This window comes from Emys orbicularis, chromosome 4, assembly GCF_028017835.1.
Source record: "Emys orbicularis isolate rEmyOrb1 chromosome 4, rEmyOrb1.hap1, whole genome shotgun sequence".
NCBI lineage: Eukaryota > Metazoa > Chordata > Testudines > Emydidae > Emys > Emys orbicularis.
This window is the reverse complement of record NC_088686.1, coordinates 100,459,045-100,530,654: the sequence shown is the minus strand read 5'-3', so window position 1 is coordinate 100,530,654 and position 71,610 is coordinate 100,459,045. Positions and strand designations below refer to the sequence as shown.

General features: G+C 42.4%; 1 protein-coding gene and 1 non-coding gene across 2 annotated transcripts; both read right to left on the bottom strand.

The window, feature by feature from the left end:
* Nucleotides 1–15,514: 15,514 nt before the first annotated feature.
* EIF4G2 (eukaryotic translation initiation factor 4 gamma 2) lies at nucleotides 15,515–28,744 on the bottom strand. The gene is made up of 19 exons (XM_065403915.1): nucleotides 28,572–28,744; nucleotides 27,736–27,838; nucleotides 26,359–26,490; nucleotides 26,189–26,255; nucleotides 25,948–26,099; nucleotides 25,373–25,483; nucleotides 24,685–24,768; nucleotides 24,501–24,599; nucleotides 24,156–24,297; nucleotides 23,891–24,051; nucleotides 23,280–23,393; nucleotides 22,259–22,384; nucleotides 21,911–22,015; nucleotides 21,613–21,828; nucleotides 20,912–21,170; nucleotides 18,113–18,317; nucleotides 17,187–17,398; nucleotides 16,734–16,855; nucleotides 15,515–16,338 (listed from the first exon to the last, which is right to left on the bottom strand). The coding sequence occupies exons 5-19, from the start codon at nucleotides 26,029–26,031 to the stop codon at nucleotides 16,273–16,275; spliced, it is 2,106 nt and encodes a 701-aa protein (XP_065259987.1). The 5' UTR covers nucleotides 26,032–26,099; nucleotides 26,189–26,255; nucleotides 26,359–26,490; nucleotides 27,736–27,838; nucleotides 28,572–28,744; the 3' UTR covers nucleotides 15,515–16,272.
* LOC135878819 (small nucleolar RNA SNORD97) lies at nucleotides 23,062–23,243 on the bottom strand. Its single transcript, XR_010561425.1, has one exon. It is a non-coding gene; the product is annotated as a small nucleolar RNA SNORD97 (small nucleolar RNA).
* Nucleotides 28,745–71,610: the final 42,866 nt, after the last annotated feature.

The following is a 71,610-nucleotide window of genomic DNA, read 5'->3' as shown; positions in this document are numbered from 1 at the left end:
CCACCTTGTGTCTCAAATGTAAATTCAGCATAGTGAAGCTGATAGAAAGGAAGCTCCATTTGCATGTAGAGTCAATAGGAAAAACAGGTTGCCAAGGAAATGTGAACTCAACATGGTGCCAGCACACCAAAGAACAAACAACAGGGCAGAGAGTGTTATCTGGGGGTGCACTTCAAAAGGATACATTTTAAAGGTTACTGGGCTATAAGAGGAAGGAAAAAGAACCCCTTTGTTATCCATTTACTGAGGAAACCCCTCATAGCATGTAGAGCAATAATGAAAGTCTGGATCCTGGTATGACTGAAAACTAGCAAGCTCTGCAGAAAAGGTTTTAGGTGAGAAACTGCTTTAGATAACTTGAGTACGTTAATCTTTTGTTCTAGTCTTGTAGAAGTGTGTTCTTTTTGTTTTATTTGTAATCTGTTCTTTTTAACCTTGCTCATTACATCTTTGAATCTCTGTTCTTTGTTAATAAACATTCTCTTATTATAAATTCATCTCAGTGCTGTGATACTAAATGTGCATCCTCAGTTGAATCAAGCAAGTGGGTGTGTAGAGTGTCTCTTTGGAGACAGCAGACTTGGTAATTACTATGCGTGGCCACTGATGGGCTTGACACTATAGGGAGACACTTCTGAGGTGCTGGGGTACACCAAGTGTTTCTTACGAGTTGGAGTAAAGGCTGGCAGAGCTGAGCAGATTGTTTGGGCAGCTAACAGACTAGGGTGACAGGTAGCTACACCAATTTAACACCTGCAAGTCTCTCTCTCACTTAGGCAGAGGGTAACAAGGTGACTTACAGTCCTGACCATGCTGAGAGAGTGCCACACTAAGGAAAGCAGCTTTAGTACCATGAACTTACCAAAACAGCTTGTATATCTTTAATAATTATTTATAATCAACCAGAAAATACTTCAGAATAATACAGATTCAAATTCCCTACTTACACAAGATTGAGATCTTATTAATCTAAGGTTATTGGCTTCAAAATTAGATCCACAACGTCGATGAATACATGACAAACAATTACACTGGTATTTTGTTTAAGCAACAGTTCTAAAGATGTTCATGTTATTTTCATTTTAAAAGGCAGTACTAATTAAATGTTGCCCATGGAGATATTTCAACAATCCAGCAATCACCAACTAATGTAAAACATCCCTGCATGTGTGCTTGACAACCATTAGGCACCACTGGCATTCACAAAACCCCTGCTCAGCTGCCACCCAACTGTGGAGGTGCCTAAATTCCCCACGCACCTGAATTTTTGTTGTAAAAGTCCCCTCCCTGCCTAAGATTCTGCCTCTGCAGGTGCCAGGACACCTCTCTCTCACCCAAGCCCCGAAGGACCCTCAAACTAGGCATTGCCCCACCTCCTATGCCTGCAGGCCCAATGCAATAGGGTTAGGTTCAGAGCACACCTAACTCCACACAAGACAGCAATGGAGGACTTTACATCGCCCCTCCCCCCACACGGTTAGGGTGCTCACCCAGGATGTAGGAGCGGCTGGTTCAATCCTCCCCTCCCCCCGCTTTGCCTGATAAGGGATTTGATTGGGGTCTCCTACCTATCAAATATTAAGTGCCCTACCTAGTGTTCTGTGAGCTATTCTGATGTGAGGTTCCTTCAATGTCTCTTGCATATTTAATTATTTAATATGCAGTGGAACAGCATCAGCATTGGGCCTGTGAGAATGAGAATGTTTCAGTGGTTAGGGCACTCCCCTGAGAGAGAGGGAGACCCATCTTCAAATCCATTTTCTTCCTCCAGCAGAGGAGGGAATTGAACCAGGGTTTCCCTCATCCCCAGGGAGCGGGAGGTGACTCCTCCAGCTGTTTGGTGAGGAGTTAGGCATGCACGGTCACCTTTCTTGCAAGAAATGGCTTTGGTGCTTGCCTCCAGGAGCATTCATGGCTGTGAATCCCAAATGGAGATAAGTGCCTCACTCTGCCCTGGATTTAGATGCACTCCTCCCCTTGACATCTGCTATTGGCTAGCTTAGGCGGCTCAACATGCTGGCTTTTGTGAATCTTGTTCGTTGTCACACAAGTCTACCCCTGCATTATATAAAGAGCTTGGGTGCCTAACTCAGGGTTAGTGGATTCAACCTGGGGAGGCTAAGCATTTAATAGTTGGGTGTTGCAACATTTAGGTCCTCTTTGTGAATCCAGCGCCTAGTTGTTCTTTGTTTAAAGAAAATTTCTTTATTATTGCTCCATTTCAGCTTACTGAAATGTAAATTCTTTGGGTTATGTGTAGAGCCCTGCATGGATTTGTATCTGCAAATTTGTATCTGCATCTGATCCATGATCTGCAAACATGGTCCACGGATATCCACAGATATAAAGCGGATATACACAGATTTGCAGGGCTCTAGTTATATGAATCATTGTGACTGAGTACTTGGACCTAAGGTAGTCATTAGAATATAGTATATAGAAGGCAAGTTTCCTCTTCCTTACACAAAAATTAAAACTTTATGTCTACCATGATTGTACTGTATTTAATACACATCTTCCATGAAAACTTAATCCAAGGCTCAACATATGGATTCAGTTTTAACCATACCGTATACCTCCCCCTCCCCCAATGTATTTATTTTAGAAGAAAAAATAATCTGATTTTAGGTTCTATTTGAAGGTAATATTTGCCAATTATAATGTCAGTATAGAACTTCCACTGTGTTATAATTAAGTTCTATGTAATTTAAGAAGGCTTACCCTGCAAAGTCCTAAACTGCTATCATCTGTATTTTACCACACAGGTAATATTATTTTTCTGGCTAGGAAGGGAAGTACTTATCTGTTCCATAGCACCTGTTCCTGCTGTTCCAGCATTTGGGTTGAGATTGAAAGTACATGGTATTTTGCAATCTTTCAGATAAACCATATATAGAAATAGGTGATTCATATCTAAAAAAATAATCAAATAGAGAAAATTGAAACAAGCTTTTGATTTGCAGGCAAAAATTCAAACAGTGCCAGAAGAAATGCGTTTATATCTAGATATTAGGATGAAATCTTGGCCTACTGAATTCAATGGACAAACTCCCATTGATTTCAATTGGGCTACCCTAAAACATAAGAACAGCCATACTGGGTCAGACCAAAGGTCCATCCAGCCCAGTATCCTGTCTACTGACAGTGACCAATGCCAGGTGTCCCAGAGGAAGTGAACCTAACAGGTTATGATCAAGTGGTCTCTCTCCTGCCATCCATCTCCACCCTCTGACAAACAGAGGCTAGGGACACCATTCCTTACCCATCCTGGCTAATAGCCATTAATGGACTTAACCTCCATGAATTTATCTAGTTCTCTTTTAAACCCTGTTATAGTCCTAGCCTTCACAACCTCCTCAGGCAAGGAGTTCTACAGCTTGACTGTGCGCTGTGTGAAGAAGAACTTCCTTTTATTTGTTTTAAACCTGCTGCCCATTAATTTCATTTGGTGGCCCCTAGTTCTTATATTATGGGAACAAGTAAATAACTTTTCCTTATTCACTTTCTCCACACCACTTATGATTTTATAGATTCATAGATTCTAGGACTGGAAGGGACCTCGAGAGGTCATCGAGTCCAGTCCCCTGCCCGCATGGCAGGACCAAATACTGTCTAGACCATCCCTGATAGACATTTATCTAACCTACTCTTAAATATCTCCAGAGATGGAGATTCCACAACCTCCCTAGGCAATTTATTCCAGTGTTTAACCACCCTGACAGTTAGGAACTTTTTCCTAATGTCCAACCTAGACCTCCCTTGCTGCAGTTTAAGCCCATTGCTTCTTGTTCTATCCTTAGAGGCTAAGGTGAACAAGTTTTCTCCCTCCTCCTTATGACACCCTTTTAGATACCTGAAAACTGCTATCATGTCCCCTCTCAGTCTTCTCTTTTCCAAACTAAACAAACCCAATTCTTTCAGCCTTCCTTCATAGGTCATGTTCTCAAGACCTTTAATCATTCTTGTTGCTCTTCTCTGGACCCTCTCCAATTTCTCCACATCCTTCTTGAAATGCGGTGCCCAGAACTGGACACAATACTCCAGCTGAGGCCTAACCAGAGCAGAGTAGAGCGGAAGAATGACTTCTCGTGTCTTGCTCACAACACACCTGTTAATACATCCCAGAATCATGTTTGCTTTTTTTGCAACAGCATCACACTGTTGACTCATATTTAGCTTGTGGTCCACTATAACCCCTAGATCCCTTTCTGCCGTACTCCTTCCTAGACAGTCTCTTCCCATTCTGTATGTGTGAAACTGATTTTTTCTTCCTACGTATAGGGTATATTTGCCCTTTTCCAGTCTTCTGGAATCTCTCCCGTCTCCCATGATTTTCCAAAGATAATAGCTAGAGGCTCAGATACCTCCTCTATTAGCTCCTTGAGTATTCTAGGATGCATTTCATCAGGCCCTGGTGACTTGCAGGCATCTAACTTTTCTAAGTGATTTTTAACTTGTTCTTTTTTAATTTTATCTGCTAAACCTACCCCCTTCCCATTAGCATTCACTATGTTAGGCATTCCTTCAGACTTCTCGGTGAAGACCAAAACAAAGAAGTCATTAAGCATCTCTGCCATTTCCAAGTTTCCTGTTACTGTTTCTCCCTCTTCACTAAGCAGTGGGCCTACCCTGTCTTTGGTCTTCCTCTTGCTTCTAATGTATTGATAAAAAGTCTTCTTGTTTCCCTTTATTCCTGTAGCTAGTTTGAGTTCATTTTGTGCCTTTGCCTTTCTAATCTTGCCCCTGCATTCCTGTGTTGTTTGCCTATATTCATCCTTTGTAATATGTCCTAGTTTCCATTTTTTATATGACTCCTTTTTATTTTTTAGATCATGCAAGATCTCATGGTTAAGCCAAGGTGGTCTTTTGCCACATTTTCTATCTTTCCTAACCAGCGGAATAGCTTGCTTTTGGGCCCTTAATAGTGTCCCTTTGAAAAACTGCCAACTCTCCTCAGTTGTTTTTCCCCTCAGTCTTGATTCCCATGGGACCTTACCTATCAGCTCTCTGAGCTTACCAAAATCCGCCTTCCTGAAATCCATTGTCTCTATTTTGCTGTTCTCCCTTCTACCCTTCCTTAGAATTGCAAACTCTATGATTTCATGATCACTTTCACCCAAAGTGATCATATCCCCCCTTAGTCTTCTCTTTTCCAAGCTGAAAAGTCCTAGCCTCTTTAATCTCTCCTCATATGGGACCCATTCGAAACCCCTAATCATTTTAGTTGCCCTTCTCTGAACCTTTTCTAATGCCAGTATATCTTTTTTGAGATGAGGAGAGCACATCTGTACGCAGTATTCAAGATGTGGGCGTACCATGGATTTATATAAGGGCAATAATATATTCTCCGTCTTATTCTCTATCCCTTTTTGAATGATTCCTAATACCGTTTGCTTTTTTGACTGCCGCTGCACACTGCGTGGACGTCTTCAGAGAACTATCCACGATGACTCCAAGATCTCTTTCCTGATTAGTTGTAGCTAAATTAGCCCCCATCATATTGTATGTATAGTTGGGGTTATTTTTTCCAATGTGCATTACTTTACATTTATCCACATTAAATTTCATTTGCCATTTTGTTGCCCAATCACTTAGTTTTGTGAGATCTTTTTGAAGTTCTTCACAGTCTGCTTTGGTCTTAACTATCTTGAACAGTTTAGTATCATCTGCAAACTTTGCCACCTCACTGTTTACCCCTTTCTCCAGATCATTTATGAATAATTTGAATAGGATTGGTCTTAAGACTGACCCTTGGGGAACACCACTAGTTACCCCTCTCCATTCTGAAAATTTACCATTAATTCCTACCCTTTGTTTCCTGTCTTTTAACCAGAGTTTCAGAATAGCCAAATCTGAATAAAGCATGCTGCATTTTTAAAGCCAGTAAATCTTCAGATTAAAAGTAATATATAATTAAATGCAAATTAAAAGGCCCAATGGTAATAGGACATTAAATTTTCAAAATTAAGCACTCAAAAGTCAGGAGAATCCAAAAGGTGAAATTTCTCGTGTAGCATTAACTCAACTGTGTTGCCCATCCAATATAAGAAGCTATACTTTATTAAAGGAACAACAAATGAAAAAAATACTTTTAACAAGGAATTGGAAATACTGCTAACAGGGCAAGATGGCCAAGTTATTTTTGTGGAGAAAACCTTATTTCCTGAACTTTCAGCGCTTCACTCACAATTTTATCATTGCAGTAACATTATTATTATTTGTATTTAATTTGTCTGCAGTTTGTTGGTTTGTTTTTAGGAAAAGTCTACAGTTAGTATTTTGCATGATGTACAAGCCTCTTGATCTTGCAATCTCTTACTTCAGCAGCAGATGAGCTTATAAATTCTTATAGCAATCTATCAGAAGCGCACACCTAAGAGCTTAGTGGAATTTTCTACTGCATATGCTCAGTTCTGGATTCTCAAGCATTCAGATCTTATTTTAATTATTTTTAAAGTTAGCAAGCACATATTGATCATTAAGGCCTTGTAATGGGGTGCACTCACCTCTCACAAGCACTCCTGGTCGAGCGTATGCGTGTCTGAAGTTTCCTCTTCTCACAGTGCCCCATTTTGGCCACTGCACTTGTCAGGGTCTTTGGTTACTCAGCCCTCCGGCCAAGTCAAACTCTGTGCATGTGCAAAACAATCCCACTCCTTCTGGGATACACAACCCAAAGCAGAGGTCGGTAACCTATGGCACGCGAGCCAATTTTTAATGGCATGCTGCTGCCCGCTGGGGTCCCGCTCAGCCCGCTGCCGAACCCTGGCAGCAGGCTGAGCCAGGCCCCGGCAGGCAGCAGCGTGCCATTAAAAATCCTGCCCGACCCAGCCCGCTCTTCTCCGCCCCCCGCCTACCGCTCTCTCTGGTGGGGGCGGGGACAGGGGGCAGAAGCAAGCTTGCTCCTGCCGGCTGCTGCTTTACTGCTGTACAGCAGGCTCCGCCGGCAGCCAAGCTTCCCCCTCCCCTGCCTCTTCCCCCAGCATGCTGCATGGAGCCCCACCTTCTCTCCCTCCCTGCCGCCAATGGTCCTTGCGAGGGAGGGGAGAAGAGCAGCCCCAGCGCCCTCGCTGCTCAGACTGGTAAGGACGGGAAGGGAGGCAGGAGCGGGGCCTTGGGGAAGGGAGGCAGGAGTGGGGTGTATCCCTCCAGCCCCCTGCCATAAGCCGCTCAGGGCAGGGGGCTGGGAGCACCCCCCTGATCCCAGCCCACTCCCCCACAGCCCTCTGCCCTGACCCCTGCACCCCCCTTCCACCCCAGCCCCCTGCATCCCCCCCATGACCCCATCCCTGATTCCTGCACCCTCCACACATACCCAGCCCCCCACACCCCCCGCCCTGACTCCTGCAGCCCCCTGCCCTGACTCCTGCACTCCCCACACCCCATGCCCTGACTCTTGCACCCCCCACATCCCCACCCTGAGCACCAGGTTGGCAGCGGGTTGGGACCCCAGCTGGCAAGGGGCTGGCAGCCAGAACCCCAGACCGGCAGCGGGCTGAGCGGGGCTGGCAGCCAGGACCCTGGCTGGCAGGAGCCAGCGGACGGAACCCCAGACCGGCAGCGGGCTGAGCCGCTCAGCCTGCTACTGGTCTGGGGTGCCGGCCCCGCTCAGCCCACTGCCGGTCTGGGGTTCTGGCTGCCGGCCCCTTGCCAGCTGGGGTCCTAGCCGCCGACCCACTCAGCCCGCTGCCAACCTGGGGTTCTGGCTGCCGGCCCCTTGCCAGCTGGGGTTCCAGCCGCAGGCCCTGCTCAGCCCGCTGCCGGCCTAGGTGAACGGAACCCCAGGCTGGCAGCAGGCTGAGCAGGCCGGCAGTTTAAAATCAGCATTTTAATTTAATTTTAAATGAAGCTTCTTAAACATTTTGAAAACCTTGTTTACTTTACATACAACAGTAGTTTAGTTATATAATATATAGACTTATAGAGAGAGACCTTCTAAAAAACGTTAAAATGTATTACCGGCACATGAAACCTTAAATTGAAGTGAATAAATGAAGACTCGGCACACCACTTCTGAAAGGTTGCCGACCCCTGATCCAAAGTGTCCCCAATGTCCTGCAGCCCTCCCTGAGCTAAGTCTTCTAAAACAGTCCAACAGGGCCCATCATGGTACCCTCACTTGGTCCGGCTAGGTTGCAAGGCTCCCACTCTGAAATTGAGTCGCACCCCGAGGGCATCTTCCCCAGGGACTCCTTGCCTCTACTTGAGTCCTCAGTGACCCAGCCTTCCTGCTGAGCCACTCCTCTCCACTCCACCTCTGCGGTTAGGTTTCTCCCTGCAGCCAGGGGTATCTCCCAAGGTGACGGCCGGTTTAGCTTTCCTCGGCCTTCCGTCCTAGCCTGGTCCCCTCTAGGGGTCGAAATCTTGCTTCCAGGGGCCCCTGCCATCTGTGTTGGTGAGGCTGGCCCCTGGGCGGACACGTAGTTCTCCATTAGGGTCAGGGCCTCTATCAGGTTTGACGGCTGATGGCATGTCACCCTAGCTGGGAGAATCTGGATGAACTGTTCTAATATGATAACTTCCACCACCTGCACCCCAGTCTGTTTTTCTGGGTCTAACCAGCACCAACACTGGTTCTTCAGACGCTGGGCCACTACCCAGGGCCGGGCTCCAGGTGGGTCTCTCTCTTTGTGAAACCTCTGGCGGAAAGTCTAATGCTTCAGTGGGGTCCAAGCTCTGATAGGCTACTTGCGCAGAGCCGGTCAGGTGTGGGGCTATAGATAGCCAATCTTCTGGTGGCCAATGTGCCGTGGTGGCCACCTGTACGAAGGTGACAAGGAAGGCTTTGGGGTCATCTCTGGGGTCTTTTTAGTGAGCTAGATGGTCAGCCTGGTGGGTAGGACATCTCCTATGGTTCCGGACACCGGATGCCCAATGGGGCTATAATAGTATCGCCACCTACTGGATCAGGTGTGCTTTTTGTGCCTGGTGCTAGGCTGCCAGCTACCGAATTAGCTGTTGTTGCTGGGCTGAAATCTGTTGCAGTATCTGCCATTAATGTTGATGAGTTACCTGCTGTTGGTAGCTCTCCATTTCAGCAGCTTTTCTGAGACCATGGCCTCTTTAGGATCATTCAGTTGGTAGTCCAGTTACCCACATTCTCCACCATGTCTCATTGGGGTTCAGGTCTGGTCCCAGCAGCACTGCCTGATGGCAATACTCTGGGTTATGTTGCCTAGTGGAGACAGTCAATGGCTGTGTCTCCCAGTGGTGAGAGTCAATAGCTCGATCACCCACTGGCACGAATCAATAGCTGCTTCGCCTAGCACCTAGTGTCAGTGGGTGGCTGTACCGCCCAATGGCAAGAGTCAATGGCTGGGGGCAGAAAAACCCAGGCCCTCCCTGCTCCACCATGTTCCAACACAGGACCCATTGAAGCAGTTATTCCAAAATATGCAGCTTAGGGGATTGGGTGCTCCTACACCTGCAGCCTAGGCCACTTCCTACACTGGCTTCTGTTCCTCTGTTGGTGTCAGTGGTTCCCCTCTGAGTCCCTTCTAGAGTTCTATGCTCCAAAGGACTTTCTTCTTGCAGTTGCAGCTCATTGTTGCCAATCTCCATCACTAAAAGGCTTGTGGCAGCTTGGTGTTGAGGGCTGGGCCCAGCTGTGTGAGGTCTTTGTGGCTCCTTAGCAGAACCTGCAACACACAACTGCTCTCCTGTTCCATCCACCAGACTGAGCTAAACTGATCCCTTTTGAGCTCAGCCTTCACTGTAAGCATGCCCAGCAAGGGTGGTAGGCGGGGCTTTCTGGGCCCAGAGCTCCTCCTTAACCCTTACTTCCCAAGTGTGGGTTCATACACCCTATCACAAGGAGACAAAGAAAGCAGGTGATTTGATCTGTGTGATGGGTCCTTGCCAGGCCAGCCAGTAAAAAGCTGGACAGAAGACTGTGGGTGAGAAAAACCATCTTCAACAAAGACTGTATCTTGCTAGAGTAAGTCAGAGGTTTAGAGGTGTGTTTTCACTTTTGTTTATAACCATTGCTGACTTTCTCTCTTATACTTGAACTCACTTAAAACTCTTTTTTGATTAAATAAACTTTTTACTTTTTTTTTTCTTTCTAAAATCAATCCAGTATTGGGTTTGACTTGAAGTGATTATTAACTCCAGTTAAAGAAACAAGCTGCTGTGCTTTTGCCTCTTTAAAGGAGCAACAGCCCTTATTACTTCTCTGAATGTTCCAGGAGGCTAGACATTTCAGGGAAGATGGTTTTGGAGAAATTTGGGACTAGGTGTGTGTTGGGGGTCACTTGGCTAGTAGTACCTAAGGTTAATGGAGAACAGAGTATGGCTGTGGTGTAACAAGCAGGTTGCTGGAGTCAGAGATGCTGAACTAAGGCTTCTTAACACAGACACTCAGTGCATGCTTATATGCTGGCTGGGAGTGTCCAGACAGGGAGCTACAGCAGCAGATCATTCTAAGTCACTCAGTGTTACATGACAAGTAGTGACACAACCTCTCACTGGTCTGAATTGCACCCCAAAATAGGACAGCATGTGCTCACAGTAACTGGTCTGGACGAAGGATGATGTTCTCCGCCTTGGAGGGGGCTGGTACCAGAATGATTTCTGGTATGACACGGGGCTATAGATCCTGAGGTATCTTAACATAGCCTGGAGTCTTGATGAGTGGAATGCCTCATTCATCCTAAAGCTAAACAGATCCATTCCCTTGAAAGATAGATATTTGAAGATTGCTTGGACATCCAAGGGATGCCTGCTGCCTGCAAAAAAGATGCTCAGAGTATCAGGATAGTTGTGGCCATGGACCAGGTGCCTGTGTCTTGACTCACCCATGGCTGCCTGTAATGCTGCCTTCACTGTGACTGTCCTTTAGTTCCTCTCTGCAGTTCTGTGACAGTCTGGAAAGGATTGGGGTTGCTCTCTCTCCCACACAAGGAAGCCTTACTTCATGAACAGTGCTTAGTAATTTGCAATGCAAAACTGCAGTAAATCTGAAGAGTGTTTTTCTGATGAAAAGGTCAAGTTTCTTTAGATCCTTGTCCTTTGGGTGCACCTTGTTATGTCTTGGACTGCCAACAAGTGATCCTCATGTAGGATGCATATAGAATTGCTTAAAGTAACCCATTGGGTGAGATTTGGCACCTCTTCTCTACCTGTTTCAAGGTTGGGGGAGTGAAACCCTAGTGTGCCAAAGGCCCTTCTTGCAGGATCCATCAAGCCCCTGCTAATGTGTAAGGCAAGTTACGTGGGCTCCAAGGAACTCAAAAATGTCAAACAGTTTATGGATGTCCCCTTGGATGACTGTAGTTTTGATATCCAAGGTATCTTTGCATCTGGACAAAAGTTTCTAGAATGCCTGAAAGTAGTCCATGGTTGGCACCAGAGCTCTCTCAGAATAGTGGTACTGTCGGGTTCGATGTTGGTGAAGACAGTGCTAACAGTGGTGTTGGTTCCTAAATCAGTGCTGGGAAGGTGAAGGTGGATACTTAAAAGCTGGAATAGTTTCTTGGTTGGCCGGGCTCTCGATGTTGATGTCAGCACAAGGTCCAAAGCTTCTCTGTTTATGCTGTGCTTCCATTCCTGGAGCAGGAAGGCCTTGACAGCTGTCTTTGGATTTAAGGTCCTTCTTCTGATACAGATGTGATGGCTTGTTGGAGCTACATTTGTGGTGAAGCTCCATATCAGATGTACAATGTTTTGGAGAAAGAGCAACGGATGGAGCATTTATTGGGGATCTGAGCTTCCCCCAGGCAGCAGAGACATTTGTTACACCAGTCTACCAGGGGCAACTGGATATCACACAAAGGGCAGAGAGCTTGGAGTCGAATTTTCATTGGTTGACTGAGGATTCTATTTTTGCATGTTGGAATTTCCAACTAAAATGAAGAATTTAGAAATTTATTATTTGTGAAAAAATACTCTTCACCTAAGTCTAAAGCTTAGACCAAAGACTGAGTAAATTGGGCATAGGCTAGGTTCTATCTTGCTGCTGTGGGCAGTAAGAGAGAACTGAGGGAAGGTCAGAGCTACATGGCTATGCAAAAGATTCTGAACTTACATTCACACCTACAGCATGAACTATGCTGACACAGACACAAAGAATAATTTTTATTATTCCACTGATCAATCTCTAGTGTGGACAAATCCTCATGCTGCCCAGGGAATTTGAAGTAGGAGGACTTTTGGCTGCTCAGAAGGATCACACTCTCTCCAATTGTTAATTCATTCCAGATTCTTAGGAGGACTTGTACCTTTTGTGGAAGGTGGTCTTTGGTGGAGGGATTGCAAGGAACTCTGAGTTTGGGTCCCAAACTTCTGAAAAATTGTCTGCTGAAGCTGAGCAGATACTGGCCTCATTCTGCCTGGCTACATCCAACAGGAAAGCAGAAGGCAGCTTGAATTGAGAAGTCTGTATTTGACCAAGGACATGGCTGGAAAGGTTGAGTCTCTGTAATCCTTCCATTGATTGCTCTTCTTTACTGAAAATTCCCCCCCATGTTCTTAGTCCTATTTGAAGAAGAGCACAGACTGCTGAGATCCACTGTAGTCAGCAGCAGTTGCAGCCAGAGGATGCAAGGAAAAGGCCCTTTGCAGAGTCCCATAATGCCATTCTAAGCTCCATTTGTGTGTGGTCCAGCTGGTGTATCAGGTGACTCCTCCTCTCCTGCCAGATACTGCTATTGTAATGGTCTTTGATGCTTCATTTGCATACTTATTCTAGATGTCTCGAATTGGGAGTGGAAATCTGATGCTTTAATCCCTTTACTGCAATACCCCCCGTGTTCTTAGTCCTATTTGAAGAGCACAGACTGCTGAGATCCACTGTAGTCAGCAGCAGTTGCAGCCAGAGGATGCAAGGAAAAAGGCCCTTTGCAGAGTCCCATAATGCCATTCTAAGCTCCATTTGTGTGTGTGTGGTCCAGCTGGTGTATCAGGTGACTCCTCCTCTCCTGCCAGATACTGCTATTGTAATGGTCTTTGATGCTTCATTTGCATACTTATTCTAGATGTCCCAAATTGGGAGGAGTGGAAATCTGATGCTTTAATCCCTTTACTGCAATACTGCAGCACAGGACAGGACAGGGAAAAATGTGTGTAGCAGGATTTTTCCCTATGCTGTGAAGTTTGGGAAGCAGGTCTAAAAACTGCCCATCAGCTACACCAAGAGACAGCTCAAATTAGGCAATTTTCTAGAAGGAACTAGTATTGCAGTAGTACTTAGGACCCATGCTCCTGCACCTGGCCACCATTTTTGTAGGAACCATTTAGATAAAAAGATGCCTTTCTGCAGTTAAAAGTAATTGTTCCCCAATCAATGATTGGTATATTGTCTATTACTACTGCAAGCCAGATATAAACTCATGTGAGAAGAGGAAGCCATGTAAAGCGGTAATTTTTTTTTTACGCTCCTTTAACACTAAGGAAGTTGTTCCCATGGTTGAGCCACCATCTTGAATAAGTTTGCCTGAGATTCCAAGTTGTCTGCCACTGACTTAGATCAGTGGTCTCCAAAGTGGGGTGTGCAAGAGGATCCTGGGGGGTGCGCAGCAGGAGGAGCGCTTTTTTTGGGGGGGGGGGTGTGCGTTGTCAGGCAGGAGTCCAAGCGGCTTTTTTGCGCTTCGGCGCAGCAGGGGGTGCATGATCAAAAAAGTTTGGAGACCACTGACTTAGATGACAATCTTTCTCTCCCCTTCCCCCCCCTCAATCTTCAGTATATGATGAACAGTATCTGCTTCAATTTATGTCCAGCTGCACTGACAGCAGGAAAGGGATGTTACTTAGAAGAGCAAGCTTATAGTAAACCTGACAAGCATAAGTTGATTTTGTCTTTAAGTGCACTTTCACCATTAAAACAAATATTGGTAAAGCAGATTGTATACATTTCACTAGGGACAAATTGGCAATGAGATGTGCAACTGTTGAAAACATTCCATAGATGCCATTTTGAGCCTGCAGTGATAGTTTAATATCATTAAACTGCTCAAGTTTGTGGCCAATTGAATAGTCTGAGTAGAAGAGAGAACTACAGTTGATGTTGCTCACTTTCTGCTCTGATGGGGAGTAAATAGCTTTATATTTAGAGAAGGCAACAATAAGGGGATACAGTTGAAGCTTCATTAGTAAAATGTTTTACAGAGTTTAAAATGTTAGTTATCCCTATGTACTGCTCATTATCCATATTACTAACATCAATGGGTCCTGGCACCTCCACTTGCCCTGTATCTAACCCACGGGGGGGTTCTCAAACTGGGGGTCAGGAGCTGTCAGCCTCTACACCAAAGCTCCTTTGCCGCCAGCATTTATAATGGTGTTAAATATATATAAAAAGTGTTTTATTTAATGTATAAGGGGGTTGCACTCAGAGGCTGGCTGTGTGAAAGGGGTCACCAGTACAAAAGTCTGAGAACCCCTATCTAACCTACATTATATTGCTATAGTTGCTAGAGAAAGGTAAAGAGAATTAAGGATGTATGTATGGTGAAACTCCTCCTAAGAGATGTTTAACACACACACTCTGGCAATTGCTATTTTCAATACCAGCTTTTAGGCCATATTGCACTACTTGAAGCCAGCCACCCTCCACCCCCAATTTAAATGATATACTGAGCATGCTTCTAACCCTTGTGAGAACTGCACCCTCAGTACCAACCTAAAAAATATACCTACTCATGGGATGAGCTACATTTGAGCAACATAATTCAGTAGAAGTGACATTTAGGCACTTGAACACTTTGTGTAGTCAGTTATATTCTTGCTTTCCTTAAGATCTCATCTACCAGAAAATGTAGCAATTTAGTGCTTATGTAAAGTTCTCCTTTCATTAACATTTCATTTAAAAAGTTACATAAGTGTGTTTGCAAGCTTGTCAATACTATTTCTCTATTCTAGTAGAAGGCAATAGCTTGTCCTTCAAGTGAGGAAATCCTAAAATTTTAAATTGCTTGTAAAATACTATTACCATGACCATGCTGGATCAGGCCAGTGGCTCATCTAGTCCTCCTGTGTAGCTAGCATGAGACACTTCACAAGAAGATACAAGCAACCACACCACTACAAAATGCAGTCACCCAGATTTCAGGAATTAGTAAAAAACTTGCCGTGATGAGGATTTCTTCACCCCCCTACCCCCACTTCCCAGTATCTCATCTTTAAAAAAACAAAACCATGTAACAGTGTCTACATATTATGAAATTGCACTGATATTAAATAAGAGTTAATCTAAGTTAAATTGGCCCTAACCCATCAGTAGACATAATGTAAGGGTGACATTTAAGCTAAACTGCAAAAATCAGTAAGGAATATGTTTAGACAGCCACATAAGCCACTCAAACTCCCTTGTAGACACTGTTTAAAAGTTGATTTAAACACACAAATTTAACTTGTAATAGTGCAGCGTCCCTCATTTAGGAAGGCCTCAGCTCTACCTCACCAGATCACCATCACCTCTATACTTTGACTTCACTACATGTGGATGAAATATTTTTAAGGAATCCAATTAGCTTTGGCTGTCAAAAGGTTCTTCTACTGGGAGACATTTGGAAACAAGTCAAGTATCACAATGTTTATTGATAGATACAAGTATATAAAATCAGGGCATGAACATGTCTTGATAAATTAAGTAGACAATTTCAATACTATAATAAGAGGGACCAATTCAATTTCTCACCATTTTATGTTTCACACCCACAAAAACCACTTCCAAGGGCATTTAACCACCTTTCCAAACTGATCAGTTTTTGTGCAAGTAAACCATGTTTCTTTTAAAAAGACTTGTGCACTTGCCCAGGCTCAAGGATATTAAAATCTAGCACATAAAGCCCATTACTAGAGGTAGAATTACAGGCAATATACTATTACGGCAACAACCATCGATTACAGTTAAGGATTCTCTGTAACAACCAAATGGATAATCAAATATTGCAACGACTCAAGTATTACACTGAGCAAAGTGCATTTCTACAGTATTCAGTGTTGCTATTCAGTTTTCTAACTTAACAGCCTATGATAACTGGCAGCAAAGAAAACCCTTGCAATAGACTGCTTCTGCTTGAGAACTTATGATGTAATTATTGCATGCTGCTAATACACTGTTATCTAAACATTAAAGATACTCTAAAATATTTTATGGTAGACTATGATTAAGACATACTACAAAAACCTTATGCAGAAGAACATCCTATTGACATGCTTCTGCTTTAAATATTGTGAAACATTACAGCGGAATGAATTTTCGCAGTGGTTAGGTCAAATGCAGTTACATCATAGCAACAGTGTTTGCACAAATTTAAGGCTTTGGCTGGTTCTTTAGTCAGCATCTTCTTCAGATTCTTCCTCTTCAGCAGTTTCCAGCCAGGTTAGCCACTGGTTTACCTGCAATCATATCAATGCATTTTCAGAAGCAGAAAGAGCAGACTGCGTGCGCGCATATACAAATTTCTACATCTCGTTCATGTGGCTTTCCCCTAAAATACTAGCATAAAAAGCATTTATTTTGGGTAGCATACATGTCATCATTGACCTTTGCCCCTTTATTGTGTGTGTGTGTGGGGGGGGGGGGGGGGAGAAGAGGAGAGTGCTACTTTATCCTGCCTCATATTCCCTTCCCCAGCCCAAATAAAGGTCACATAAGAGCATTTCTAAATTAAGCTAAGTACTTAATATTTTTACAATAGGGTTCCCTGAACTCATCAGCACAATGGAAGTAGGCAAATATATACACTGAAAAAGATTTTTATAAATTTCTGCTCCATTATACACAGTTTTACCTGGAATAAAGCTTTGCCCTTCCCTGGAAACTCTTGAGTAATATCCTCTTTCCATGCCAAAAAGGCTTCCTCTTCAATAATTTCCATGTCGTAGAAATGAACAAAAAAGCGCAGTAACATGCCTATAAAAGAGAGAGAGACAGACACCAGGTAAACTAATTCAATATTAGGCATATTGAATTCCTCAGAAGCAGTTTCCCGAACTATAGAAAGCTCCATGCAAGGCTGACAATTGCACGTTAAATGAAGTTTCATTAAGTAAGTATACTGTTGCACCCAGGTGGTAAAACTTTAAGCACATCCTAGTTATAAATGTAGCAGATGCTGCTATTATTATAGAGTGCCCTTTGACAGACAGGTTTACTGAACACTTCAGGACATGGATGGTACTGACTAATACTTTCCCTCAAATACAGTAGCAAATTGGCAAATATGCAAATACATTATTCATACCTTTTGGAAAGTTGTTGTTGTAGCAGTGCACCTGAAGTGCATACAGAGCACTCACTTGTAGATCAACATGGTCATGAAGAAACTTCTGCATTACTGGCTTGAAGGAAAGAAGCAGTTGTTTTTCCTGTTCTAACTGCTCTTTAGAAGGAGCAGATGAAGAATCTGGTTCGTCATTAGGCGGGCTCACTTCACTTGAAATATACTGCAAGAAACTGGAAGTAAAAGTTGTATGAAAACATTTTGAAATTATATTTAAGACTAGTGAATTACTTTGACAATGTGAAAGTAGCTGTACAAACAAGCACTTTTGTCAGTTGGTTAAATTCACTATCAATTTTTTCCCCACTTTCAACTGCTTAAAACTCCCCACGTTAAACCCAAGACCAACAGGGTCCTATTTGGGAAAGTACTCATTGTGGGAGGAATAGCTCAGTGGTTTGAACATTGGCCTGCTAAACCCAGGGTTGAGAGTTCAATCCTTGAGGGGGCCACTTAGGGATTTGGGGCAAAATCAGTACTTGGTCCTGCTAGAGAAGGCAGGAGGCTGGACTCAATGACCTTTCAGGGTTCCTTCCACCTCTATGAGATAGATAGGTAAGTTATTTGTGGGCCTGTTCATCTTCAGATGCAAGGAATCCTAATCTGTTTCCTTGGACTCTGTTAGGGCACTGAAGGATTTGAGAACAAGGTCATGATTTGATAGCTAGAGCATTCTTTCCTTCGGTCGTAGTGCTTTAAATAGCATTAAAAAGAAGTCATCATGAACCCCCTCGTGTACGATCTTGTCTCTATATCCTCCTTCTGCAGGGTACACTTTATTCCAGCTATGTGGATACTGCATAAGCCATTAGTGAGCACAAGTCCATTTTTAACATGTCTGAACTACTAAAAAGTATGATAGGTTTGCTCTGAATTAATCATCTCACCTTGTCATCAAAATATTCACAAATCCCTTATCTACATGAAGTTTGGGTGAAATGTTGTCTTTAATCCATTTATAGATGGCTTGAGGGGATGGATCCAACTTTATTTGCTTCAACAGTTCCTTCTCCAGTTTCAGAAGTGGGAACAAGAAACTCAGTCCTTTCCCTTCCAAGATCTCCAGCATACGATCCTTATTCTGATCAATTTCTAAGAAAAATTGAATGAAAATTCTGAATAACTAAGACAACTTTTGAAGTCAAACAATGGACCAAACCAGCTTAGCTGAGAAGGAGAGGTTACTTACAATTACACAGTAACTGGAGTTCACAATATTTTGCTATGATGGGTGCTCCAGGTAACGATGTACACGCACCCATGCAGACTTGGGAGATTTTTCTAGTAATAGTGCCTATGGGTCTGCACCTGCACTATATGCCTCCTTGTGCTCTGGTATGAGCGCATACAGGGAGGAGCAGACTATGACACTCCAATTCCTTCAGAACCTCACAGCATAGTAAGACTCCAAAGCAAGTGGGAAAGGAGATAGTGGCAAAAAACATACAGGGCCAAGACATCAGGACGAATGCCAATTACTATATGAGTAGGTTTAAACTAGTGTAAATGGTGGATTCTCTGCAACTTCAAGTCTTTAAAAAACAGCTAGATGTTATGGGCCTATTAAAAGGAGTGGGTGGTCAAGGTTCTGTGGCCTGTAATGTGCAAGTCAGATTAGAGCAGGGGTTCTGAACCAGGAGAGAGGGGGCGTGTGTGTGTGTGTGTGTGTGTGTGTGTGTGTGTAAAAAAGAGTCACGAGCTGTTAGCCTCCACCCTCAAACCACACTTGCCTCCAGCATTTAGAATAGTGTTAAATATAATATATATAAAAAAAGGTGTTTTTAATGGGGGGGGTTCACTCAGTCTTGCTGTGTGAAACGGGTCACCAATTCAAAAGTTTGAGAACCCCCTGGATTACAGGATCATCATGGTCCCTTCTGGAAGTCTATGCGTCTAAGTTAAGTAACCTCTTCTTTGAGTTATTGTCCCTATGGATGTACCACATAAAAGTCCCAAGCAGTTCCTTAATGTGGAAGAGGGTCCTGTACCGTGTAGAACAGCTTCAAAGGCTGTGTCCACTCTGAAGGCATGGAATAAGGCATAATGCTATGAAAACGTATTAAGGGAGGGTCAGGTGGCTGACTTGCAAGTGTCCTTGGTGGGAACATTCTTGAGGGCAATGGAATTAGATGAGCCCTCATGGAGTAAGCAGTGACTCAAGGGGGTTCATCCCAGAGGGCAAAATGCACTGCCATAGCCACTTCAGTCTGAGAGGAGACTGAGTGACCCCCTCCAAAGGGCAGAGTTCAGGGAAAGCCCTTTGAAGGGCTTACTTTGATAAGGACAGAAAGCCAGGGCTCATTTTATATCCTAGGTATGAAGACTGGTCTTGAACCTTATCCAAGTTCCACTTGTCTAGAGAAGACAGCTGAATGTCCTGACTGATGTGGAAGTGTGTGATAGGCCTGTAACGTAACTTTGTCCGAAGAAAAACAAACAAAACAAACACACACACACACAAACCAACCAACCCACCCCAGCATATGGTGGGCCAGCCATGAAGGCTTCCAGTCCCCCATTCCTTCTGGCTTAGGCAACTGCCACAAGGAATGAAGTGTTGAAGGACAGATGTAGTAGTAAGCAGGTTGCCCTGTGTTCGAAGGGAGATCCTCTTACTGTATTAAGCATTAAGCTGAAGTTCCAGGGTAAGTTGTGGTCGTACAATGGAGGGAACTGATTAAGGAAGCCCTTAAGGAATCTTGCTGTAGGATATGCAAAGAGAAGGGGTTTTTCTGAGTGGCAGATAGAAACTGGCAGCTAAATGAACCTTGACAGAGTTCAGGAACAAGCCCATCAATTTCAGGATTAGTACAGAAGCTGAAGATAGATTTCCTGCTATTTAAAAAGGACTTGCAAGAGTAGAAGTACTCCCAGATCTGGTACACTCAATATTATGCATCTTCTACCGATTCTCCCCCAGATATCTACCTACACATAGAACCAACAGAATTTCAGGAGAACATTCCAGCTCTAGGCCTGAGAAGCAGGGATGATAAGCTAGGGAAGGTTATGGAGCCCAACTACTGGGTCAGAAGGGCAGTCAGAAGAAGGTATAGAGACAGACCAGATGGGTCAGGAACCACACCAGTCTTGGCACACTGCAGTTATGAAAGCAATCATGGCTCTCTCTCATTTCAGTTTGAGCAGGACTTTATGGATCAGTGAAACTGGAGGGAAGACATGTAAGAGACCCCAGGGACTAATGTGCCAGAAGACCATCTCCCAGGGAGTCACAACTGTATCTTCCACACACTGTGCTCTGAGAAAACTAGTATTTTAAGTTGGAAGGCATGGCAAAAAAGTCTACCTGGGGAAGGCCCGTTAAGGCTGATCTTTCAAAATAGCACGTCTGTCTGCTCTCACTTATGATCTTGATGGCACTACTAGCCAAAAAAGAAAAAAAAGAAAAAAAAAAAAATCTCCAATTAAGAATGCAATGGCACGCAAACATCCTCATCTCAGCATCCATATAGACAACTTGAAGAATAGCATGAATACTATATCAAATATAAGTCAGTGGGGTAGAAAAAACCTGATCAATTTAAGAAATTCTGCTATGAGAGTTATTTATTAACCGACATCCCCCTCCCCAAGAATGTTTCACGGCATTTTCCACCCTAGTACACTTTACAGAAGTTGAAAGATAAAATGATTAATATGTCACAGTAAGTATTTTGATTGCTTACCTGGCAACATCTTCTGCATGTTGACTTTGCTTTGTTGGAAGAGTTCAGTTAGCCATTCCCGGTCTTGTAACTTAGCTAACTGCTGAAGGCAAAGCAAGAAGAGGGGGAAATGGGTACCACTCTCCAGTGGTTGAGCCAGTTCTGAAATGCTCACCAGTTCTGAAATAATGGCACGGGCTGCAAACTGTGCTAAGTAGGATTTCACCAAAGGGATGTCTACCTCCAGTTTGGGACACTGGTCCAATACATTCAGGAATGCCTAAGAAAGAGGGAAGAATATTAAGTTGTCAGCAACATGATTAGTCTAGGGAACTAAAGGACACTAACTACACGTCCAGTGAAAAGTGTCTATTATTCAGAGTAGTACCTATATTTACTATAGCAGTGGTTTTCAAACTTTTTGTATTGTGACCCCTTTCACATAAGCCTCGAGTGTGACACCCCCCCCTTATACATTGGGGGGGGGGGGGGAAAGGAGACTTAAATTAATGGGGGCTGGGAGCGGTCTGTCCCGCAGAGCTGATAGCTTGCAATCCCCATGCAACCACCTTGCAACCTGAAGAATTATGACCCCCAGTTTGAGAACCCTTGTACTATAGGATATTGGGGGGGGGGGGGGGGGGGGGAAGGGGGGGAGAGAAAGAAAGTGTTTTCCAGTTCCTAAGCATCAAAAAGAACTCCGAAGCTACAACATGGAGTACCTGCATGAAGTTGTCACTAGTGGCTATTCCTTCCTGTTTGAGTAAGCTGATCAAAGCACTTGCTTTCTCTTTATCTTCATCTGATCGGTCTAGGGATTGAATGATTACTTTGCTCAACATCTCAGGTAAGAAGGGCTTTGGAGCCCTCATTTCTCTCACACCATTGATAGCATCATTTGTATTTCCATTGTTCAGATAGTCAGTCACAACAGCTTCCTGAAATAGAAATGAATCTGAACTCCACTGATTTCTTGCAGTAGCTGTGTCCCATTTGGAACAGAGTACAACATTAACTTACAGTGAGTTTAAGCAATTCTTCCTTAGAAGGTGGCGGCTTTTTACTGATCTTTGCAGGCTTCTCTTGAATAAGTGGTGGATTTGTTTTGAGACCAAGCTGAGGAGGCTTGAAAATAAGTGATAAAGTTAGGGTAGTTTCAGAAATTAAATATTTGGTTACATTTATTCAAATCTTTTACTGAAACTATAGCCAGAAGAAAATCCTGTATTCTTTCCAACAGTTTTTTATATACGATTGTGATTTATCTTGATGCATGTGCAAGAGCTACTTTAGCTGTCAGCGCTTAAATTGCATACATATTTATACAGAGTTAAACAATAGTCACAGTTATCAAATTAGGATATTTACCTGTCCCAAAGGTGGTGTCTGAGTGCGTGGTGGTTGTGCACTGGGAGGAATCATAGTTATTTGGGGCTGAAGCTTTGGCACTTGGTTCTTATTCATTAGAAAAGATTGAGCAGGTCTCAGGCTAATCTGTAAGAAGACAAATCCTAGCCCATCAAATTGCTGAAGTTCCCTGGCAAGTCACTAAATAATCAGGAGTATCTCACAAGCCCTGCTAATGTAGTGTAGTGACTCAGGACAATTTTATTTTTGTAGGCCTGCTCTTGATCTCATGCCAGTTTTACACTAGTGTATTCAGTGGGATTATTTCAGAATTTACACTGGTAAAACTGTAATCAGGATTAGGCCACGTGTGTACTTCAACGCCCAAGAACAACAGGATGAACTAAGGATAAAAGTTCCAATTTGAAACAAGATGTGTTAATATAAGGTGCCTATATATTTAAGTCTTGGCTGTTGGTTTACAGTATAAAAACACAATATTGCTAGTTTTAGCCTTGCTTTGGTATTTTGACGACTGCAATATAGACCCAAAGTGATTTGGTTTGGAAACAGATGCATGGCTATTAGATAAGCCAAGATTTAAAGGAAAAATATGCAAGTTGACATCTCAGTGACTGTGTCAAATGCAGAGTAAACTTTGCATTATTGTACATGCATATCAGTTTTCACATTGACGTAAACCACTCCCCAAAGCAGACCAAAAAAGAAAAAAAAAAAGCCTATATTGCGACCAGATGAAGAGCTCCTTTATATGAAAGGCCAGAGGTATTGACCTTGCTTTAGGAAAAAAAAATCCTGAGAAATTGCCCTCATATCTCATAATCTTGCTCACAGGACGCTGGACACCCAAGGATAATGAGGGGTTAAAGTGAAAGTGGAGAAGGGACAAAGAAGAAAAGAGGAGGAGATAAGAAGCAGAGGTCCAAGAAGCAGAGGTCCAGCATTAGTCCTCGTAATAACGCGTCTTGCTATAATCATTGGGCAATATATTAAGAATGCTGCAAGTAACGTAGGTATATACCTCATCTGCATTAAGCTGTCCTTTCTTAGAAAACCGAGGTGGCATATCCTTCGACTGTCCTTGTTGCTGGGATAACAGTCCCTGATTCTGGTTATGGTAGAGCTGGCTTTGCCCCTATTTCAGAGAGAGAAAGAGAGAGAGAAAAAGAGATAGAGAGAAAGAAGTGCAGATGACGGGGGTGCACAAAATATGGTAGTAGTACCAAAGGAACTAGAAGTTCAATAGAAAATATTTGCCAGGGAAGGAAGAAAGAGGAAAAAAAGTAGTGTATTCTATCCCTAAAACCAGGGCCATGGATTTAAAAGAAAAATTGACATATTACACACTTCTGACTCAAAGTCATAAAATGTGCACCTTCCCTGGCAATAAAGAAAGAAGTCTCCCTTGCATCAGTCTCTCTTCTCTCTCTCTTTCCCCCCCCTTTTTTTGGAGGAGTGGGGGGAAGAAACGACTGCAGTGTGCAAGAAGTGCTTATTTTCCTACCAGCTGTAAGAATCTTATACAACACAGATGACCAGCATCCATCTGGAAGCCTGCACATCTGTCTCAATCTAAAGAGATTGAAACCTTAGTTTTGGAGATATACCTAATCACCAAAAGGTCTTCCTTACCTGATTTTTCAAAAAAGATTTGCCTAGATCTCCAAACTGGGATTGAGCAGGAGGCAGGAGGTGTCCCCCATGGCCATTGAAAAGTTGATTTGAACGATGACGTCCCATGGTTGGTGAAAATCTATCCTGAATAACTCCTGGACCAGTACCAATTCCGCTACCTGTACATAGGAAGGTGAATGAGAACGTAGACAGTCATGTACACACCTGACATTCAAGAGAATGCTGCTGCTGCTGCCACGGCAGCTTTAGGATTTCAGTTTACCTGGCATTTGTCCAAACATATCAGCAAGCCCTCCAAGTGGGTCCCTGTCAAGTTTCATCCTGGGTGGCATAAACGGTCCCTCCAGAAAGAAGTCGCTTCTCATCCCTTGAGCCATAGGAGCAGGAATAAAGACTCCCAGATCCTTCAAAGACAGATTTAGAATCTTAGTCAATTCATACAGATAGTTCTGCAAGTCCAGAACATGTATTTACCAGTCTATTCAGATTCTAGGATTAAGATTTTAGTCGGAGTCCAGGAGTTTGACCAACCCCTTCATGCAAACATGCCGTAGATGACCAATAATACATCATTACATTTGGTGCAAATGGACGTGGAAGTACTTACTTTTACTGCATCTTGACGGATTTGATTGATAGTCTTTGGTCCATTGTCAAGAAAAGCTTTGCGAGGAACCCAGTTGTGTTCTCTCAACTCCACAGTATCCTAAAAGGAAAAAAGCAAAAAATTAAAGGGGGTGGGGGAGAAGAGACAAAGAGGGCAAGAAACCAAACAGGACTGGCACTCTTACCTGCAGCAGGAAACGAATCCTTGCTGGCAATTCCTTACTTAACATCAAGGAGCGCATACGGGCAAAGTACTGATCCATTAAGGACTAAGAGGAGAAAGAGGCCAAGTTTAGCTTAGTTGCTTAAAGTTGCAGTTTCCCCCTCAATAATCTCTCTTTTCAGTATCAGTATTACAAATTACATTTAAAATGTGGCAGTGTTCAAATTATCTAAAAATGGTAAAGAGAAACAGGCTGTTGTCCTCCCCTTCTGTTTCCCATTCCCTTAAAGGAATGGTTTGGACTGGACTGTAGCTGAATCCCTAGATTATCTTCTGCCCAAGTCACTCTGAGGCAAAGGTCAGAAAAATCAGTCAATACTATTTAGCTTTGTAAACATTCTGACAGTGACCAGCTACTAAAAATACCTATGAAGACAAGACAAGTCAACCTTAAGAGACATAGGGTAGGAAAGTTATAGGCCACAAACATATCATAAGACACATCATGTAACTAGTTCCTTGCGCTTAGAATACAATTCTACAGCATTTCTGCGATAAAAATTAGTATTCGAGTACATAATTCCTCAACTTTCTAGAGTGAAAATTGTGAACAAGCAACGTATTTCTGCCCCCCCCCCCTTTTTTTTTTTTTGCAGGGAGCCATTAAAAAAAAAAAAGTGTTAGTACTTCAGTTTGAAAGAAAGACATACCTTGGCTTTTGCATGGTCTAGTCTAGGTCCCACTGTCCTCATTATCTGACAGAGGCACTCCAAATCCTCCCCCATATCCTTGAGTTGGACTCTCTTCTTCTTTTCCAAAAGCTAAAACATTAAAGAGGAATTATTTCCATTAAGAGGGGGATCTTTATGCAGACAGTTATGAGGTTAATTCAAAATACAGAATGCTCTCCCCTCTCTCTATACAGGCCTGTCTCATCTTACGCGGGGGTTCTGTTCCGCAGTTAGTGCGTACAGCGAAAACCACGTATAGTCAAAATTACATTGAGTTGAATGGTGGGCAGAATCGCCCGCACGGTAAGTACAGTATTAAAATTGTTATTTTTCTCTTTTTTGTGTTTTTGTTTTTGCCAACCGCGTAAAGCTGAAATCGCACATGTTAAATGCGCGTAAGATGCGACAGACCTGTAGAGCCTTGTCCTGCAAAATACCTGGACCAAATTAAAACCCCATCTTGGAGAATTCTTATAGAACTCTTAATAAAGCTATGTACTGCACTGTCATTAACTATTCAAATTTTCCTACATACACATCCAAACGACACTTACTGTTTTGATGCACTTATGAAGGATAGATTCATGAATAAGATCAAGCTTGCCAAGTTCTCCAATGAATTTGATGTTCCCCAGCATCTTGATCTTGGCAATAGCTCTCTGTTCCTCCTCCTCCGGGAGGAGGGGGCCATCACGCTTATCATAGACTGGACATAAAAGATGTTTGTCAACAATACTGTACAAATATACATAAAATATAAAATCTAGATTTAATATAGACTAGTTTTAATCTTACTATCAACATTTCTGGTGCGGTTTTCAAATTCATCTTGAAGTTTAGAAATTAGGAGGCGTCTGAATGTCTACAAACATATAATTAGATATAATTAGGTTTCAGACCAATGCAGTTATCCACACAAGCAAAAAGTTTAGATTTTCAGTGAGAGAGAGGAATAAGACACTCACTGTGCTTTGCTTCTGTCCTGGATGACACTCTGCTGATGGGCCATCAAAGTTGGGTGCATCTTCTGCCAGCCGCAGACATAGTTGAGCATACAGGGAGCTATACTTTGGCTCTTCAAGGGCTTTGTCTACGATCTAAAGAAAATAGTATGTTACTAGTATCAAAGGGATAGCCGTGTTAGTCTGAATCTGTAAAAAGCAACAGAGGGTCCTGTGGCACCTTTAAGACTAACAGAAGTATTGGGAGCATAAGCTTTCGTGGGTAAGAACCTCACTTCTTCAGATGCAAGTCTTGGGCAAGTCTTGCATCTGAAGAAGTGAGGTTCTTACCCATGAAAGCTTATGCTCCCAATACTTCTGTTAGTCTTAAAGGTGCCATAGTATGTTTCTAGTACACTAATTGATTAGATTTTAATTGAAAACTTTAAGATACTCTATCAGGATTAAGTAGTGAATATCTCCAACAGGACACTAACAGAGGGCATTTTTAAAACTGTTTTATTTGGGGCAAAGTACCCAATCAAAGTTACAAGAGTCACTCTTTATGTGTGACTATTGTTCCAGATGGACTTCTGGTATTTCCTAACCTCTTATAGCCTTAGAGAACTCTAATGTCTTGTGTAATCATTCCAATGTTAAAAAAATACCCTCCTCCTTCCCCTCCAACCATCTCGGAATCCATTACAGCCTTACAACATTGCTATGGAATTTAAGACAGTAGTTGTGCCTGAGCTCACACATCTTTTATTTCATGACAATGAGCGTATTTTGTTCTGCCTCAGCACCAGGGGGGGGTCACTGCATGGTGTATGTGTCTGGACTAGATATCTCTCAAAGTCCCTGCCAGCCCCACTTCAGTTCACCTGACTATATTTAAGTAATTTACATAAAGCACAAGGATGGGTTGTACAGTACAACTCTTATTTTTCACAGTATAACTACTACTAGTAGCAATGTTTCAAAAAAGCTACACTATCACTTGGTACTCAAAGTGTAACACAGAGTCCCAAGACCACCTACAGAAATATCAGAAGCGTTTGTGGCTAGTAAAGGCCTGCTTCAGATTAAAAGAAGCCTTCACATCCTGTACTACTGTAGAAATCTTTACCAGGAAGGGTTGTTTTAATATATGAATAGAAGTTAAATGGTCATTAGTTAGGCTGCTGCTTCTCTTCAAGTTGTAATCCCCAATACGTAATAAAATTAAGTTTTGGGCAATTTTCCTTCATCTATTTGGCCCTATTTTATATATCAGGAACAATTCTGAGACTTAAACCAAGATTATTCATCCTTTACACAAAAACCCTAGTTTTAGTACAATCACTTAGATATTCTTATTGAATACTAAATTCATATGTACTTAAAATACACCTGACTTACCAGCAGTATGATCCCTTTTAGGATGAGCTTAGACTCTACACCCACATTGAGGAGCTCAAGGCATAGCTTGTCAAACTTTTCAGGAGTAAGTTTATTTAGTATGCTAGAGGAAGAAAAAAGTTAGAGGAATCAGTTATGTTTGTAAAATGTTCACATAGCCGATACAGTTGAATTTATGTGAGTTGGGGTTAAGATTTGAGTTGTCCTGGTTTTCTTCCAGTTATCACTTTAGACAAGAGCAATTTACTTTGTGTTTGTCAACTAGAGGAGGCTTTTTAGGGCACACAAGAAATGCACTCAGCAGCAAACAGAATATAGCAATCTTAAACCCTCCCCATTACAAGTTTTTTACATGATGCTAGGCAGATAATTCAGATTTTCTCCTGCTCCACCAATCCCTTACAGAAGACAGCTACTCAGGAATCTCTGACCAGCTTCAGGAATACTCTCTTATAAGTTTATGAACATGTATTTGCCCCTCCTTCTAACCCTTCCATTAGGAACCATGTATTTCAATTTTAACCATGCAAGACAGCGGTTTTCAACCTTTCATTTGTGGACACTCCCCCCCCCCCCCCCAAAAAAAAAAAAAACCAACACCCAACAACCCCACACACAAACTTTAAACAGAGGTGTGGACCCCTTTGGAAATCTTGGATGTAGTCTGCAGACCCCTGGGGGTCTGAAGACCACAGGTTGAAAACTACTGGTATAAAAGTACTTATACTACAGGTTAAGATAAGATAATATTGGGGGAGGGGAGAGAAGGGGAAGGTAATTTTTAGTACTCCACTTTGCCAATCGATATTAACCTTAAAAATAATAGACCAACTTACCCTCTTACTTTCCTGAAGATTGCATCATGTCGTTCTTTGTCATTTGCGGAGTCGTCATCTCGTCTAGTGCTTCGTGAAGGAATCCATTTCTGAGCGTTTTGCCCTGGGGTTTTCCCCAGGAACTCGCTATATTTATTGAAAAATATAAATAAGGCAGTAAACTGAGAAAAGAAGTTTTTGCTCAAATGTTGTCATAAGCAGCATAAGCTTTGAATGTCACCTTAGATTTAGGTTATGAACCTGCAACTGGTTGCGCAATAGGTTCTCCCATAGCCTATGGGGACATTATGGAGACCCACATACTTCTTTTGCGGGATTGGGTGTTCTCTAGTGTCCCCACCAACTCTTCTCCACACCCCCTTGACTTCATTTCAGTTAAATGAAATCTGCTTATCATATTAGCACTAACAAGTTAGTAATTGCCTACAGTTAGCCAGTCTAACTAAAAAGGAAAATGTCTTTCTCTAGTATACAAAGCTGGAATAAGATTTGTCAGTGTTATCTGTTAGGAAGTTAACAAAAGCTGACAAAAGTATAATCACATGGTGTCTTAGAGAAGTCTACAGGTTTGAGATCAATAATTGCTGTTATGTATGTATGCAGACTCCTTATTTATGGCTATATATGTTTTTACCACCAACATGGCAATATGACATACCTGTTGCTGGCAGTCTTGGGATAGTGCTGAGGTGCACCCCTACTACCTCCTCCGCCTGAAGAAGCACTGTTTCAGAGAAGAAAATATCCTTATTCAAGGCTTTTCAAAAGTACTCTCTCTAGCTCAGGCCTAGCTACACAATTTTTTTGTTTATTTTATTTGAAAGTTTAGCTATACATCCTTCACAAACAGAAGTTAAAAGCGATACAATTAATCTGTCACTTAGCATATAAAACTAACTTAAAATTCTCAGAGAGTTGAACATATATATTGCCAGTCATTTTGCTTTTGAGTTATTTTACAATAGTCTGTCATTGAGGGGAAAAACAAACACCCTACCTGAAACGAGAAGCACCCCCTTCTGCAATCGCACTCTCCACTTTGGCGGCTTGACAACGAAGAATCTTCAAAAGAATAATAAATTGACAGGGTGGGGGGAAAAAAAACCTAGAACGACAAATCAGAGTTCACATTACAATTATTCGCTTGTGCTTATAACAGTTCTTTTCTTCAGCAGGATGACATCTATCAACACAAACCACATTATTTGAGTTTAACTACGTGCTTTTATTAAAAAGGAGTCCCCCAGACCTTAAATACAGCTTGAAAGTCAGTTTATTCCTTCACTTATGTGCAACACTTGATGACATCAGCAACATAAAGCAATGTAGGGACATCCTCAGAAAGCTCGATTATGTGACCATAATCGTTTCTCTTGTGGCCAAAAATAAGATCTAAATTCTTGTCTGAGACCCACCCTTTTTTTACCGGTTACTTTAAAAAAAAATTCTACAGTCTGATGTCATATTCGCTTAAGAGTTTGTCTAGTTTTAAAATTAAGATTTATTTGTACTATTGTGAAGTTTGGCAGGAACAGCCACGCAATAATGTCAAATCTAACAGGAATGCATCCTAAAAACTGTAGTGTGAACAGATGTGCCAGATCATAAAGTGTTTAATCCAGGCCTATTTACGATTACGTGAATATCTAATCCATATAAAAGATAGTCATTTAACTACAGAACCGCTTTAAGCCCCATTTGCCTCATCCCTACAAATGGTTAAGATTCAAAGATGGAGGTAGTTTGATCATGCCCAGAAACGTGGGTGGCCTTTAAAAGATAAATCAGAGCAGTACTCATCATGGAAGTAGTCTGCTCTGAAAACAAAAGATCGAGCATCTGAACAGTTCTTTGTTTCAAAATTTTGCTTCTATAACCTTTTCTACTGGCTCAACCATTTAAAAAAATTAAGCGAGGAGATCAAGCATGATGGAGCCCAGAGCTCTCGACACCAGAGGGTGAAACCATGAAAGGTGTTTGTTTTCCCCCTGAGGAAGTCCCCCTCCCTCCTATGCGTGTTTGGCAGGTAAGCGCTACCACCTACTCTTTAGAGATACTTTCCGCTTGAGCAATACACCTTCTAATCCTGCCCTGGCAGCTCTTTCCCCCCCGCTTCTCTCCAGCCGCCTGCTCAGGCTGGGGGCAAGGGAAGGGAACAAGAGGTGGCTGCAGCCGAACAAAAGGGCTGCGGGAAACGCAGGCGGCAGCAGCGGCGCCCCCGCAGGACACAGGCACTTCCCCCCCCGCCTCCCTGCCGCACGGAGCCCCGAGCGCCCCCCTCCCCCCGGCGCCGCCCGTTCCTAGGCTCAGCAGGCCGGGCCGGCTCTTTGTTCTCGGCGAGGGAAGCAGGAAGCCCCCAGCCCGCCCTCTGCAGGGCGACGGGCCGCCCCCCCCCCGCTACACGCAGCCCGCGAGGGCCTCGCGCCCAGACAAAGCGCTTCCCCCTTCGCTGGCGCAGGGAGGCACCCGGGGGAAAAGGGCGGGGGGGGGGGGGGGAAAGAGTTCCTCCGGATCGAGAGGCTCATCCGCCCACCCCCCGGGAGGGGACCCTATGGGGGCGATCAGGGTCCCGAAGGCGCGTCCCCCTCTTGGGCAGGTCGTGGTCAGGGACTCGCCCCTCCCCGGGGCAGATCAGGACCCCTCGCCCTCCATCCCGATATGCGCGAGGGCAGGCAGCTTTTCCAGGGTTACGCGGGAGCCACGCTGCCTTCCCCGGAGGACTCGGTTCTCTGCTTCCCCTTTTTCCCGCTGCGAGCGGGTTGAGGCGCCCTTCCAAGGGCAGAGCCAGTAACCGGCTCCCTCCACCGCGCCTCCCCACGCCCGACCCGCAGCCAGTCCCTCCCCACGGCTTCTCATCCTGGCCGGACGGGCTGCGAGTCTCTGCCCTTCGCCCACCGGCCGGGGAGAAGCCGGTCCCGGCGGCCGGGGCAGCCATTTTGTAGTGAAGAAAGAGGGGGAGGCGAAAAGAAGATGGCGGCCATTTTACCAGCGGCCATTTTAGACAACAGTACCCCCCAGCGCTGTCCGCCGGCACCGGCTTCCTCACCTTCCCTGGGGCCTCGTCAGCTTCACCGGGTCCCGGCGGCTACCAAGGGCGGGGGGAGAGGCGACAGAAGGGAGGGGGAAAGAGGGAGCCGGGGACCGGGGTAGGGAGGGGGGGGAGCGTACGACGCAGGACGAGCCTCCGAATCACCCAAGCAGGAGCAGCCAAAAGCTTCCTTCGACCACCTCCATAGAGATCCAACTCGCAGCCGCTTCTAACGCGCACTGAGCCAACCCCACTAACTTTATTACCCTGCGCGCAACCTACCCCGCCTCAGCACACCAACAGCCAATCGCCGCCGGAGACTCCGCCCACCCCCGCCAATCAGAGCAGAGGAAGGGGGCGGGGACAGAGCAAAGATGGGGGAGGAGCGAGCAAGGAAAGCTTGGTTGAATAGCAGCACCTCCGCAGTGCAGCACCGGTATGCGCAAAGGCATTTACGCCGACGGGCTTGCGTAGCTGACTGGGTGAAAGGGGGACGGTTGCGCAAGCGGCGCAACCATTCAATGGGGGCTGCCTGCCTGCCTCTCTTCTTTGCTGTGTGTTCCTATGTTTCTCCCATCAAGCAGGCCCCTGCTTCAGGAGGGTGAAGGAGCAGTCCCAGTGCATTACATCGGGCTGCCCTGCTCAAAGCGAGCAAGGGGAGGGGACGTTTTACCGACTACTATACACTACTACTCATCCTCTCTGACCAGGTTGAAAACACACTTACATACTGTTGCCACACACTACACGAAGGGTAGGCAACCTATGGCACGGGTGCCGAAGGCGGCACACGAGCTGATTTTCAGTGGCACTCACGCTGCCCGGGTCCTGGCCACTGGACTGGGGACTCTGCAATTTAATTTTAAATGAAGTTTTCTAAATATTTTAAAAACCTTATTTACTTTATATTCAACAATAGTTTAGTTATATATTATAGACTTATAGAAAGAGACCTTCTAAAAACGTTAAAATGTATTACTGGCACACGAAATCTTAAATTAGAGTGAATAAATGAAGACTCGGCACACCACCTCTGAAAGGTTGCCGACCCCTGCACTACACGGTTATACATTGTGATCTGAGCCTGAAAACAGCTGCATGAAGGACCGTTGCCATGGGGGCTGCAGGGGTCTAGTCCCCTGCATCCAATTCTAGGGATGCATTCCCTGTTTAGAGGCCACCTAGGGTACAGTAGATGGATTCAGCTGGTAGAGCTGTTCAGTCCATCGCATGGCATCATGCAACTGACATGGTTGATGATGATTTAGGAGGCTGGTTCTGACTTGCATGGTTTATACTGTGTTTAACAATCGTTCTTGAACATGGTTGTAGCTATGATAGCACAGTTGGATGCTTTGCCAGGGAAGGACTTTTGCTGCTGCTACGACTGAGAGCACATGCACATTTCACAATGCAGCTACGAGGCAGATGAAAGTTTTTCCTTAGATTATAAATCACAGTTCTTTCATCCTCTTAACTGATATTTTTGCACATTATTTTAGAGTACAGTCTTGTCAATAGTAACCGTCATTATCAGACATGCCAAACCTGCAAAAAAACAAAAAACAAACCCAAACCGCAGAAATTGGGCTTGTTTTTTGCTTAATTGGCTTGAGAGTCGCTTGTTGGCTAGTTTTTGTCTTGTTGCCCTTTTAAAACAAAAAAACAAAAACAAAAACAAAAAAACCCACCATCTGCTCCCGGCAAGCAGGGGGGAAAGAGTCGAGGTGCACAGCGGGCCCATGCCAGTCCCAGACTGCACGCCAGGGGGAATCTAGGCACTGTATTTTGCCCAGAACCGTGATTGTTCAGCTTCCAAGACACACTTCGAAATATAGCTATTCTCTCAAACTATTGTTTTTTCCTCACTTTTCAGAGGGTGGTGGCAGAAATAAAATGACAGGTTTGAGTACATACAAGGATGGTTATAGGAGAGTCTGAGTTGGGGGGCAATTGGGAGAATTCTACTTATTGACATTGGTCCAAAGTGCATGTTATAAAGATTTAAAGATTAAATTAATATTTCATATATGCAGCCTGAGCTTTTAAGGAGCATACTCTAATCACGTAAAATAAACAACAGAGCCCTGATTGGAGCACTAAACTGTCAGCTATAACTATGACCATGTTAAAAGTTGTGAAGCATGGTAAACTATGCTTAGCAATAGTGTTCAGGGCCAACGAGGGCGGGGGGGGGGGGGAGCCAGTACAAATTAACGGGGCCTGGTGGTCCGGAAGGGGACCTGGGGCCTGGCTTTCCCCCCCCCCCATTTTGTCGGCCCTGTTTAGCGAGTTCGCCCTTGCTGGGGGGGCCCAAAAAAATTCTGGGCCTGGCTTCCCCCCTCCTCTAGTCAGCCCTGTTTAGCCGGTCCACCCTTGCTGGGGGGCCCGAAAATTTTTTTTTTCCACCGAGGCCCAAACGCGCTCTCGGCGGCCCTGAGTGTTGCTCCTTCTTCTGACAGTCTCAGCAATCTGGCAAATGGTAGCACAGGTCTAGGCCAAGGGCTTTGCAGGTCAGTACCCAGCAGAGGTTGAATATACTCCTGTACTCTACCTAGTGGTTACACAATACACTAGTTCTAGAAAAGTGGTGGTTAGATGACATGAAGGGTAATCTCTTCTTCCAGGAATAATAGCCCAACTTCAAGGCCTGGTTCCCAGAGAACTGTATCTCAAGAATGGACTCTAAACAGAGCCAAGGCAGAGAGCAAACTCTCCTACAGCTCACACAGCCATTTCTTCCTGGACCACTGACCTCTACACAGAACTTGCATAACCCCAAACTAACAAACAACAAGTGCCATCCCAAAGCTGAACATTTGCTTGCACACTAGAAGAACTTGGAAGACTGTGTAACAGCACCACCTCATGATGTGTGCCATAACAATATTATAATTTTCTAAAAGGCTTGGTCTACACTACAGAGATAAGTCAACGTAAAGCATCTTACCTCAACCTAATTATGTCAGTGTCTACACTAGAATGCTGCTTCTGCCAAAGTAAGCGGCCTGCTACACCGACATAACCACCTCCACGAGAGGTATAGTGCTTATTTCAGTGTAGTTAGGGCAGCATAGTGTAGCATCTGTGTAGACACTGTATTACTTAGATCTGCTGTTGGCTGTCATTCTTGTCAGTTTCATGGCTCCAGCTGTAAACCCCAGGCTGCTCTGCTGAGCAGGAGGCAGCTGTGAAACTGACAAGAATGTCAATTTCACTGCTGGTAGGCTTCCAGCAGTGAAACTGAGCCCCTACTTGGCTCACAGCTCAGGCTGTCACCCTGGGGAGGGTGGGTTACTCCACTATGAGCTCCGCACTGCTGTCAGTGTCCCACTTCAGTCATGCAAGTGCTCCTGGTGAGGATGTGCACCATCGGTGGTGGGTACAATAGGCCAGGCAGGTTAAGCCTCCCCTAACCCAGGCCATAGCCCCGCCCATGCTTTGCTCCAAAGTCCCACCCTTGCTCCCCCGAAGCCAGCAGGGGCTGAGCTTGGGTCGGCGGCTGGCGGCCCGGGGCAGCTCAGGCCAGCCTGAGGGTTGGGCCAGTGCTTGGTCCTGCCCGGTCCTACTGGCGGCTGCCCCAGGCCACCAGTAGGCCCGAGGACCGGGCAGGACCAAGCACTGGCCCAACCCTCAGGCTGCCCCAAGCTGCCCCAGGCCAAGGGCCAGGAGCAACTTAGGTCAGCCCCAGGCGTGCCGGTGGCCAGGGGTGACTCAGCCGGCTGGCAGCCTGGGGGGTCAGGCTCGTGCTGGCTGGCAACCAGGGGTGGCTCAGGCAAGCCCATGGCTGAGGGGTCGGGGTGATTTGGCCAGGGCTTCTCTGGCTGCAGGGGGAAGGGGGGCCCTCAGGGCTCTGGTGGGCGAGTGGGGAAGGGGCCAGGTAGGTGGACTATCCTTCCCGAAGGTGGGGGCCTCACCCACTGCCCATGATGTACACTATGGGCAGAAGGAGGGTAGCATGAACACCAACAGCCAATTGAATTACTGCGGTGGCTGTAGGTCGACCTAAATTAAAATCAACCTAATTTTGTAGTGTAGACAAGCCATAATACAATTATAGCTTGCAGTTCAGTGTTTTGGTGGGGATGAGGCTTTTAATTTGTATTGAGTAAAATTTATCCCTGCACTGAGTGCCCACCTCAGGCACTATGCATCATTTAAACCAGTCATAAGAAGGGCAGGAAGTCTCACTCAGCTGGTTGAAGTCAATGGGAGTGTGCTTATATACACTAGTTCAAATAAGGCTGCATCTGTGGCAGTATTAGGTGGATTCCTAGGTCATGCAGGATCCCTAGAAGCTACAGAATAAATGCTAGACTGACTTTAACCTCCTAAAGAATCAGGATCTCTTCCTTTTTATCACAGCCCTGGATGGGTCATGCCAGAGGTTTCCTTAACACTAAACTTCCACAAACACCCACATTAGCTCTGGACAATCACCTACTGTGCCTTTTTTTTTTTTTTTTTTTTTTAATAATATAATTAAAGCTGGCATGACAGAAGCGTAGGGCAAGTGATTGAAAGTGACACACTAACTCTTGCACCCTGCAGCTGGGAGGTCCAAACAAGTGGCTTTACTGGAGGCCTCTAATTTTCCAGAACCAATTCCTGTTCTTAATACTTTGTAGTAGGCTCCCAACACCTTATATCACTGTCCAAAAATTTATGTGAGGCCTACCATGGCGCACTGATATAGGCCTTTGTGTTTTCCCTCTTCAGTAGGATGACATTAATCCAAAGTATTTTCCTCTATCTAATAACAATAAGCATTAACAACAGTTTACCTATAAGATTCTAGATGAAAAAACCTGAACAGACTATTTAAAAAAAAATTTCATGCACAGACACATATGCTGTATGTAGGCAAACACACATAGGGACTGTTTTAAAAAAAAAAAAAAAAAAAAAAAAAGAAAGAAAGAAACTAGGAAGCTCAAGATTTCTTTATGACTTGGGGTAGAGGAATATTTTTTTCCCCTCACTTGTGTTTTGTCAAAAGGCAGCCTCTCCAAGGAGCGTTACAGCAACAACCTGGGCCTTGAGCCTGCATGGGGTTCACACAGGCAGACCTCTGCACCTGTCCACAGCTCCAGTAATATCAGCAGGGTTCCATGTGGATATAGGGTCTGCGCACACAGAGGCGATTGTGAGATCAAGGCTTAAGATATTAAAGCATAATTATTTAGGGTGGTACACCTCTACCTCGATATAACGCTGTCCTCGGGAACCAAAATATCTTACCGCAGTATAGGTGAAACCACGTTATATTGAACTTGCTTTGATCCTCCAGAGTGCGCAGCCCAGCCCTCCCCCCTCCCCCGAGCACTGCTTTACCGTGTTATATCTGAATTCGTGTTATATCAGGGTAGAGGTGTACCAGGCTTCAGTCAAGTAAAAGATTTTGAACAGTAGTACAGAACAGATCCAAAAATTTGCGTTCTTGGGGTTTAAAAAAAAAAAGTGTTAGTACTCAGAATTTTGGAAAACCAACTTGAAATGAGGGATTGTGTTTTGCTTTCAATTACAGGACATTCCCCTACAGAGCTTGCAGCACAAATATTCCAGCACTGTGCTAGGGTACAGGATCCCAAAGTGGAAGTGAAGTAGAAGCTCAATCATTTGACTTTCTCTAATAAGTCTTTGTTGGGCAGTGGGTAGAAACCACTATTTATTTATTTATGTAAGCAAATTATGTGGGTGTTGATTAGCAGACCATTGTATCAACCTCATTAGTTTTTAAAAAAACTACACTACAAAATATTTACTTCTATATTATAGTAAAAAAAAAAAAAAAATAATGAACGTTAAACTACAATTGCTAAATAAACTAACAGAATACAGCTCATGGTGCATGATCCTTACTTTTTAAATTGTGCTTGTTCTCTTAGGCCCTGACACTGCAAATGTGCATGTAAGTAGCTGCGTACATAAGTAGTCCCATTGACTTGAATGAGACTATACAGGCGCATAAGTGTTTGAAGAAGTGGGCCATTAATGTGAGCCTGCAAGGTGCTGAGTATCTCTGGAGAGTTGGTTTCTCTTCCTCTTTACTACTGCTAAAAATGTTGGCAGGACAAATTAGGCTTTGAAATACCAGTGTCACATAGATTGCCCATCTTAATAGTACCACCAACCAACACGGAAGGCACACCATTACTCACGTCTGAGAGCTGCATAGCCCAATCACTAGTACAGTATCCTGCACATATCTTACTTGAAGGGGTTTCTATATTATCCCACTTTGCTCCAGACAATCAGCCATATGTTAATCAGTTATCAGTTTCAGTACCCCCTTTGACCGGTCATCTGTGGTCCTGATGACTAACTTATGATAAAGGTTCTCCAAACTACCCTATCCTCACACCTTTCCGCCCCTTAAAATATCATCTTTTTTCATAATGTCACTTATACTGAACACCAGCTACTCAATGTCCGGAAGAATCCAGAGCCAGGACTGATCTAGCTATACCTCTCCTCATCAGTTGCCTCTCTGTGGGTATAGAATAAGTTGCCTCTTTAACAAATAGTTATTATCTATAATCTTTGTTCCATGTTTTGTGCCATCTCTGTGACAGGTTTTCCTCTTGCTGCTGCTGTTCATTGGCACCTGGATTGTTCCTTAAGGTTGGGTCCACTGCCTTTTTTTGGTAAAGAGAGAAAAAAGGTTTAAAGAAGCCTCAACATCCTTTCTTCACCCTACATCAGAAACATGATTTTCAACATGGACTGCTAACTCCGAAAGTAAAAACTCAGTCTGGTCCTCTAGAATCTAAATCCAATTTCAGTACTGCACATTGTGACTTGGTGACTAATCAGGAAAGCTAAGACCCTGAGAAATGCTCTATGTGGGTGTACCCTTACACTCATTCAAAACCCCACTAATGTCAGCGTACATCCCCATTGACTGACATGGAACAGTTGCAAGATTAGGGAAGTTTACAACCCATCACTGAACATTCAGGAATATCTTTTTATGTTATCAGAGTTTCAGGGTAACTGCATCTGTATTTCCCCCTCCATGGTCCCTCAAAGGGCACCCGCTGAAAGGTTTCTGGCTCCTAGCTGTCACCCAGCCTGGGTAGAGACCCATCTCACTCCCTTCTGACTGGGGTTTTAAGGCTGCACAACTCCCTGCATATCTTCAGCAAGTTAGTTTGCCTAAAAGGCCAGTGCCTGTACTTCGCTTTCTCTGCAAGGGCTATGGATAGTGTATTGCCAGCATTGCAGTTCCAAGTTACCACACAACTCTTTCCAAGAATAAATGTGTTTCCTTAAATAAAAGCATTATAGTGAAAACAATGAAAACTTTACCAGAGGTCACTGCTACTACAGCATAAGGCTCTGGTAGTATCAGTCCTTCAAACCTCACAACTGTGGAATTACTCACTCCCCAGAAAATCCATTTAACATGAACGGTCCCAAAAATCGGTGCTTGTCTGGCACATTCAAAAATTTCTCCCAAGCCCCCTCTTCTGACCTTCAAACAACCCTCCCCTCCCCCCCAACTTCACCAAGCTCATCATCATCCCACAGACCAGACCCTTTCAGAACAGATGAAAAACCTGTAAACATATCTCCACTGCTATGAGGATCAATACCCCCCAACATACCTTTCAAGATCCCTTGGTCCTACATGCCTCTCATAACATGCATTGGATAAGGTACACCACATCAAATGCCACAACAACTATGTGGGAGACAATCATGCCGGTCTCAAATGAACTCACACAGAAAACTGATAAATGACGAAGACATTCTATCACCCAGAGATGAGCACATTTCACAAAGCAATCACTCCATAGCTGATCACTCAGTCCCTGACGTCAAAGGAAATCTGCACAACACCTTCAAAAGACAAATCTGGGAACTTAAATTCATAACTTTAATGTTGCCTCTGTAAGTTCATAGTGTCCAACAGTTTTATGGTTCATTACAATGTGTAACACACCCTACTGCCTGCTAACCCTTAACTGCCCACTTCATTTTAAGTCCGTGGTCTCCAACCTTTTTACACCCAAGATCACTTTTTGAATCTAGGGGCAACCCAGGATCTACCCCCCCTTCCCCAAAGCTCCGCCCTGCTCACTCTACCCCCCCCCCCATTGCTTACTCTCCCCCACCCTCACTCATTTTCACCAGGCTCGGACAGGGGTTCGGGAGGGGATGCGGGCTCTGGACTGGGACCGAGGGGTTTGCTGTGTGGGAGGGGGATCTGCGCTGAGCCTGGGGCAGTGGGTTTGGGTGAAGGAGGGGGTGAGGGGTGCAAGCTCTAGGATGGAGTTAGGGTGCAGAAGGGGACTCTGGGCTGGGGCAGTGTTGGAGTGCAGGAGGGGGTACAGGCTCTGGGAGGGGGGTCAGGGTTGGGGCTTGGGGTGCAGGAAGAGGTTCAGGGTGCAGAAGGGGGTATGGGGTGCTGACTCCAGGAGGGGGCTCAGGGTTGGGGTGCAGGAGGTGGTTTGGGGTGCTGGCTCTGGGAGGGGGCTCAGGGATGGGGTGCAGCATCCCGCTGGGCAGCACTTACCTCCGGCAGCTCCCAGTGGGCAGCGGGTGCAATGAGGCTAAAGCAGGCTCCCTGCCCTATCCTGGCCCCACACTGCTCCCGGAAGGGGCCAACATGCCCCTGCGGAGTGACAGGGGGCACGTGGCTCTGCGCACTCCCCTCTCTGCAAGCACCGCCCCCACAGCTCTCCCGGCCAATGGGAGCTGTAGGAGGGGGTGCTTGCAGGCAAGAGCAGTGTACAGAGGGAGACTCCTGGCCCCGGAGCCACGCTGGCCGCTTCCAGGAGCGGTGTGGGGCTGGGGTAGGTAGGGAGTCTGCATTAGCGGCAGCCACACTGCACCACAGGAGATCGCGATCGACCGTTTGGTGATCACTGTTTTAAGTGGTCTCCTACAGCATGCAGGAACCTCTTATGGTTAACAATCTGTCCCTTCTTATATATAGCTTAGACACTTTGGTTACCTTCTCCCGACCTGAGGAATAACTTAGTAGAAGGGACAAGCTTTCAACCTTCACAAACAGAAGTTGGTCCAATAAAAGTGGACTAAACCTACCTTGTCTCTCTTATGTCCTGGAACCAACATGGCTACAACACTGCAAACAACATTTCAATATAGTAATTGGAACTCTTTACACTTCTCAAGTGTCACATCTACCCCAGATGTGTCTGAGCCATCAGAGTTTTGCTTTATCTAGTCAGCTTCTGAAAATCAAGCTCTATATAAATTAGATCAGCATCTGGATTTCCTGCTGCTGCTACCCAGCACCCCACTTAATTCTCTATCACATATATTGGCAGCATTCCTCCCCCCCCCCCCCCCAATCACCCTCTTTTTATGCACTGGCCTATCAACGAATACTCACTGGATTCCTCGGATTTTACAGTCAGGATTGTGTGTGATTTTAGTGGGGTTCTTTGTAGAAATGTGGAACCCAAAACGTAAAATGTCATTGTTTACCCAGGAGCTTGCCATGCTTGTTAGGGTAAGTGCAACAACCTGACAAGAGACCAAAGAAGGCAAAAAATTTACCACCTCATAATTTTACTGGCTAATGATAAATTATGGCCCAGCTTTACCACATGGGCAGGCAATCACTAGACCACCAAATATTAGGGGCATTGAGGTTACAGCAATAACTGTTTGTGTGGATGACTGTGGGCTGCTATGGGTGGGCATTTGCTAGTTTGCTTAATGGTAGCTTAACTTGAGCCAGCCCTGCTTTAATTAGTACTACACAAGATCTTATGCACAGCTTTGTCTATACAGTCCAATAGCCTACCAGTGTGCTCTTCGTTTCAACAATCCCATTTAAAAATAGTGCATATTCCGAGCCAAAACGCAACTATAGTAATACAAATATTTAAATATTCGAATCCTTTTTAAAGCTAAAATAGTGCATATGTCCTCAGTATAGTTTGAGCTCTTGGGGGAAAAATGATGGCCCTTTATTAAATGTTGTCTACTGGTATACAGGACCCACAGAATGCTTAGATTCACCATCTTGTTAAAGTGACAGCATTTTTATAATATTTATGATCAGAGAAATTTCTATACTGGGGCAATTTAGTTCAGTATCCTGTTTCTGCCAATGGCCAGGACAAGTTTATTTAAAATAAGACGTGATTTTAAAATTACACAGTACCTGCCTACAGAAGAAGCTATTTTCCCCACCTTCAGTTAGTTAATGCTTGACTTATGCCCTAAAGCACAAGAGTACATGCACATGGGTGTATATCCCTCATCAGTTTGCATAATCCCTAATGCAATGGTAAATGTTAATTTTCCATTTAAAAAAATAAATAAATCTATTTTTGAGACCCATTAAGCCTTTGGCCCCACACTATGTCTCAGTGAGTTCCACAGATTATGTATTGTATAAAATATTTCCTTTTATCAGTTTTAAATGGGTTGCATTTTAATTCCACTGAGTGTGCCCTTGCTAAAGCAGAATGGGTTTTGTGCTGACCCCTCCCTTTTGGAGCGCTGCATATAGACCTACCCTCAATTTGTCTCTCTGGCATCTTCTTGTGGCCGTCTGGCCATCAACTCAAGCTCAACATGGCTAAAATAGAACTCTTAAACTAAACCCCACAAAACCATCCTCACTACCTCCTTTCTCAATCCTCGTGGACAACACTACCATTCTACATGTCCCTATAAGGCCCATAACCTTAACCATAATCTTCAATTTGGACCTCTCTCCAGGTCCTCACATGGTCACATCCAACCAAGATCTAAGTCTTGCAGATTCTTTCTGCATAACATCTCTAAGATACAGCCTTTCTTAAAACAAAAATATTGTCTCATTGGTTCCACTTGTCTTATTACTTAGATAGTAAGCTGTTTGGGGCAGGTACTGTCTTCTTGTTCTGTATTTGTTTAGAGCCTAGCACAGTGGGGTCTTGGTCCATATCTGGGACTCCAATATACTATGATAAATATAAAATAAACTAATAATCATACTGACCTCCTTTGTAAAGCACCTGGAGATCTCCTGATGAAAAAGAGCTAGGTATTATTATTATAGAAGTGTATTTTCCTGAGCTCTTTCAATCCAAGTGGTTTAGGGGTACATTGGTGGGGAAGTTTGCACTGTATTTGTTCTGCATATTAAAAATACTTCATTTCTCAACGTTGGTAACCTGGTTTATTTCAGCAGCATGACATTTACTCAAATGAGGAGACTGTTTTCTTACCTTTCATGAATTGAAGATATAAAGTTTTTAACAACTGTAATAAAGGACCATAGGTGTGTATTTAAGTTCTATGAATTGTTGGCCTACATTCTCTCCTGGGCTGTTTCCATTCAGCACGGGAGAGGGAGGACCTGAAAGGGAGATGGTTATAGTTACCTGATTCTCTGGCCAGTTCTGAGCCCGCTAGGCTTTGCCAGCTGGCAACAGTCCCCCAAAACTATCCACCAGCTGCAGCTTGCAGGAGCACAGCACACTTCTCCCACCATAACACATTCCAATTCTGGGGCTGCAAATTGAGGTAAGAGGGCGAGGAAGGCCCTAGCTATATATGCCTACTGTGGCTTGCCTTACAGCGAGGGAATCTCTTGCTGGGGAACTGTGTCTAGTTTCTGTTCCCTTTGCCTTGCCTCAATTGTACAGAGAAAACAGAATTGGCTGCAAAATGTCTCCCCCTTTATTTATTTTAATCCAAGGAGCTGTACTAATTGCACAGCACACTAGTAGAGTTATTGTGGTTAATGCAAATGTTTTGTTGAAAATGTTATAAAATTCAGGTTTTATGAGGCTTAGATTTTAGACCAGATGGGCCTTCACAGGAACCTCACATTTTGGGATTAGGCATATGTTGTTTGTTTCACATTTGAGTACCTATTGGGTTCCGGGATTAGAGTTGGTTGCAGATTGAAGTCAAAACTGGAAGGAGTCTAATTTTCCAGATCCAACTAAAATGCAGGCTTAACTGACCTTGCAAGATTTCAATTAATTGGGCTGATGTCTCTGAAGAACTGCTCATAAAATTGTGTTACTGACATATTTGAATCTATGCACTGGCTTTTTTGAATAAGGTACCCGAACTCGAACCTTAAACCTAATCCAGATCCAAACAGACTCCTTAGCTCATCTCTACACATTTAACAGTGGGAAATTGTCTTCCCTTTGGTCCTCTCCTACTACATACTAATATTATATATATATGCCCTATATAGGAGGGTAAGACAGACCGTATTCTTCTCCATTTAAGCTCTGAACACACAGGGCCAGATTCATCCCTTGTGTAATACTGACTTCACTCGAGTTACACCAGGGATTAATTAGGCTCACAGTACATTACACATACTATATACTTTATTGATTTACATTGACTTTATTGACTCATGAAACACAGCAGTTCTCAAGTGGAAAATTAAATGAAAATGGTGTAAAGAGGAACCTGATTGTTCAGAGTAAAGTGAAGCTGTTTCAAAAACCACAGTTGTATGGTTTATCTAGCTCCTTTAGAAGATAAATTGACGTTCCCTACTAACAGTATCTGGGGAAGATTTAGGATGATGGGAGCAGGTGATTGGCATTAAAGTCCCATCAGATGAAAGGAGACAGTCTGGTTTGACCACTGCTGCAGTGAGTAAGATGACTAAATAGAACTGTCCACAATAGCATCCAGATTTCCACTTCTACCCTCCACCCAGTGGTTACAGCAATTAATTTGCTGTATATAGGTTACTTAAATTAGTCCTGACTTGTGCTTACTATGCCCAATTAGGCAATTTGGAAAGGTCTTTCTGGAGTTCCTCACATTGGTCTCCCTAGTCTTGTCTTCCTTAAATAAGAGTTGTATGTCCTCAGCCAACTCACCATTTATTCCTCTTCCAGATCGTTACTATATTTAGCAGTCATTACAAGACTGCCCTGAATCAACCTCTTTTCTCAATGAGAATTGGCCATGTATATATACACACACTGTATTCCCTGCAGGGCCGGCTCCAGCATTTCTGCCGCCCCAAGCAAAAAAAAAACAAAAGCCGCGATCGCGATCGGGGGTGGCAATTGGGGGAAAAAAAAAAAAAAAAGCCGCGATCGGCGGCGGCAGTTTAGCGGCAGGTCCTTCGCTCCTAGAGGGAGTGAGGGACCTGCCGCCCCGAATTGCCGCAGGTGCCGCCCCTCTCCCTTGGCCGCCCCAAGCACCTGCTTGTTAAGCTGGTGCGTGGAGCCGGCCCTGATTCCCTGTCTTCTAACAGTTGTAGAACTATGACAGGACTTTACTTCTCAACTGGTTGTTATCAATTTTCCTTAAGAGCAAGGCAGCATGGCCCATCAGGTAAGGCACTAGACTGGGACTGAGAAGAGTTGAGTTCTAGTCCTAGTTCTGCCACTGATCTGTTAAGTGAACTTGGGGCAAGTCACTTCACTTAGCTGTCTCTCAGCTTGCTCATCTACCAAGTGGTGATGCTATTTTAAGTGCTTTAAAAGCTATGGGTAGAGTGCTGGAGTTTAGGTATTAATATTAAGGTCTTATGAGAGTGGCATTATAAAGTCTTCCTTTCCCCTTTTCAGCATTTCCCATCCCCATTTATGTCCTACCTTTTCATTTTTTCCCTCTCATTGTTTTCTGCATCTGCTAGCCTATTGGAATACATCATGTTATTGTAGCCGACATAGTTTTGGAGCACCAAGTAGTGGTTTCCAGAGCCAGTTATTTTATTAGATTTTAATAGAGTGGAGGCTGGAGATACTGATTTCAAGTAGAAACAGCTGTGGACAAAAAGTTTTATTTATTTTTAAATACTGATTTTTAATGTTCATGGGAGGGGGAAAAAAGAGCAATTTTTCCTTGTATATACTCAACATGAATGACCTTATAGATTACAATGTTTAAATCTTACTACACTGAGAATGAAGAAGGTTGTTTCTACTTTAACTATAGCAGTCATTCTCAAATTGGGGGTCAGGACCCCGAGAGGGTCATGAGGTTATTACATGGGGTGGGGGAGGAGGAGAGAAATCAAGATCTATCAGCCTCTACCCCAAACCCTGCTTTGCCTCCAGCATTTATAATAGTGTTATAAATTAAAATATATTAAGGGGGTGGGGGTGTCACACTCAGATGCTTGTTATTGAAAGGGGTCATCTTTACAAAAGTTTGACAACCACTGAACTATAGATTTTCACTATTCGTGTATTAATTTAATGTTGTGAGATACATTTCCTATGGTGTCTGCTGTTTCTTTTACTTGGCTTGTTGCATTTTGCTAAAATAAATAAATAAATAAATAAATAAATAAAGTCTACAAAATGGCTACCCTGTTTTTATGTTTTTGTCCTTAAAAACAAAGTGCTAAAGATCCTTCTTTCCATAACAGCAGTTTATATGGATACCTTTATCCATTCTGATAACGAGATACATAGTACAATGGATTTCTTCTGTTCAAATGCCATTTTCAGGGAGCACAAATCAGGTTTGTTAGACAGCACACAACAGAGCTCAACTGAACAAGAGAAAGAAACCGACTTGGTACTTGGCTATCCTATCTATTGCTTCAGCTTTTGTTGTTTCTTGACCAGAAGGAGCAATAATATTCATATTTAAAATTCCATAGGTGATACTTTGTACAGAGGGTCAACTCCAGAAAAGAAAATAGCCCCAGGAAGGATATGGTTTAAAAGACTGACCAACATTTAGTATCTTGCCAGGTTTTGTATGTTTTGGCAACCATACAAAAAGGAAGAGAAGAGTTTTTTCACCAGATATTTAGAGAAAAATGTGTGTGGTGGTGGGGAATTATATTCTCTGTATTGAAAAGAAATGAATTCTGTGTACAATATGTTTCCCTCCATCCTTTTTTCTTTGGTATGTTCTAAATTAGATTGCAAATTGGTAGAGAAGGTTAACTTGTGAACGTGAGATTTTTTTCCTTCTCACTATCAAGCCTTGTGTCCAAGTTGAAAGAAAATGTTGTTCCTCAAACATATAGTATTCACAAACAGAAAAACCTACCTGAAGTCATACCTCTGCCTGCTAGCATCTGGACACTGGATACTATGCCTCCTCTCTCTCTCTCTCTCCTCTGACTACCAAGTTTGCATAAAATCTCCTGGGCTTCCTTAGAGTACCTGATTAGGCATCTAGGCTCCAATCCTGCCTTATAATTCCACTTTACAACACCTGTGTGAGATCAGAGCCAAGCATTAACTCTGCTTCCTAGAAATCAAATACAGCTTCTGTATCTCGTCACAGGGATTATATGCACAAAGACTTTTAAACAGAGTTGTGATTTCATGCTCTGACCCTATTCCCAATAGGTTTACCAAAAATTCTGAGAATTTTACAGTGCCTCAAGTTCTGCTATTTGTGACTCTGATATATTTAACTAATTAGTGACTCCTCCATGACTTTCTCTCTCATTCCAGGGAATTTCTATTTGACAGATGTTTCACAAGAGATGATTGAGCTATTATACACATCCAGGAAAATTTCAAACAAACATCACATACCATCCAGTTTTTAGAAGTTAGATTACTTGTGTAGCAGAGTTAATATTCCAGACCTATTCCAAATGTTATTTCACTGATTTAAATGTTTTTGGCAGCAAGAATTAAGTCTGGTCTTCAAACTTCTCTATTAAAAACAATCATTAGCACAGTTCCATGTTTCCAGATGTGAAGCCACATCCAGAATATTCTTTATCAGAGCTGCTAAATTAAACAGCATGATAGTTCCAAAATAATATATATTGTTCATTAAAGTAGTGACAATTAATTTTTATGTCATAATTTAAAATCATTTTCACATGATCCATGCAAATAGTAACAAGGCATGTTATTTTCTTTGGGTCTATTTAGCTGTCGAGGGGGAGGAGAATCAATTAGTTTAGTAGCTGTGCTCTAGGCAGGTATGTCGTCAATCAGAACAGCAATTCAAAAAGATACCTTTGTGGCTTGAAGTTTTGTTGGATACTAAATATAGAACACAGCTATCAGAAAGTCCTACACCCATTACTTTTCTTTATCTATTTTTAGAGAGAGAGAGAGAGAGAGAGAGAGAGAGAGAGATAAAATAGTCTTTTTACTGTTGGTACCACTAGATCTTAAAAAGCTTGGCACTGATGTTTCAAACTACTCTGCCCCTTGCCCCCTCCCCCTTTTTAAAAAAAAACAAACAGAGGAGAAGCAGTCACTGCTGCTTGTCTCCCCTCAGAGTTGCTTCACTACTACTACTGAAGGGGGTTCATTGCTAATAGCAACAGGGTTGGCCTGGAGGAAACACTTTTGAGCAATTCTGTTGGCACCCTTTAGATGTTGAATGATGCAATCTAGCCTTAAGAGGTGCCATCTGTCAGACGCTACAACCTATTCATTAACAAATGACAAGTGACAATTGTAATTGCTACCAGTAAGAATTTATGATTAAGTGATTGTATTTGTCCAGATTGGTGTACTTTTGCAGAGTTTCATGAAAGGGGCATGAGAACTCACTCAAAAGGACCAAGGGTGCTCATTCTAGGCTCCTCAGCAATCACCTCTCTTGGTTAGAGATGTGTCTCTCTTGACTGTGTGTTTTTTCTGGCTGCATAGTTCCCTGCTTATACTGTGACATTCCCAGAAAGCCAGACTGCCTAAAGAGGCCAGCGTCTGCATTTTGTTTTCTCTGAACGCTACATACAATGTCGTTGTCAGCAACGACGAGTTACCACGCTGTTCTTTATAAGCAAGCACATTTATTCTTAAGGTGAAAGCATGATGGAGTAAATATATTAAAAACAATGAAAGGGCCTATATGCATGACAATAAACTTACCAAAGATCACCCTCCAACTCAAAGAAGGGCTCTGATTAGGAGTCAGTTCTTCAAACCCCACAAAGGGTTTTTCTATGGTTACAACACACTCAGCTCAGAACCAGAATAACCATGAATAGTTCAGTCTTTCCTTTATACAGCTTGGGCCCTTGATCTTGGCCTCATGTAACAGGTGATCATCAGTCAAAGGCCCACTCCTCAGGTCGTACCGTTAAAAGGTTGGGCTTCTGCATAATCTGGGGTGGGGAATTTGCATTCACTGCCCTTATATATTTCTCAAGAAATCCACTTTACACATATTGTCCCAAAAGACCATTGTTGTCTGCACATTGTTCAGTCTAGTCCTTTAATCATCCAGGGCCACAATAATACATAACCTTTGCATTTAATACAATTGATTCCAAAGATACTTAACTTAATTTGATAAGGTTTTTCAAGGATATTGCAGGAAATTGCCATATCCGTTACAGCTGAGACTAAAACGACTTTTAAAAAGAGGAATCAAAAACAGAGGAATGGGACAGAGGTGCCTTGCACATGATGAAAGAGGATATCCCCTGTAATTTTTAAATATGGTCATCTAGACTGTGAACACAGATCCCAAAGTTTGTACACACAAAATGGGCACATACGCAGAATGAGTAAGTGTGTACTGAAATTCCTGTGTGGATGTTCAAATGAAGGATTTGTGCAAGCATTTTATTTGAAAGGGGGTCTCAAAGAATGAAATTATTTAGCCCAATGGAGAGAAGAAAAATAGAGGAAGAAGGGGAACACTTTACAAAGTAATGCACAATATGATGGAATCTGATCAGGGAAGGGGGTGTATATGTGTCTTACCTATGGCACAGTAAGAATTAGGCACTTATTCAGTTTGCTGACTTTTAGTTTTAGGCCAGATAAGAAAACACTTATTTTCAGCAGTATATATTAAATCTGGGGAATATATTCACAGGATATTAGCAAGTTAAATAGCTTTCTGAATTTTTGCTGTTGCAAGATCTAGATCAAAAAGTTGCATTAGGTGTAAATTCTCTTGTATCAGGGCACAAGAAGATTGCCTGCTGTAGAAGCAAAAACACCTTCCCCTATGCAACCAGCCAGGTGCTCTGTGGAGGCTGGGCAGTGAAATGTTTTGCTTTCCTATGCTGCATCAAGCATTGACCAATGTCAGATGCAGTATACCTGGTGCATCATGACAACGAGTTGCTGTGATATGCTAAGTCTAAAAGCATGCCCACATCTAACTGCTGCACTGATTAAAAATGCCAAGGGAATATTTCTGTTTGCAAGGAAAATTGCTTTTAAAAGACTAGCAATTTCGGGAGTATTAATGTTTGACAGATTCCTTTTCTTATAAAGTGACATTAAAACTATTTTATTATTCTGTCATCATTGTCAGGTTTTTCAGGCTCCTCAGCCAGTTAATGGCAAGAGAATAGGAGATTTATATTGAATTTCACTAGTTCAATCTTTAATCTGAATCAATCACCTGAAGCCTGGCTCACGTGGCTCAGCATGAGGCAAAATGGGCGGGGGGGAGGGGAAATAAAACTATGGATTCTACCTGTATTAATGAGTTATTGGGCCCAGTCACCACCACCCTGCCCCCCAAAAGGAGAAAGCTATGGGAGAGGAAATCTTTGAGGTTTCACCTCATATTGTTCCCTTTGGGAGAGTCTGCTCCTAAATCATGCAAATCCCCTAGACATGTGTAGAACCTATGCTATGAGAATCAGCAGGAGGCAAGCACAATCTGTGCAAAGGCTGTGTGCATTTGTCAGGGCCGGCCCACAACATTTTGGCACGTGAGGCGGGGAGCTCAAATGACGCCCCCATACCCCCTCTCTTGGGCCAAAACTTTGAAAGGTCTCAGTTCTGCCTTCTTCCTGTTCTATTCCTCTCATGGTACTGCTCTGCTACCTACCCCAATAGAGGAGAACTAACAACTTAAAATGCCTTGTTAAAAATTTTTAAGTAAACACTTAACTTTCAAACACCTGAACAGCAAATGTAACTTTTCTTGTCTGCATAGTAAACACTGGCATTTTTATCTGTTTGAATAATCAAAGTGGTGCTTTCCGTGCCTTCTTGAAAAGGCAAAGATTTGAACTGCTTCCTGAAGGTCCACGGTCTGGGCCAGCTCATGCTCTATTGAGATGGTTGCAAGGCCGACCAGCCTCTCCTGTGTCATTGTGGAGCGTAGATGCGTTTTTATTAACTTCAGCTTGGAGAAGCTGCGTTCTCCACTGGCAACTGTTACAGGAAGTGTTAGAAGTATGCGCAGAGCAACAAAAGCTGAAATGTATCTTGAAAGGGCTTTCAGTTCATCACCTAAATCACGCGCATCAATATTGCGCATGTCATCATGTGTCAACACTATTTCTAGTGCCCTGCATTGCTTGTGTAGGTCTTCTTCAGGTGTAGTGTGGAGTTTTGGAATATCATACAACATCCCAAATATACTACTGTGTTCCTTGAGCTGCATGAAACGTTCAACTGACTGTATTGCACAATCTAGCGCCTGGTTAAAGAATTCAACTTTGAATTGTTGTTTGGGGTCTCTTATGGGATTATCCCGTGCCTTGTAATCAAAATGTCGTCTTCTTCGGTGACTCTTGTATTCTTGAATGGGTGGGAAAATAGCTTCAGTGTGAAGTTCCTCTGCCAACTTCTGTGCACTCTTCAGAACGTTTTGAAATCCCTCATCTGACCGGTAAGACTGTAGGTATGACTTTGCTTTGTCCAGTTGTTCCATTGTTCCAGATATATCAAGGTCAACACCTTGGAGTCTCTTGCTTACAACATTTATTTCAAACAGTATGTCATGCCACAACACTAAGCCACACAGAAATTTGAAGTTATGTATGTTTCTGGTCATTCCATTACCCTCTGCCACTGTTCTTCCACGAACAGTTCCTGTCATAGCATTATCCTCCATAATGGCATCTATGGCATCCTCTATCTTCCCAATTTGGTGTTTGATAGGCTTTATTGACTCCACTCGACTTTCCCATTGTGTGGCACTCAGTGGTTTCAGTGTCAGAGATGTCGCTTCAAAATTTGCCATCGATGAGTTGATGCAGAGAAAAATACATAGATGCTCTGAATTACATTAAAAAAATTCAGCAGCCTCACTAGAAGCTGATGCTGCATCACTGACCACCAAGTTCAATGAATGAGAACTGTGTGGGACAAAAAAAGCTCGAGGGTTTAACTCTCGGATCCGTGTCTGCACTCCTCTGTTCTTTCCTCTCATGTTGGCACCATTATCGTAGCCCTGACCTCTCATGTCAGCTATCGCAATTCCCGTATCTTCCAGCTTTTTAAGAAGCACATTTGTCATATCAGCTCCTGTAGTATCATCAATGTCAATACATTCTAGAAAATGCTCTCTGACAGTCACCATTGCAGGAACATTTTCATTAGGTTCTATTGTTGTTACAAAACGCACCATTAAAGTCATTTGTTCCGTATGGCTGATGTCAGGTGTGCAGTCCAGAAGAACAGAGTAATATCTTGCTGACTTCAGATCTGCCACCATCTTCTGTTTGACTTTTGTTGCCAGTAACGGTATGATCTCATTTTGAATTGTTTTTCCAAGATAGTGGTGGGTGTACATTTCTTGGGTGGTGACTCTTCTTAGATGCTCCTGGAGTACAGCATCAAATTCAGCCATCAGTTCCACAATTTTAAGGAAGTTTAAGTAAGTTTGGCACATACAGCTGATCTGAAGTGACACACAGTGCTAGGTTTTCGGTAGCAAGCATTCTCACAATGGCAATAAGCCTTTTCAGAACATTTTGCCAGTAAAGAGACTCTGATGCAATCTTCTCTTGATGCTGATCATCTATGGTGGTCTTTAACCTTAGTCTCATCTCAAGCTCTTTCCACCAATGGAATGCTCTCTGGTGATTTGCTGCCTTCTCATGGCATGCCAGATTTCTAGCCAGATTTTTCCAGTCCTTTGTTCCTGTAGAACCCAATGTGGCTGGAACATTAGACTGGAAGAGTTTGCAACAAAAACAGTATGCAGCATTCTGGGTTTTTGAGTACATAAGCCATAGCCTCTCCACTTTGTCACCATTGGGGATTTCACACCAGTAATGTGTTGGATGGAAATTTCATGTTCCCCAAAGACAATGAAAATAGAAGTGTTTCACTTGCTGTGGTCCATGCAGTACAAGGAAGTCCCTCAGGCTACTGCTCAAGTGGGTCCACAGTCCTGGATCATCTAGACTTAAGGAACTAAACTCAGCAGCAGCTGTTTCTTGCGCCTCCACCACACTCTTTTCTGATCTACACTTTTCTTCAGGAATGTGCATGGTTACATTCATTTGAGATGGAGATATGGATGCTGCAGTAGCTGCCAGGTCACCTGCACTCTGACTAAGATCAGGCATCTTCTCACCACTCACATCTTCACTGGGGCTGGAAGGTTCACTGTGAACATTTGTGTCCATGTATCTCAGGAGAGCTCCTTCCTGCTTAGATAGAAAAGCTTCCTTTGCTTTCTTTCTTTTTCTGAATGCTGCCCCAGAGGGGCGTTTTCTTCTTTCACTCATGACTGCTGTTTTGTGCCAGCTATAGTGGCTCTCAACACTCAATTGAAGGGGACAAAAAAGCTGGCTGGTAGCAGGGCCTGAGTGAGGAAAGATATCAGCGTCTTAAGGGCCTAACTGGTTCCTACTACTTCAGTTGACTGCCTGTTCTCCTCGAGTGGGCTCAGGGAAGCAGCAGGAAACAGGAAGCTCCCTGAGAAGCTAGTGTTAATCAGTCCAGGCTCCTGGGGGTGCTAGAAAGGTACATAAGAGGCTGCTCCTCCTCTCTCTCCCTGCAGCTCCTGCTGCTTTCTGTTATTCCCTCTCACCTTTTCTCCTGCCTGCCTGTTATGTCTCTTGTGCCCTGCTTCCTCCAGCACAGCACTCCACCATCTCTGTGCATCTAGAGCAGAGAGGATACATATGCACCAGCAGCAGACATAATTTTCTACTGGTGCCTCCCCTGCCCAGTCTGGCACTTGAGGCGGCCACCTCAGTTCGCCTCATGGTAAGGCCAGCCCTTGCATTTGTGCCAGTTCTGTGTTCCCAGTCCCTCCATGTTTTCTGACAACTTGGAGCCAATGGGGCCAATATGCTAGGGTTTCCCCAGCCTGCAGCTGCCTTGGGGGAAATCTATGCCAGGGGTGAGTGTGTAGAAAATGGATACAACTTAGGGCCATATTAGCTTTTCTGTGGAATTTCCATGGGGCAAGTGTGAGTGGGGACAAGGCACTTGACCCCAGCCCACCCATTCCCTGCTTTTAGATCCCTGGGTACATGAAGTGCCCTCTGCAGGGACTAAGGACTTTGGTTGAATGTGCGTGTAAATACTGTTACAGTGAGTCAACACACAGATAATAGCACCAGCTATGCTCCCACTATTAGGGGTAAGTAAATTAGTGAATATTATGCAATAAGTAGTACAGTAAAACAGGAATGAAAACTACTGCCATTATATTTATATTGCAACACACAAAAGCAAGTTAATTTATTTACCATGACTTAGATCTCGGAGTCCTTACTCAGGTCTACTCTATCCTAATCTTCTATCATTGTAGGTAATTATATAGCCTCTATTACTATAGTATCTAAGCAACTCACAAACAGTGACCTGACATCCCAGGTCCTTTTACATTGTAAGTTACATTTACACCCAATGTAAAGCCCCTTTACACTGCTCTTAGTGTACATGAGAATCAGGCCCAAATGTAATTATCCACAGAACACCCTTGTGAGGAAGAGATTGAGGACTAATCTACCCTTAAAATTTTAGATCAACCTAGCTAGGTAATTCAGGGATATGAAAAATTCATACCCTGTTAACACATACTTAAGCCAAACTAACCCAGGGAGTAGAGGGGACTAGAATTCTTCTGTCAACCTACCTACTGCTGCTCAGGGAAGTGGATTAGCTACATACATGGAAAACCTCCTTCTACTGATGTACAAAGAGTCTACACTATGGGTGCTAAAGTGGCATAACTGCAGTTGTGCTGCTGTAGTGCCCATAGTATAGACATGGCTGTATTATTTTCTATTTAACAAATGTGAAATGGAGGCACAGAAAGATTAAGTGAATTGCCCATGGTCACACAGGAAGTCTGTGGAGTTACTCTGGATTTACACTGTTACAGCTGAGGATAATCTGACCCAAGGTGTCTGCTCCATGAATATTAATAAAATACAATATAATAGACAAGAGTTCAAATATGGACAGGAGCAGATGCTGGTAGTGATGAGGTCAGTTTTGGAAGAGGGTCACTGTTGGAAGACTTTGTGAAAGAAGAGTGGTTTAAGGAAGGACTGGACGAGGACACGAGAGAGGTTGCTGACCTTACTTTTGGAATAAACAGTCCAGGGGTAGACTAGCCCAGGGTGCTTGTGATGCTGACAGACTATCATGAAAATGGCATTTCTTCTTCCCTGGCTGGACCCACTTTCTACCCAGTCAGGCAAGAATACAGGCTATTTACAATGGGATAATAAAAAGGCCAATGCAGGTTCTGCTCCGAAAAGGCGACATCGCTACTGTGACTTATTCTTGTAGCATAGGATCCTGGCTTGTGATCTTGCCAGTCCAGCCCTTAAACAGTGAAGAAAAAACACTTTGTTCTACCAGAATGACACTGACAGAAGAGACCTTAAATACATTAAAAGGCATCAGTGAAATTAAAAAAAAGTTTATATTAAATAAAGAAAAAAAAAATCAACCCAAAGTTCTCCTCCCTCAGCAGCACAGTGAATGCTAGCTGAACATTCCATTATATGATGCAATATTTTCCAAGGAAAGACATGCCAGAATGTTCAGCCAGTTTAATTTTCTTTATTTGTATATATAGCACCCAAGCTGTGGGGCTGTACAAAGTTAAAAACAACAATTAAAATAAAGCCAGGCCAGTTGGTCAAGAGAGACACAGCCACTCTACTAATAGGAGAGGGATAAAGAAAAAATGTAATCATTTGACTGAACAGACTTAGGCGCTTTGTAATATTATGTACTATATTTGCTTTGCATCACACACTCTGGATAGACTTTGCTGGACATGGCTGACTTATTCTGGCCTTACATTACCTGCTCTATACTAGTCTCCATTATATCTTTTTGGTATAGTACAGAAGGTTGTGCACTATTTTGTTTTTAAGTAGCTTATATTCCATTCCCGTAACAGTGTCTGTCTGCTGGCTTGCAGGAGTCATATTGTATTGCTAAGCAACGAAACAACAACAACAAAAATCCTTGTATTGCTCATTTATTGTATCCATGCCTGACCCTGCAGTCACCAGCTTCATAAACTACAAATGTAGATGTATTGTATATTAGTACAATATATATTATATTGTATATTAATATTTTCAATGTGTCTTGAAAACTGAATTGTCAAACAGTCCATCAGGTTGGAAAAACAGTACTGAATCCTTTTAGTATTTAGGGGCCCCATTCATCTATCAAGGCCTCACTATGCTTAGTCCTGTGCAAACACATAACAAAGACAGTTTCTACCCTGAATAGCTTGGAATCCAAGTAAAAAACGGGAGATAACAGGTGGATACAACAAACAGATGATGGAGCACAAGGTAACAATGAGACAAGTAATCAGTGGTCATAGCATGCTAATTGCCTAACCATTGTCAAGTTTTTGTAGGCATCAGGGCAGAAGCACTGCAATAAGTGGTGCTTGGAATATGCAAGAAATGGAGAACTGGGCCCAGAATAGATGCACTATCACTACATGTTTTGTAAGCTTCTCCATACTGCTCTGCCAATCCTGAGTTGGAGGGAGCACTTCTATGGAGGAGTTGATAGTTCAGTCCCAAATGCCCATCCAGACCGTGACCTCTTTGCTGAGACTGAACAAAAGTTGACAGCTAGTGCAGCTATGGTAGAGAACTGTTTTAATGATGTGGACTGGACTGACACCACCAGCTACATCTGACATAGGCCACTGAAAAGCTTTGAGTAATACCAGCCAAGCCTGGATTCAGACATGCAATATGAGTGAAAGGCTCTTCTTTCCATTACTAATCACCCAAGCTGTCCAGTCCTCCACAAAACAAAGTTAATTAATATTATGAAATGTAATAAGTTAGAAATTGTAAGGGAAAATCCCTGAGTGCTTTATGGGATTTGGATAGATCTCCTGTAAATATTAAGGAGATGAGAAATATCCTCTTTTTAATTCTAGTCAGTCTCTCACACTTTTACAGTAGATGTTCTCTGCCATAGAGAACTGTTTTTAAGTTATTTCACAGATGAAAGGATATTGAAAAACCAATAGTTTATCAAATAAACACAAGAGACAGAAGCAGCATTAATATTTACAGAAGAATTAAGTGTTTATGCTGTGCAGAATCCTACAATTTGCTGAGCTAGGCCTGGTTTCACTGAACCTACTGAGCTTTGTGCAAGACAATTTTCTCCCTAGTCATCACAGCATCCTCTAGATTGTAAATATTGGTATCTATTCTTTGTATGGCTAAAGAATCTAGAGCACTATACTATTCAAGTTTGGACATTTCTAGTTCAGTCTAGTTTGACACAAGAAACAAGTGTATGCATTATAGCGTTAACAGATAGCAACTGTGGGGGAAAAAAAAAAGGGGACAGGGGGTGGGAGGTAATAGGCACCTATATAAGAAAAAGTCCCAAAAAACGGGACTGTCCCTTTAAAAATGGGATATCCGGTCACCCTAATGCATTACCTTACAGAAAGCACTTCAGGTCTTTCAATATGTGACCATCCAATCCTTTCCATAGCCTTTCCCCTGACAGTGCTTTAAAAGGAATAGCAATCAAGAGTTTTACATCCAAGCCAGGGAGGTGTTTTATATTAAGCCACCACAGCGCGCACACACACACACACACACACACACACAGAACTGTTAGCTGTGCCCCACCAAACACGTCATCCTTGTATTCCTGCCCCATACCACCATATAGGGAGACTGGGTATTGTTTTGGGTGAAGATGAAGTTGAGTGGGTGGGGAAACCTCAGCAACACGACACCAGAGAATCTGAGAAAAGCAGCAGAAACCAAGACGACAGCCAGAACAAGCATTGGGAACATGGTTCTGAGTAAAAGACAAGAGAAACCTTTTTGGGTAGAATGATGCCTGAAACCGTATTGGAACTTTGAGCAAAGAAACCATCTCCTCTTTGTAAATAAATAGGATTACATCAAAGTATTACCTGACTCCATCATCAATTTATCCCCCCGTGCAAACAACCCACAAGACTCTGAATATTGCTGAACCACTCTGGTCAAAAAGGGCACAATACCATCTCTGTCTAAATGAAATATCCCTAACTTCACTTATGTACAAAAGGATTTATGCAACTGCATATATTAGGCCCTAGGTGCACACAGAAGGGGAGATCATGCAGAATGTGGGTGCTCACAATCCAGGTTGCCTTACTCATGCAAGTGATCCTATTCACTTAAAAGAGACTACTCACATAAGTAAATTAAACAGAATTTGGTTCAGGACGATTAGGGAGATAACACAAACAACATATTTTAAACTAAAAGACCACCATCAATCATTTCCTTTTTAAAAAGCTATAATTACAGGGAGTGAATATCTGCAGAAGTATGGATTTTAAACTGAGTTTAGACAGATTTCAAATTTCCCTGTACTTCCCACACTCCATAATATGGAACAGTGAACACTAGGTAAGGTTTAAGACCTTGTGGGCTCTCCTTTTAACGCAGACTACGGAATCCTACAGCATCGGTTGCAAACAATGTAATAACACTATTGTTAGCTGAAATTTTTGAATAATTATTGTAGAATGTAAATGTTTATAAGTATGGTAGGCCTGCAATAAATAGATAGTTCTGAAGCAATCTTCAGGATCCAAATGCTGATGAAATTACAATCTCTCTCAAAAAGGCATGTCTTTTGATACTGCTGCTGCCGACTAGTTTAGCAGACTTCAGTAGGAATGGCCAGCGCCTGGGAGCCTAATTCTGCAACTTTTACTCAGCTTGAGTAGGACTTACACACACCACAAGACCCCCTGACTTCCCTGGGACATCTTGATAATTAATTACTATTAAACAGGAGTGACATTTACAGAACTAAGCCCTACTCTCTCAAAATTCAAACTCACTTTAGATTAACCAAATTCATGGTACTCTGGTGTGCTCACATTTGATTCTGTCTTCAACAGGTTCTCAAGGCAAGTTCATGGCATACTGTGGAAGCATGGAAAAAGCAAACAAACAGTCATCCCGTATTAGTGAGAGAAGATCTAATTACAAGATGTTCATGTTTGTATAATGCCAAGCATATTAGCAGCACTCAAACAATAAGGCTACACAGTTATTCCAAAAGGTGCAGGCAGACAGCTCAGCCTGAGATTGTTTTAATACTGGTCTTCAGAAGGATACTGAATGCCTTTTAATTCAGATAAAAGCAAGATCAGGAACTTAATCCTGTAGTTCTTAGGCAGCAAAATTCCATGGCAATTTGTTTCAATAGGAGTTCTGCCTGCATAGGGATTGCAGAATGAGGCCCAACATATATTTTCTGTTTACGGTGCATACTATCATTGCTACCATAATATGTAATGCACAGGTAAATGAAAGAGCAAGGTCAGGCCATCTTGCTTTTTTACCCAGACTTTTGATAAAACTAGACCAATCAAGATAATTGAGATAGTGAAGCATGAGGAAATCTTATCAGAGTTCTCACAGGCATTCCCAGATACCTGTACTGGGTATTTCACATTAAAAATAAGGGCTATCTGCTTTGCACTAGTGTAATCAGTCAATCTCTGAAACCTTCCATCCATTTGTAGAAATCACTTTCTCCAAGCACAAGGTTATCTCACCCAATACAGAACCAGTGTAGGTGTACTGGTATAACCCACGTGGTACTGCATGGGCCAGTTCGGCAGTCCTTAGTCAAAATTCCTACTCAGGTCAATGTGAGTTTTGCCAGAGAAAGCCTGTAGTATTTGAACTCTAAGCATCTTACTGTAAACACCTAGTTTAATCATGCTTTTGGCCTTACTTTAATTCTAACCGTTGTCTGATTACTAGCTACCAGCCAGTTCCACAAGGTTGTTTGTAAAGGGGAGAAGAGAGAAAAAAAAAAAAAAAAAAAAAGCTTACAGTGTATCTAAGAGTTTAATTAATTCCCTGCAGTTCTTTGCACTCTCATCAACTCCCAGTCTGATTTCCTGTATCTTTCCACATGTTTGTTATATCACATATATTCAGCAGCTAAGCAGTTACATTTAACATGTCTTTGTCAAAACAAAACCAAAACACTAGCTAACTGCAAGGTAAAAGGAGATTCACTCTCACAATAAAAGATTTTTACTATAAAATAAGGCCAGTTGAAACAAATATTCAACTTATTTGTCTCATGTTAGCTTTGTACATTATTACTGGTTGGAATGAAGGTTAAACTAATATTGCTAAAGAAGCCTCTTTTGACGTACAATAGGCAAGAATCACTATTAAGCAGAATGTTAAAATCCCTGGAAATTGGTGCATATAAGACTGGAACAACACTGCTTTTAAAGGTGGAGGTTAAACTCTGCTGAAAATAGGTGGATCTCCTATGAGAGTCTGTGGGCCAAGTTTGCTAGTGAAGTCAGTGATGGTTTAATTTGCATTTTGAATGCAAGTGGTAAAGCAACATGGCATTCAGTTAGTGAGCAAAAATGAGTGAAAAGAGCTTTTGACAAGAAAAGAAACTAAGAAGAGAGCATGACATAATATAAATAGGACCCAGCCATGCAAATACTTACTCATGTAAGCTTATTCATTAAGCGGGTCCATAGAATTCATTGTGATACTTGGGTGAGTGAAGTTACTCCTGTGTATATGTGTTAACTGGACCAACTCCAGAGTCATGTTCTACTCATTTACATCCATGAAACCCCTATTGACTTCAAGTCTGTTGCATGAGTATAGGTAGATACAGTCTTTAATTACATGATCACATGCTATTTTTCCCCACAGGATTTGACTTTTCAACCTTAACATTCTTTTAACATTGTGTTTTGGATGTAATTTCATGTGTTTTTAAGAATCGAAACAAAAATTTAATCTTATATAATCATAGTGATGCCCACATGGGTCATTGGTAGGGTAGGGATCTTTAGATATACGGCACAGTCTTCCACCATTTAAGCTAACAGAGAAACTGGTAGCAGTAGAAGGCTCTGTGGTTCTGCTGCTAGAGGGGGATAGACACACACTTTGCCAATGGGGTTCACAGATATTTGCTAGGCAGCAAAGGAATGTTGAGACTCAGGAATAATGGATTTATTCCACGTTCCTTAGAGGATTGTTCTCTATAATTATATATACACACACTTCTGCCCCGGTCCAGCCTCTCCCTGTCCCCTTCTGCTCCTATACTCCCCTCCCCAACTCCTGTCATTGTCCTCCTCCAGTTTAGATCCTAATCCTTCCCCAGTTCCTGCCCCCAGCTCCCTCTCTCTACTCCTAACCCCTCCCATCTCTCTCCCCCCACCCCAGATCCTGCCCCTGCCTCTCCACTCTTGGCTTTTGCATCTAAATTAACATTTTCCCTTAATCTCATTCTGAGAAGCAGCAGAACTGTTTTAGCTGAAATTTAAAATCAGCCCGTGGAAGACACAAGGGCATGAAAAATTTCAGCCCAAATGGTTAAATTTAATGGAAAGTGTCAGGTAACATTTATAGGAGGGACACCTATAGTTTTGCAGCGTGCATTGTTCTACCCTCAGATATACATGCAATATGAAATGACATCAGTGATTGCATGGATGTATCCAAGGCAAAATGGAGTCATATGAAATATACATAGATAGTGTGGGCAAGTTAAAATTGCTGTAAAAGAGAAAGCATTTTATTGCTAGGGTTGGGGCTTTATGAGATCTGGGTTCTGTTTCTCTCTATGCTTTTTCTTCCTGGTGTGACTTTGGGCAAGTTACAAAATAGCCACCGATTTTGGGTGCCCAAACTCGAACATGTCTGAGCCTGATATATTTAGAAGTGCTGAGCAGCCACAACACCATCTAAAGTCAACAGGAGCTGCAGGCGCTCAGCACTTCTGGAAATCAGGCCACTGATAGTTAGGCTCTTACATCCATGTTTAAACTCCTAATCCATGTTTGAAAATGTTAGCATACGCTAATAAGTACTTTTATTGAAGTTTTAGAAAAATGACTGGAGGCTTCAGTCATGGAAGGACACATTCTGATGGAAAAAATGCGAAGAGCAAAAATTTTGTTTGTTTGATTGCTTACTCTGAAAATAATGTCATTTCTCTCTCTCCCCTACCCAAGGTGGTATATGCCATTTGTCAAATCGAAGAGCCTGCACAAAAATGAATTTTGCAAAAAATCTAAACAATAAAAATAATTTTCAAAGTGCACAATCAATAATGGTTTATAAGAGTTCTTTAGCAAATATTTTCAAAAAGTGGTGGTCCAGAAGATGGCAGTGTATATTTTAAATATTTAACATAGATAGACTTGTGTGTGATAATATACACAATTATACACCCAGACAGAATCAGTGGGGAAAAAAAAAATCCTCCCCGCCCCGAGAAAACTAATAGAACAAAATCTTTTGACATACATATGGCCTAATACCACCACTGTGGATTTACAAAGTGTTTTTTGTGACCTTGATCTCTCAAAAATAATTGACAAAAGGCTCTCCAAGGCCAAAATGCCAGGTCCTCCCCCACATGACTTGTGATAAAATTGGACTATTATAATTTAAGTCTGACCATAAGTTTTCTCTTAAAAAAAGAATGTATTATTCCAACATAATATCAAGGGGGGAAAGAATGCATGCCAAAATTGGTTAAGAACTGGTTAAAGAAAATTTAGATAAATGAGATGCAGTCAAGTCAGCAGCACCTGATAAAATTCATCCTTGGGTACTTAGCTAAGAAATCTCAGAACAGTTAGCAATTATTTCTGAGAACTCATGGAGTACAGTAGAGGTCCCAGAGAACTGGAAAAGGGCACACATATTACCCATCTTAAAAGGGGGAACAAAAACAACCCAGAGAATTATAGACCAGTCAATGTAACTTTGATACCTGCAAAGATACTGGAACAAATTATTAAACAATCTACAACAACCCCCAGTTCCTTTTCAGCAATACTAACCTAGCCAGTTATTATCAATTTTGTATCTATCTATATATATAATTTTTCCTTCCTGGGTGTAGTACTTTGCATTTGTCTTTATCAAATTTAATCTTGTTGATTTCAGATCACTCCTCCAATTTGTCTCAGTCTACTTTGGGCTTAACTATCTTGAGTGATTTTCTATCATCTGATAGAGATTTTATTTAATGTTTAGATTAGATTGTAAGGGTAGTTCAGCGTCAGGAATCCCTACCAGTGGAGGTTAAGAACAGGTTGGACAAACAGCTTTCAGGTATGGTCTGCATCAGTGATACTCTGACTGTGGTTCTCGAGCTGCATGTGGCTCTTTAATGTGTCTCTTGCGGCTCTTTGCAGCCCATATTAAAACACCCTGTGATTTAATTATTAACCAATTTAAGTTATTAACCAATCAGGATGCTTCTACTAGATTATTAACCAATTATAGTTGATAAAATAATAATACATGCTGTGAGAATAATATAAACTAAATATTTCCTATGTCATACTGTTTAAATATGACTATATAGTACTATAGTAAATGAATCAAATGAATTCACACTACTGTGGCTCTTTTGGGTAATGTTGATCGCTAGTTTGGCTCCTGAACCACTGAAGTCTGAGTATCACTGGTCTAGATTTACTTGGTCCTGCCTCAGCACAGGGGGCTGGACTTGCTGACTCTCAAGGTGACTGCCAGCCCTACATAGCTATGATTCAACATGCCCAGAATTTTATTCAACTCAGGCTTTAGTATCATTATTAATTGTGACACTAAAGAATGTAATGAAGGGAATTAATGGGGACATCCACTTGCATACAGTCAGGCAGAGCAGGTCATATTTATGAAACAAAGAATTGGTGTAATTGTTTTTTTCTCATTTTCTAACACTGTAACACCTCTTTTTAATTACAGACATCATAGCGATAAACCTGAACTGCAAAGTTTAGATCCAGAACTGAATGTGAAAGTTTGGCAGAGTTTATATCAGAGACTTCTGTTTGTTTCCTATCATTATAGCAAGTTGCCATGAAATTCAAATTTTAGTGAGAACTTCTCTAAAGTTTGGAGGTATTTATTCGTTTTCTTTCAAACAAATATAATTTTGAACTCATATTCTGTATAAATAACTTCACCGAAGGATTATATTTTCCAAATTGCTTATGTCACTCTATACAAGCATAAAATAGTGTATGTGTGGAGAACATAAAGGACAGAGGAGGATGCAGACATTTTCCTCACTGGTGTGCAATGAGTCCTTTGAAATGGTGACCATCGGTCAGCAGATAGAGGAGTCATCCATGAAATGTTAAGGCAGTCTGCTTACTTTACAGATGCCAGTATAATGTTTCCATTGGTGGGGTACATATTGACTAAATGTAAACCCCCTAATACATACCACCTCAGACACTTCAGAAGTATTACCTGATCACCAAACAAACTTTAAAAAAGAACTGTGATGAGGTGGTGGAGAAACCCTACAATGTATCTGCCTAGCAACACCCACCCAAACTCTCATGCAGTCACTAACAAAACACACACACGTAGGAGTACCCACACATTTACCCTACAGTGAAACTGGGTATCTTTCTAAAAAAGATGATCTAGCTCAGTCACAAGATATGGGGTTGCTACAAGAATCACTAGGTGAAATTCTCTGGCCTGTGGTATGCAGGAGGTCAGATTAGTTGATCATAATAGTCCCTTCTGGCCTTTAAATCTATGACCCTATTTAGGCTGTTTATACTAAGCCTTGCTGTGTCTACTGTTGATGAAGTCTAGAGATCCAAGGTGTTTTTCATATTGCAAATAAAATGGTGATTTTTCTTCTCCCATTAAAAAAAAAAAAAGGGGGGGGGGGGACAGGGGGAGAACAGTAAAATTCTGTTTCAGGCAGCCAGGCCCCTTCAAGATACTGCTGAGATTATAGAGGACAGCAGTCTCCTGAGGTTTTGGACTCCCATACCCCAGAAATTACAACAGGTGTTCCTTGGGGCAATGTTAACAAGTCTAATTGGCAGCAGGCACATGATTAAGCAGATGGGGGATGTAAATCAGTAGCCTGGAGGAAATCAGGAGATCTAAGAATGGCAGAAGGGTGTCTTGTCTCTAATGCCTGCCCTATGTAACTGGGTTTGAAGAAACCTGATCTTGGTTTATTTTGGATGTTGGCTGATAGAAGCCTTTTCCCTGCTCTCTGGCCAGCGTGGTGAAGAAATTTGTTTCTTCTTTTTGCTGGACCAGACAGGATCAATTTCTTAGGTGAGAATGAAAACCCATTCAGCAAACTCCTTTTTCCCCCTGGCACGCAGAGTAGTCCCTCACAGGAAATCTTTTGTTGCTCGGCTTGGTGACAAATGTCCTCAAGATTCTAAAAACTTGTTTGTTCCTTAAACTCCCCACCCCCACTTGCTGAGATTAAAATGTTAATATATTGCTTGCAGTATTTTTGTGCTGTTGCAGATAGGACCGGCTCTAGGGGGTTGTGTTGCCCAAGGCAGCAGTCTGCCCCTACTGTAACATCCTGTAGTCATTGACACAGTTACTGTTTTGTTGTTCGTTTGTCTCAGACCTTTGCCCATCCATTTCCTAGGTGAGAACATTAAGAGGCAGCAAAAAACAATGTGCAGAGGTCAAAGAGAGACTGGATGCACAAATGATTAGTTTTCATCCAACTTCCATTTTTTGTTTTGATTCAGTTGTTAGGTTTGTTTTGCTATGGCCATTAGGTGGTTCAGTGATCACTTGGTCCAGTACATCCTTACATACACTTCATGTTTTGCTCTTTTGCCAGTCTATTTTGCTTCAGTCTTCACCAAAAAAGCTAATGAGGACCAGATACTTAACATAATTCGTGTTAATAGTAATAAAGGCAGTGATGGATTAGCCACTGGGGCCCGTGCCCAGGGGCCCCAGCTAATTGGGGAGCCCCTGGAAAAATGGGTGCCCCCATGCCCTAACCCCACTCCCTGGCAGAGGCACCGGAGAGGGGGAGGACTGCAGGCAGATGGGGTGGGGCCTCCCACTTGCTCTGTCCCAGGGCCCCACAAACCCCTAATCCACCTCTGAACAAGGAGAAAGGGCACAAGCCAAAATAGGGAAACAACATTTTGTCTTGTATTCCTTCCCCCTTGTTACTATTAATTATGTTTGAACATAAATTTGTTAGTCGCTAAGGTGCCACAAGTACTCCTGTTCTTTTTGCGGATACAGACTAACACGGCTGCTACGTTGAGTACCTTGTTAGTGAAGACTGAAGCAAAACAGATAGTAAGCACCTCAACTTTCTTGATATCAGTTACTAGCTCTCCTTCTCTGCTAAGTAGAGGACCTACACTTCCTTTCATCTTTCTCTTGCTTTTAATGTATTTGCAGAAAATATTACTGTCTCTTATGTCCCGTGCTAGGTGTAACTCATTGTGCCTTAGTCTTTCTGATTTTGTCCCTACAAACTTATGCTAATCTTTTGTACTCCTCCTTAGCAATGTATCCATGTCTCCAAGTTTTCTAGGATTCCTTTTAGATTTTTAGGTAAAGAGAGCCTGATAGGAAGCATCGTAAGAGGCCAGTATGGATCTATCTTTCCTTTGCATCGGTATAGTTTGCAGTTTTGCCTTAACATTAATCTCCTTGAGAAGCTGTCAGCTCTCCTGAACTCCTTTGTCCCTAACATTTCCTCTTCCCCCGCCCCCCCATTTACCTACCAGTTCTCAATTTGTTAAAGTCTGCTTTTTTGAAGTCCATTGTCCTTATTCTAATGATTTCATTCCTTAGAATAATGAAATCTATCATTTCATGATTACTTTAACCCAAATTGCCTTCCACCTTCTGATTCACAACCAATTCCTCCCTGTTGCTCAGAGTCAAGTCTAAAATGTCTGCCCCCCGGTTACTTCCTCTACTTTCTGGAACAAAGTTGTCCCCTAATATATTCCAAGAAATTACTAGAAATTGTGTTTTGCCATATTACTTTAACTACCCAGACATCTGTTGGAAAAGTCCCCTCATTATCCGAAACGAGTTCTGGTAATATTTCTGCTACTTGTTCTAGAAATGCTTCATTCACTTTCTCTTCCTGACTTGGTGGTCTCTCCCATGATGTACCCTTATCCCCTCCCCCAGCCTTATCTTTGCCCAGAGACTTTCAACTGGTTTCCTGCTCAGCTCCTTCTGAGCCTCAGAACACGTGTATATACTTTTGATGTATAATGCAACACCTCCTTCCTTTTTTCCCTGCCTCTCCTTCCTGAACAAGCGTATTAAAAAAAAAAAAAAAAAAAAAAAGTCAGTCTTGCAAAATTCTACTTACCCACAGGGAGAATTTTTTTTTGTTTTCTTTTCCCTTAAAAAAAAGAAAAGAAAAAGTGGGTGTGTGTGTGTGGGGAAAATAGTGTTAGCTTCATTATCATATTTTCTTTTTCATTGAGTTAGTAGAGCTGTAATACTGCAAGAAAAACTGTTCACGGTATTTCCTATCTGATCAGAAAAAGGAAGCAGGGAAAAGTCTTATGACTTATTTTGGCGGAGATTTTCAGCTCAATGAACTTTAGGTAGCCTGGATAAGATTCAGATAAGCATTCTAATTCTTCAGTGATTATCTTAAATGAACCTCCAAATGTTTAGAGGTTTGTCCATCACTAGCAGCTTTACCAAATTGCTCTCATTTAAATTCTAGCTACTCTCTTAGATTGGTACCCAAACAAGAACATTAATCTATCAAAAATTTTGTAACAGTGGCAGTTGCAGCCCTGCCCACAGGTAGAGGGGGGGATGAATTCCATTTTTACTGCTACTGTCACTCAGATCTTGTTTAGACTGTGTATTTGCCTCAGTTACAGCCAGCTAGTAGTAAGCAGGGGTAAACTGCGCTAGTACAAATCATATCAGATGCTTTGTCTATCCTAATGCAGTTAGGACTGGTGATTGGTCACCACTGTCTGAAATCCCCAGTGGAGATCAGTACGCTGCACAAAACTAAGTTTGGCTCACTTGAGGGGAGAGGTAAATTTCACCCTCAAAGAGGAACAGCCTTTGTAATAATAACCTAACACTTCTGAAAATAATTATTTTATGTTCATTTACATATGCTTCTTTTGACTTAGTTGTTCGTTCACACACTTCTGCGACAGAATTTAAGATCTCACTAATATGCCTGTTCCTTAATCTAACATTATATAATCAGCAGCATTAAATATCTTTATCTGTTAGAGTTAACAGCTATGAAAGTGTTATTCTCTTAAACCTTGATTTCCACCCCCACCCCCCAAGTTGGGGAATTTTTGAAAAGGGCCTATTATTAATTTTTCTGGTCATATATTATTCTGCCACATGATGTCCTCCTAACCCAGGTTAAAGTCAGAGTGAATATACTTGATTCACCTCAGTAATGCAGTCAGAACCATCTCATGTACAGCAGGGCTACTGCAGATTTTATATGAAAAAGCATTGATCTTTTATTGAATGTTTACTTAACTTCATCTGCCAACACAGACTTCTGTTTCTTTAGAGAGTGAGGCACCTGTGTAATTTTTGTTCTTACTGTAGGTTAAATCTAAACATCCCCTCTAAGGCTGATCATTCTAAACAAGGTTCTGAAATATCTGCAGTGGAATTCAAAAGCCTAAAAAGCAGATGCATTCCTATTTCATGCTGCTTTAGTTAACTTGTGCCAATTTCCCAAAAACTGGCACTTTGTACAAACATAGCACCATTCTAGACTTTGCAAAAATTTATAACAAATAAAATTTCATCAACACACCATTTTAATGTAACATGGTTTAATGTGAAATTTTGCAACAATTTAATAAAAATGAAATTTGAGACAAGAAATAGCCTTGAACAAAATTACAATTTTGTTAATACTTTGTTTTGATACAGCCCTAATTTTTAAATGTGACAATAATTTCATTTAAATTTGTTCTGGAGTGTATTTCTTTACAAGTCATCTTTCTGTCAAGAATGATTACCCTTTGGAATGCTGCCACAACAAATCCAGTCACACCTAGGACTTTATGGTGATTATTATGTTGCCATCTCAGGAATGCAGTAATAGGGATTAAACTCAGTGCTGCCTGTTTGAAACAGAAGCAACTATCACTTAAGCTAAAGGAAAATCTTCATTATCTCTCAGTAGGATAAGGTCTATGGTACAGTTGAATAATTCCTTCCACTAGGACAGTAAAGCTCAGTGATTGGATCAGAGTGTTGTGCATGTGATGACTAATCATTAAAAACTTACAACAATTTACTCATCAGGATAAACATTTCCAAAACTTTGTGGTTCAGAACATCTTACAAAAATAGAACCAGAACTGTGTTTACTAATCTGTTTTGGCTGTAACAATCCCTTGCAGACATCAGACTAGTTTCTCTCTTCTCAAGTCCCCTTCACACACTTTATGTATTGCCACCTATAAACCAAAAGAGAGATAGCCAGAGCTTCCTCCTCCCTGTCCATCTGGTCCACCATTGTGGTGACAATGTACATAGTGCATGGACTATGTACAGTGTCATACACTTAAATTGTGGTTGGATAATGGCAAAGGGAGGAAATTAGTGCAACAAAATACCTGAATGTATTTGGAGCGATCATCTGCAAATCAGGTTTTGATCATGTTCATTGAATAAAGGCTCCCTGACTATTAAGCATCTGACACAGTAGAACTATTTCTCCGAGGGGGGAAATATGATTTTGAATTTTAAGAAGATCCCATCCCTAAATTGTCTTCCACCAAAATAAAAACAAGAGAGTAGTGAGACTGAGTTGTAGAGGCCATTAATTTGAAAGACCCAGCCCCAATGAGCTGTTGAAGAATGCAGTTCAATATGGACAAAAATAGAATGAAAGGACTGGAAAAAAATAGGCTAATGGAAAGGGATTACATGGAGTAATATTTAAAATGAAACAGATTACTAAATCTTTAGGAGAAAAGTTATGAAAAACAAACAAACAAAAACACACCACACTTCAGTGTTATCTAAGGTATTTATCCCTATCACCACAGTATCTGGGAACAAGTTATATCCTGGAAAAAAATAGCACTGTTCTAAAATGTTCATGAAATCTGTTTTGACAAGTCCAGGAAGCATCTACTTAAATAGTAATAAAAAATTCTAATTGCACCCTAAGATTCCTACTGCAATCCCCCAACCAAGCAAAAAAACCCAACAGGCCATGCTATTGTGACCCAAAGCACTCCTATATTCACCCCCTAAACACTATTGTAAGCATCTCTGTACAAATATGGCTAGTGAGGCATCATTTGAAAACTAATAACTCTCTGGTAAATAATATCATGGTGAAATGTATGTAGCAACATTGTATGTAAATATATGAATTCACTCTGTACGATGTTATTAGCACATATTCAAAACCAGACAGTTCTGCCTAGGCAAAAATTCTTAATCAGATCTATCCTAGACAAAGGAATGTATGTTTACCCCAATTTACATATAGGCAGTAAACAGGATCATCTAGACAGCAGGGAGAGGAGATGGCAAGAAACAGAACAATATGCATTTCAACAAACGAGTGAGGGAAGAAAGCATGGAGCTTCCTTTACCACCAGACTCCATGTTGCCTTCCTCAGAGCTTGAATAAACTTTACTTTGAGGGATATCCTTCAGAAGAATGCTCTTCAAAGATTCAATAGACTATAAAAGAAAGGGGCAGAGAACCCCAAGTTCTCTCTTTAACCTAAGACAAAGGCACCAGCACCTTTGAGCCTTTGGAAAATATCCTGACTGAGGAGAGGGTCAGTCACCATCTTGCTGGAAGGCCGTGGTTGAGAAAGGCTATCTTGAACAAGAACTTGCTAGATTAAGTTTTAGACGTTTAGATGTGTGTTTTCACTTTTATTTGCTTGTAACCATTTCTAACATTCTCTTATACTTGAACTTATTTAATCCTATTTTTTGTTAATAAACTTATTTTACTTTAATGTAAGCCAACAGTGCTGTGTTCATACTAAAGTGAATGTCAACTCCAGTTGATGTGGCAAACTGATGTGTTTTGTCTCATTAAAGCAGCAAATATCTTATTATTCCTCTGAACATTCCCACTGGGGAAGTTCGGGACTTGGGGTGTGTTCAAGTTGCACCTGCTAACATTAACCAAGTCTGGTAAAGACAAAAAGGTGTGTCTGTGATAACTGTTGGCAGGCTGTTGAATCAAAGTGGTTGAATCACAGCTGCACGGTATACAGAACATGGAGTGCAGGATGTCTGTATGTATGGCCCAGGCAGGGAGCCATAAATAGCAGAAGCATTTTGGGGGCACCCAGGGTTAAAATACAAGCAGTGAATTGCACCCCAGAACAGGATAGTTATATGTCAAGTAATGATGTAAATGCCTTGAGCACAACCCAAGAGCTAATTAATCCTGTGTTCTATAAATTAATACAAGGAATTGATCTGCATTGTGCACAGATGTAAACAGTTAATCATTTATTCTCTTTCTATTTGAAGCTGAAGCAAAGAAGGGAAAAAAATAATGAAAAACAAACCAATTTTGCCTCAGAGGAATGTTAATCAGCCTCCTAATGCTAGCAGGCTATAAACACCAAGTACTAATTAGTTTTAGATGATATTAGTAATGAGTCTCTAGTTCCTTGGAGGCAATAGACTAAGTTGAACTCAGATTTATTCCGATATTTATCAAGAGAGTTATTGTGACATGCAGTGTCAGCAGCTTGATTGAACATTATTAATGCCAGATATTCCCCATGAACTTCATGAGAGACAGAAATAACAGCTGGTTTAACACATCTGAGCACTAAGCAAGGATATCATCGTCAGTCTCCTCAGGACAAACAGTCTTATTTTGCCGTTTCTTTCTCATATGCTTTTACCATTTCTGAGGCAGTTATCGGGGAGTCTCAGGTAAGACACCAATTGGGGGAGCTTTTAAAATGAATTTGGTGGAGGGAATTGGACTGATATTCCTGGAGATTATGAACCTGACCTAAAGCCCAGTGAAGACTTTCCATTGACTCTAGATGACCTTTGAACCAGGCCCCCAGTCCTCTAATTTACTGCAGAACAGGTACAGCACAGACAAGAGGATAATGTGTGTA

Bases quoted from the DNA above. Each gene is read 5' to 3' on its own strand.
- EIF4G2 (XM_065403915.1), bottom strand. From the start codon at position 26,031: ATGCTGGGGAACATCAAATTCATTGGAGAACTTGGCAAGCTTGATCTT. The intron at 25,484-25,947 runs GTAAGTGTCGTT...TTAATGTTTTAG, and splicing joins TTCATAAGTGCATCAAAACA to CTTTTGGAAAAGAAGAAGAG. The intron at 16,339-16,733 runs GTAAAACTGTGT...ATATGATTGCAG, and splicing joins AGGGCAAAGCTTTATTCCAG to GTAAACCAGTGGCTAACCTG.